Source organism: Grammomys surdaster, unplaced genomic scaffold (assembly GCF_004785775.1).
Source record: "Grammomys surdaster isolate TR1022 unplaced genomic scaffold, NIH_TR_1.0 149, whole genome shotgun sequence".
Taxonomy (NCBI): Eukaryota; Metazoa; Chordata; class Mammalia; order Rodentia; family Muridae; genus Grammomys; species Grammomys surdaster.
This window is the reverse complement of record NW_021604607.1, coordinates 13,891,418-13,953,935: the sequence shown is the minus strand read 5'-3', so window position 1 is coordinate 13,953,935 and position 62,518 is coordinate 13,891,418. Positions and strand designations below refer to the sequence as shown.

General features: G+C 39.3%; 1 protein-coding gene across 4 annotated transcripts; it reads right to left on the bottom strand.

The window, feature by feature from the left end:
- Nucleotides 1-2,046: 2,046 nt before the first annotated feature.
- On the bottom strand, nt 2,047-44,555 carry Atl2 (atlastin GTPase 2). 4 transcript variants are annotated; one of them, XM_028765090.1, is made up of 14 exons: nt 44,316-44,549; nt 27,383-27,627; nt 19,299-19,433; nt 18,942-19,046; nt 15,599-15,649; nt 15,286-15,342; nt 13,875-13,967; nt 11,211-11,349; nt 10,195-10,322; nt 8,385-8,441; nt 7,598-7,669; nt 6,231-6,662; nt 5,246-5,293; nt 3,816-3,927 (listed from the first exon to the last, which is right to left on the bottom strand). In XM_028765090.1, the coding sequence occupies exons 1-13, from the start codon at nt 44,428-44,430 to the stop codon at nt 5,246-5,248; spliced, it is 1,677 nt and encodes a 558-aa protein (XP_028620923.1). In that variant the 5' UTR covers nt 44,431-44,549; the 3' UTR covers nt 3,816-3,927. The 4 variants fall into 4 exon arrangements, with proteins under 4 accessions (XP_028620922.1, XP_028620924.1, XP_028620923.1 ...); XM_028765092.1 differs by lacking the exons at nt 3,816-3,927; nt 5,246-5,293 and adding exons at nt 4,060-4,436; nt 4,530-4,544; XM_028765089.1 differs by lacking the exon at nt 5,246-5,293 and having other exon boundaries at nt 2,047-3,927.
- Nucleotides 44,556-62,518: the final 17,963 nt, after the last annotated feature.

Below are 62,518 nucleotides of genomic sequence, written 5' to 3'. Positions count from 1 at the left end.
TGTGTGTGTGTGTGTGTGTGTGTGTGTGTGTGTGTGTGTGTGTGTGTCTGTGTGTGTCTGTGTCTGTGTGTGTGTGTATGTGTTGGGGTTCATCTTACGTATATGGGTGCTTTGTTGGCATGTATGTCTGCATCATTTGCTTCACTTGATTTTATTTGACATGAAAATGGGATTAGGCTATATATGATACTCTTCTTTCTCCTTGTCTCTTATGGTTTGTATATGCTTGGCCAGGGGGTGGCACTATTAGAAGTCGTGGCCCTATTGGAGTAGGTGTGTCACCGTGCATTTTCAAGCCAAAGCTTAAGTGTGCAATAGATGCATACCACACTAACCCTAAGCAGCTAATCACAATGCCTTATTATCTACTGGCTAAAACACCAAATTTTGTATCTAAAAGTCCACTTGGGAGAGGGGGAGAAAAATGACAAGTGCAGTGTGTATGTGTGTGTGTGTGTGTGTGTGTGTATACTTCCATGTGTGAATGCTGGCATGCAGGCCCTGGTATGTTTAGCAGTCAAGATGGCAACTTCAGGTATGGGTTCTTGCCTTCTACCTTGAGGCAGTCTGTTATATACTATTACATATGCCAGGCTATCTGGCCTTGACTTCCAGGCATTCACCTGCCTCTGCCCCCCCCCCCACACACACACACCTTGTCATAGGAGCCCTGGGATTCCAGCTTTTGGTAGGTTCTGAGGATTCAATCTCTACTCCTCAAGCTTATACAGCAAGCACTAAGCCATCTCCCTGCCCCATGATAGGTATTTGTACAGGAACCAAGATCAAATACCCTACACACTCTAAGGTGTGTCTTGAAAGGTCCTTAACTAAGCCAAAACTAAACTTTTTTTTTTTTTTTTTTTGGTTTTTTGAGACAGGGTTTCTCTGTATAGCCCTGGCTGTCCTGGAACTCACTCTGTAGACCAGGCTGGCCTCGAACTCAGAAATCCGCCTGCTTCAGCCTCCTAAGTGCTGGGATTAAAGGCGTGCGCCACCACTGCAGGCAAAACTAAATTTCTAAAAGCCCATAATGAAGAATGTAACTAAAACAAGCACTCATGCCAGAAGGGAAGTCTCTAGCCTGCTTGGTTTGATTCCACAAGCAAAATAAAGGCCAGCACAGTGCTTAAAAATAGAAGCTGTGGTTAAGAACACTTGCTGCTCTCCCAATGGATCCAAGTTCTGTTCCCAGCACCCACACTGGGCAACTCATAAGCATTCCAGTTCAAAGGTATCAGATGTCCTCTTCTGGCCTCCGTACACACCTGCAGTCAGGTGCACACACACATACACATACACAAATACATAATTAATACATAATTAAAAAGCTTTTCTTTAAAAAAAAAAAAAAAAAAAAGGCTGGGGCAGTGGTGGTTGCACACCTTTAATCCCAGCACTTAGGAGTCAGAGGCAGGTGGATTTCTGAGTTCGAGGCCAGCCTGGTCTACAGAGTGAGTTCCAGGACAGCCAGGGCTACACAGAGAAACTCTGTCTCAAAAAAAAAAAAAAAAAAGGAAAGAAAAAGAGAAAAAAAGAAAAAAAAGCCTCAAAGTAAAACAGCACTATTTAATTTTATAAATGTTTTATAGAAGCAAAGATGACTAGCAATATATATTCATAAAAAAAAAAGAGAGACTCATCAGCAGAGCCCCAAAATGGTTGTTCCTTTCGCAAAAGATGCATCTTAAAAAGATAAATTCTGTCACTGAGAAAAACCTTCATTTTTTAAAAAAAGAAAAACATATTTTGTACTACTACCTAAAACTGTAGCACAGAGAACGCACCCATACCAAAGTGTTATTTCAGTGTTTGTCCTTGACCCATTCTGGTGTTTTGTTTGCACTGCCTCTAGCTTAACAATGGCCAGGGCCTTCCAGATGAAATTAAAGTGCTTAGAGTCCTGAAGAGAATTCTAGCAGAAAAACACCATTTTTAGCAAGAAATATGATAGTGTCAATCAAATGGTCTAGACTTTATTTAAAAAAAGAAAAAGAAAAGGAGGGGTGTTAAACTGTGTTAAGTTTTTAATTTCAGAACAATTGCTAGTATACAACAAACTTTTTATTTTTCATTCATAAAAACAATTTACAGCATTCATAAAACAAAGTGGTCAGAGAAATAAAACTTTTGGATGGATTCTTTCTGTACAGGAACAGATGAGAAGGCAGCTGTTTACTACAGATGAAAACAAATGCAATCCATATAAAGCAGGACTGGGTTGGAGTGGAAGGAAAGCTACACCAACCAACCAAACTCAGCTCTTTCATGCACGTGACTTGACATCTGCGTTCTCTTAAACACCACACAGGAGTGACGTAACACATCTCTGTAAAGGAGGTCATAAGTACTGAAAAAGGGGTAGGGGCAGCTTTACATATAACACACACACACACATTCTCTCCCTCTCTCTCTCTCTCTCTCACACACACACACACACACATTCACACACGAGGGTCGGATAGAGATGGAGAGAAGATTAAAATTAATAAATCCCCAGATAGGCTATCACAAAAAATATCCCTTACATATACAGACACAGAAGAACAACTGCTTACACACTCAGCTTTAAAGTACAATACCTTGAGCTCTAACTCGGTGCACCCTAACCCACTCTGTTCAGCATGAACCAACATGAGTTATATGGTGAGATACACACTTGAAGGAATTCCTTAAAAAAGAATCACAACTTTCATTTTATATATACAACAAATTTTTAATTATGTACTGAAAATAAATTACAGGAAATAACTTTAAAATGCAACAGAGGACAAGTCACAATAAAACATTCCCATTGAATTCTCTTGGGGGTGAGATTGCAGTGCTCGAGGAAGATAAATATCACAAATATATCAAAACTTCAAATTGTCTATGCATTCACACACTGACATGAGCCACAAACATTCCTTTCACAGGACTGTACTTTTTAGCCTACCACAGAACCAGATTTTGCCATAAACTACAAAACTTTTAATACAAAATTGTATTTATATATTTATAATTCATATACATGCCCTACCTGTAATTTTTAGAAAATAAAAGCTACACACTGTACAGACACTCTTAACTCATAGCTGTAGGCAACATTTTTGGATGGAATTTCTCCCCCAATAAAATTAATGGCATATTTTATGTACATGAAGGCTAAACTGCAAAAAGATAGTTCAGCTTCCCAGACAATGCATCTCCTTTCAGGGCAGGTTTACAAATGTAAAAAGGCAAGACAGATGTACACCTCAGACAAACGTACACCTCAGAGTTACCTTCCCAGCTACAAGAGTTGTCATGTGATTTCTGTGAAGTTTCTGATACATGCATTTATGTAATACTGGCATTGAAGGCAGTAAAGCAATATACACTTTTAATGTAGTGGCTCAATAAAGGCTTCATTGTCATTCTGATCTGATTCTTGATACAGTGATTCATAAATTCTCTAAAAATTAAAATTTCAATGGGACGCTATATTAAAGAGACTCTAAATAGATTTCTTAAAATATTTCCCTGAAATATCCTTTTACATAAGACAAATTTCACTAACATTAAATTCGGTAAAAAGAAAGAAAAGAATTAAACCTGGCCCAGTGTGCATGATGAGCCAGTGCTCCTCAGCCGATCGCCCGTCTAAGGAGACATGGAGAGAAGGCCGAAACCAACACACAATGCTCACACTCTGTGGCAGCCATCTGTGAAGCCAGTTACACTAAACTACTTCTACAGTTGATTGTAAACTTTGGTTTATTTTATCTGAGTTCTCATTGTACAGCAAGCATGAACAAGGGAGAGTGGAGTCCATGAGGAGATGAACTGTCAGTCTGTCTTTAATCGGGCATGATGAGACACCTGGTCAGTCAGGCCTGCTTTGATAGAGTTTGTTACAGACTGCCTTATGTTTTCCTCCATCAAATTATCACCCAGGGGCTTCAATACCTGTGGTATGAGAAATGTGCAAAACAAACAAAAACATGAGGTAAAAAAAGAGTACATATAAAAACAGATATAAAAAATTCAATTTAAATCAATGACAAAAATAATCAGGAATGTGAGAAATAAAAAGATGCTTCTCCCAAAAAAGAAAAAGAAAAAGAAAGAAAAAGTTATGATGCAACAAACAACGCAGTTAAGACATTTTATAATGCAACAAAAATTACTTTCCTCTCATTCAAACCCTTTACAAATCCTACGAGACGGATGTGCGGTCCATACCCTATGTGCAGCATCAAATCTGGTATGTATACAGCATTATGCAGACCGGCCCAGACGGTCCTGCTTATTGTCCTACATGTATAAGTGTGAACACTTCAGATAGAGAAAAAAGTTAAAAATACTGTCTAATTTCTCTTCTTGTTATTGTTGGATGACAGTCTCTGTCGCTGTGCTGACGAGAGAGCACGGTGGACCATTCGACGTCTAGTGACTTCAAACAGTTTGGAAAACACCTAAAACACGGAGTGATGTGTTAGGACAGGGACTCAGATGCCTTGGAGCTAGAGTTAAAGACTAGAAGAATTTCAGACTTTGTAGTTTCTCACCTTCCTGGGACTCCTCTGAAGCAAAGGAAAAGAGAAATGCAAAGAAATTTTAGACCAGACTAGCTGAACACAGCACAAGTCTCCTCTGACAAGGGGTTGTGACTTGTGGTTCTTACCTCTCTATACTCCACTGAAAATAACTTTACACAGCTGAGACTCTCCTGTGAAACTCTTCTATAATAATGGCACCTCTAAACTCTTAGAATCAATACTAACAGAAATCATTTTGAAAGACACTGTATAATTATTAAAATCAAGGTGGGAGAATAATATTGATTCAAAAATTTAAAGTAGATCATTTTAAAGCAGTGATGTGGTAATCTATTTTTCTATTAAAAATTATCCAAAGACAGCAAAGCAGTAAGAATGATTTTAAGAGACAAAAATTTGACCTTGACAAAATGTCCAAACACAAACTCCAAAGGAGATCTTAAACACAAGAGTACTTGAAAAAGAGAGAGTCCAAGTTAATACAGTAGCTTGGTTTGTACCAGTGGTTCTCCACCTGTGACTCAACTCCTTTGGCAACCCTCTACCCATCCCAAATATTTACATTACGATTCATAACAGTAGCAAAATTACAGTTATGAAGGAGCAACAAAAATAATTTTATGGTTGGAGGGTCACCACAACATGAGGAATTGTATTAAAGGGCCAAAGTATTAGAAGGTTGAGAACCACTGGTTTATACAGTCATAATGATGTTGTTATAATACCTAATCAATTTTCTTCAGAGAAAATCGTTGACTCCTTCGGTCTTTGAACTGAAAACCAAAACAAACATATACCTGCGTATCTGAATCTCTAATAAGGCCTCACCCCGCTGACCTAGAAGTGACATGGGCAGGCCTCTGCCACTGCCCATCTGTCATAATTACAGCTTTCATTCTGTTCCTGCGTGTGAGACGGTGTCTGGACACTTAATGAGGATCATTTTAACAACAACCACAAGAGAAATGTCTACAGTCAAACAACCCGGGTTGGAACTGTAAGAATCAGCTTTCTGTAACAGATAACAAACAGCTGATCCAGAGGTCTCTGCCTGGCCTAGGACTCTGGCTTGACATGAGATTACAGCTGACGCTCCTTCTGTCTGTGCTGCACTGCTCTGCTCTGTTTCCATGGGACAGCTGTTAAACTTTCTTTGGAAAGAAATCTCTGTGGGATTATTCCTTAGAGTACTGTAATAAACTGCCACCCTCCTCACAGAAGACATGAAGACCTAATATATTTCCCCTTCCTTGTTTTTTGTTAATATTGGTTAGAAAAAAAAAAATCCCATTTTCCTCCCCAAAGCACTGACTGTACTTGAAAACTTCTTTTTTTCTTACCTTTAAAACTTGCTCATTCACAGTATTTTCTTTGCTCAAAGAAAAATATTAGTAGTAAATCTAGTCCTACTCACTGTTTGGCATTATCATCAGGCTTTTAAGTAAGGATCAACCAAAGATATTACAGATTAACGCTAATCAAAGTCAAGTATGATTATGAACAAAGGGAAACAAACCTTTAACTAAATTAGATTCTACATAAAAAAAAAAATAATCAAAATACCACCACCACCACAAAAACAAAACAAGAAACACCAACCCCTCACCATCCTCATATAAAAAGGGAAAAGTAGGTGTACAAAGAAAGTGGAAACTGGCAATCATACAGAAGTCAGATTAGTCACTGCAAAATTAAAAAATAGATACCAACCTGTTCCCATAGTGTTTCAGCAATCTGATCAATCATTGTTCCAATTTCTCTGAACTCCCCAGAGTACTTAACATATGCCCACGTACAGAGGGACGTCAGTGCTAGCCCCATGACAAGGTTGCATAAGACAGCTATAGAGTTTAGGCCGATGAAGCCCGTCAGTCCTGAGACGATGTACATAGCAAACATGACTGCAAACAGTGTGGCCGGGGTACGAGCAGCATAGAAGATATTTTTGCCATCGTTGTGCTTTATAAAATTTGCATAGGTTTCTTCAATTTCAGCTTCAAGCTGGTCCTGATAACGGCGGCAGAATTCATCTCCACCCATTTTTTTCACAGAACGAAACTGTTTGAGCGCCACTTCCTTGAGATCCAAGTGTTTTCGTTCCAAATCTGAAGGTGCAATGTACGGCTTATCACCACCGCATACCTGAAGAAGCCAAATTACAAGGAGAGATTACATGCTAAAAGTAATACTTGAAAAGTGTTCCCTGCTCAAAGATTTTAGTCTCATAAATTAAACTACTTAGCATGGCTACTTTAAACTTGAGCATAACTCATAAGTAATTACATTAACTACTCTGCTGGCTGGTCTTATGTCAACTTGAGATAACATCAGGCTATAAGGCATTTTCTTAGTGATTGATGAGGAAAGTCCAGCCCATTGTGGGTGGAGCCATCCCTGGGCTGGTGGTCCTGGGTTCTATAAGAAAGTAGGCTGAGTAAATCAGGGGAAAGCAGGTCAGGAAGCAGCACTCTTCCACAGCCTCTGCATCAGCTCCTGTCACCTGGTTCCTGCCCTGTATAAGTTCCTGTCCTGACTTCCTTCAGTGATGAACTGTGATGTGAAGTATAAGCCAAATAAACCCTTTCCTCCCCAACTTGCTTTTGCCCATGGTGTTTCATTGCCTCAACTGAAACCCTAAGACACTGTCAATCAAGTGATCTTCCAAATGTGCCTAACCCACCAAAACTGAAAATGCAGTATTTACACTGCCCTCTCTGACTTTTCTTTACCCACTAGTAAACAAAAGCATCACAAAAGATTACTAGCAAAAGAACAGACTAAAGAACTAGTAACAGTACTTCAAGGATGAGCACATTAGCACAGAAATTGCTATTGGTCTCAAGCTACTACTACTTCCATCCCAGGCTGAAAATTCTGAATTAAAAGTCAGAAAATATACCCTGATGCTAGCCATGTAACTTATTTGCTAACAATTTATTCTAGCAGAGACCATAAAAAGACAATTACAGAATAATGTAGCATGACAATAGGTAAGGAGTGCAAATTAGTTCAATAGCTTTAAATATTATACAGCTTCTACTCTGACGTAGCATAGAGCTTCAACATTAGCTACAGACCTGCTCCATACTTTTACAATAGACATCTCTTGCTCCTGCTACTGCTGCAAGGTTATTAGCCTCAGCTGTTGCCTAAAAGAAAAGAAAATATAAAATTACTATTTTAAAAAAATGCCCTATGACTACAAATTCCTACTAACATAATAAACTATATACAACAAGCAATTACGGAAATGAACAGAAAAAAAATATCACTCTCTAGTTTTCCTTTCCTTTGGAAGGGTGTATCAGTATTAAGGGTATGATGCAGGCTTAATAGGACTCCCTGTCTAATTGGGATTTGTGCTAAAACAGATTTGCAGACAATATATCACTATGTGTTCAGGAAATGGACAGAGATAAACACATGTAATCCCAAAATGTGCTGAGTCCTAGGAATTAAGAATTCTTTGCATGAACAACCAGATTCACACAAGTGATTTATTTTCAAACACACAAAACTGTCTTTTGTTGCAAAGCTTTAATATAATTACTATTAATCAACTATAAAACTGAAGAAATGCTCCAAGTGGTAAATTTTAGAACACAGGAAATGTATAAAAATAACAATGCCCCCAAAAGAAAACATACACACAAAGTCTAACTGCACTAGAGGCAGCACATTTCTAGCAAATGAAACTAATCCTTATTTCATGCAGTAGCCCTTCATCAAAGACTCAACACTAAAGCATTTAGTTCAGAGGTGCCTATACTGAGCCATCTTATACAAAAAGCGTTTGTGTTATACCGTATCCCTCTAAAGCCATGGTTTTAATTCTCCACCCCCAACACACTGTCTGACTCTTACCTGAAGCATAGACTTTGGATGTGGTAGTTCCTCTCCTTGATATATTTTAATGTATGCCTAAAAAGACAGACGATTCACTGTATTGGTGTTCAATACAATTTGATACAATGTCCCTCAAAGAAATATCATTAAACATAATAGTTCACAGCATGAAAATGAAGTTCTAGGCCTTAAAACTCATACATTCTAAGTAAAACAAAGTCAATCCTGTCCTGAATATTAACACATAGGTATGTAACCAAATAAAATCCTCTACAGAAACTATTTTTTTATATAATTTATTTTTTCTCAAATTGTAATTCATTCACACGAGGTTATAAACACAGAAAGGCAGGATGTGGGGAAGGGAATGACACTGGAGTGTGGGTGTTCAGGGGGAATACAGATATCTTTCAGACTGGGTATTGGTTGGGTGAAGGTTCAGGGGACAGGTCACTATGACTCTGCCTATGACTCGCTTGACCTTATCTAGGTTGGTATTGTCTGCCAAGGCCAGAAACTTTTTAAATACAATTCCAACTTATCTAAAATTTTACTTCACATTTAAAAGTTTTATATATAAAATATCATCTATTTTATAAAAAGAAATGTTTAATTCTCTCCTGCTTTCAATGTTTCAAATGGACATGTTAGAAAACATGCTAAAACCATCATTTTACTTTAAATATTTTAACTCAAAGGAAATTCTAATTTGTAGTCAAAGCATAAGACTAGGTTTTAAAAACGAACATGAAGTTTCAAGGAACAAGTGGCGAGGGGATGAGGTGCAGCGTGGAAACAGTGTGGATTGAATCCGCACAGTTACACACAAAAATGAGATCCTCAAACAATAAAGGAGGGAGAAGAGGACAAGTTCATGGCATTCAAACAGGAGGTTTGCTTTCAACTTTCTACAGACTCCAACTTAGCTCATAATTAAACAGCAACTGCATCACAGTGCTGAGCACCCAACAGGGAAGCAGAGCCCATTAGCTTCTCAGTTATCCTCTCCCACCCACCTATCTCTAACACTTAACACAACTCTGTGTCTTCAACTTGTTCCAACAGGAAAAGCTAAAAAAAAAAAAAAGAGCAGAAAAAAAAAAAAAAGCTCCACAAGTACCTTACCTAGACTCAAAAAACAGGTACTTCTAGCTACTCTTTTTAGTCCTCAGACCTCTACAGGAAGACTCTGGGAGAACCAGGACTATAGCATTAGTCCAGGCATCACTCACAATGACAGAGCTGTGCTACAATGTGATGAATGGCTCTTCTCTCCACAACAGAGATGCAGAAAAGGAAGGATATTCTGAGAACAAATAGTGTCACTGAATAAAAGACACCATGTCTTTTTAAAAAGATTTATCTGTTTCTTTATGTGTATGTACGTCCCATGTGCAGGCACGGCCATCTTTGAGTGTTTATGTGCAGGAAAGTCTGGGTGCACCCTACGCTACCATGCAGAGACCAGGAGTCACGTGTTCTCCTCTCAGGCTCCCACATTCCTTTTATTCATGGTCTTTCTCTAAACTTGGTGAGCTGGGAAGCAACAAGCCCTATGCACCCCTACTGTCTCCTTCCTCTCAAATCGAGTCCTAACCATGTGAGACACCGCTTGCTATGAGGTATCTAGGAAGCAAACCTGGCTCCTCATGACTGTGCAAGTACTTGTAACAACTGGCCCTTCTGTAGCCTTAATGTTGATATAATGAATTCAGGGCAGAAAAATATACAATTTTTTTCCAAAAAGAAAATTTCTTGTCCGTAAAGATGTGTTAAAAGTTAACTACATTTCTTTTTGAGACAACCATTTAGCTTGGAGTTCACCTACCTTAAAATACTCTACAAGGTCTCTACAAGTGACTTTAGATCCACTTATCTCTTTCTCAACAAGATTTTCAGGAGCAAGCAGCAATGGAACCAGATTCCGAAGCTCTCGTTTAAAATCCTCATCGATATCTGACGGACATGAAGTTAGCCACCATATTAGTCCAGAAATACAAACAAGTTCCAATGACATGAACTCATGAGATTTTGTTTACAAAGAACACACAGTGAAGTGGATTCTATTAGTGAAGATTTTTTTTTCTAAAAAGTGTATCTAAATATGCCACGTCACCTACAGGAAAGAAAACCCCTATTACTCTTCCATCCCACTTCTCCCATTCCCCCACCAGTCTTTCAGCTCAAATGATGAACTTTCTAAACAAATTCTAGACTGACTAAAACACCTTTGTTTAAAAAGCCAAACATACAGGGCACTATATTAAATTCTGGTGTTAGGCTGTTTTTTCTAGTTGTACATGCAGATAGAGCACTTATATACATAAAACAAATCTTTTAAAAAATTTTTAAATAAAATAAATGGTTAATCAGTATGCTATGGTCAATCAGTATGCTAAAGAGCGGCAATCAAAGGCAAGCTAAAATCAACACAGGAGAACATCGCAACTATCACACAGTTGTCACTAAAATGAAAAAGTTAAAGAAATATTTACAGGCAACTAAGGAATCCTGAGAGTGGAAAAAATAGTCTTCCTCAAGGAGGACCAAACTAAGGAGTTGTTGGTCAGCCCTGAAACATATACTGAGTAACATTATACAAACTGAGCAGTTATATTTAGAAACAGATAAGTATATGCACATACATATATGCATGTCAGAACAATTAATGAAAAAAGAGACCATGAATTTGAAAGAGCAAGGAGTGGTATATGGGAGGACTTGGAGAGAGGAAAGGGAGAGAGAAAATGTTATAACTATATTTATAATATCAAAAATAAAAACAAGATACAAAACAAACTTTCCACCGCTACCTAGTAGTCTCAGCAAGCATGGAATACTCACCTTTCAGTCGTCCATCAAAACTAGGGTTTGTGGCAACTTTAAGTCCAGGATGTGGTAAAAGGAAGCAACCGAGATTTGAGAAACAATTATGAATGTGCTTCCTGACATTCTGTAGCTCTTCATGCTGGTTCTGTTTTACCTAAAAGAAGAAAATAGAGTGAAGCTGTAAACAGATTTTTTTTTTAATTTTAAAAAGGACACATACATACTCATACACATGCACACTAAACTCAGACTTCTCTAGAGGGCAGCTTTATTTACTACTACTAAAAAGTTTATTTCTGGTCACTTTTGTCGACTTGAAAGGCATATCTTTTCCTTAGAGAAAGCTGTCTGAAATTCCAAAACAAACAACTAATTATAATACCTGACACCTGAATAAAAGTTGAAATTATGACTTAGAAACTAATAAATAAAGCATTTGTCTTTACAGCATTTATGTCAAAATCATACTAAACAAACAGAAGCCAAAAAAAAAAAAAAAAACAGACCGTTAATTTTCCTAAGATTAAGACAGCCTCCAAGCAAACTATAAAATCCAGTAAAAAGTCCTGGTGTAGGGGCTGGTGGGACAGTGGTTATGAGCATAAACTACTCTTGCAGAGAACCCAAGAGACTGCCTGTAACTCCAACTCCAGGCCAGCCACACTCTGGCCTCCACACACACAGCACTCACTCACAGGCCCGCGTCAGCAGACACACATACATAATGTTCAAAGAACTCAGTGCAGTCCAGACACACAGAAGAACTTCAGTGCCCTCAATTATCTATGATTTATGCTGATCACTGATCTTTGAGAAAGAAGAGACTGCTATGTATTTTTTTTAAGAACAGTCTTTAAAGACGCTTTTATTACATTTTCTTTCTTTCTTTTTTGTATGTGCACATGTGCAGTAAGTGTGAGAAGGGCATACAGGTGTGCTATGTATGGCACACATGCAGAGATCAACCTTCAACAACTATCCTCTCCTTCCAGCATATGGGTCCTGGGAGACGGAACTATGGTCATTGGGCTTAGAAGCAAGTGTCTACCTGCTAATCAATCTCATCAGCCAATGAAAGAAACTCTTAAAGAAAAAAAAATTAAATAATTACTAGCATGTCAACATTTAAAAAACATTTTTTTTAAAAATAATTACTAGCATGTCTACATTAGGAGGTTTTTGTTTTTGTTTGTTTGTTTGTTTGTTTGTTTGTTTTCAGACAGGGTCTCACTATGTAGCCGTGGCTAACCTGAATGGAACCTTCTATGTAGGCCAGGAAGGCTTCCAACTCACGAGTGAGCCACCTGCCTGTGCCTCCTGGTAATAGGATTAAAGGTGTGTCAGTGCACTGTTCCACGCCTGCGCCCAGGCACTAACGCGTGCATTCTTCCAAGTGTTCTTCCAAAGGCCATTCTAACAAAACATGTACTGTTCATAACCAAGACCTGTAAACTACTACCTCCATCTCCGCCTACACAAGGAAAGGCAGTTATCAGTACAATACTGTACATCGTGAGAATAAACTAGTAAACTATATGCAACAATAGAGGCTAATCCCAAGAACAAAACACTGAACAAATAAGACACAAAAGAATATATTCTGTGTCAAGCATGGTGATGCAAGCCTCTAATCCCAGCATTAGGAAGGCAGAGGCAGGTGGATCTCTGTGATCCTTTTTGTACTTTGTATAAAATACAAAAACAAAATCTGTTAAAAATGATAGAGGGTACAAGTTATACATTTATGATCGTTTTACAAACACATTAGACTACACACTTAAAATACATGACTGGATGCATCGCTGTAATAACTCTGAGATCTTGTCTTTGAAGTACATAACTCAGAGTTCAGCTATATGACTAATATGTTATGTTGATTTCTTCTAAATAACCAGAAAAAAAAAAGTAAACCTGAAAATACCTGTCTCAAAATGTCTTCCAAATAATCTAGGAATTAATCTCATTTTAAGAATAAGAAAGTCATACTATGTATGCCCCAAGTATTTGAATGTGGTTGAGAAATGAAATGTACCATACCAAAAAAGACAAAAATCTCCTGTGCTCAACACATAACAAAAGGATCTCTCTCCATAGCCTTCTGGATGTGGAGATGTAATCTGGAAATACCTGACTGTTCCCTACCTCAGGAAAGTGCCTTTAAGGATAAAGACTCACAACCTTGTTCATGGGGTCATTTTCCAGGAATGCTTTGTGAAGCACAATGCATAGGAATGAGTGTCTGGTTCTTTTTAAAAGGTCTAGAGGGCTCAGCACATAAACTGGCTGTCAAGCAAGTCTGGTGACCTCAGCTCATTATCCAGGATTCATGTAAAGTTAGGAGGAAGGAATCAACTACACAAAGCTGTCTTCTGACCTACACACACATGCTGTGACATGCACACACCCAAACACGGTAATAGTAACAATAATAATAACAACAACAGCAACAGTTACTTTCAAAAACATCAGTCTTTGAATATTTACTGGTGGGTAGTTCCCCCAGTAAATATGGAGAATAACAATTGTTCCTTTATGTTTATTTAAGACTATCTTCTTTAGCCAGAGTCCATCACTTACACAGCATCCTTGACAGTGAACCGGTAATGTCAGGGTAGTCAGGAAGCCCACCCTTTGCCCAACCTGAGGCATATGCTTTCCTCTCCAGGAAAGGAGACTTACCTGCAGTCTCTTTTCAAGGAACTGCTTCCCACCTTCCAAGCCATATGAATGTTCATAAGGATAACTCCAATCTCGAATCAAAAACATTAGCGTCTACATACAGAAAAAAAAAAAATACAAATCACTTGTTACAAAATCCTAAGATTACTGAGAACTTCCTCCTATAAACAATGTTAATCAAGACTATAATGAGTAGCTCAGTGGGTAGAACATATGAGACTATCATTCTTGGGGTCCTGAGTTCAATTCCCAGCATCAGAAATTTAAAAATAAAAATGATTCCAGTAACCAAATGGTGAGTACACTGTCCATGGTTACAGTCAATGCCACGTAAGCAACTGCCCAGACCTGGCACCAAATGCTCAGCTCCGCTTCAAAACATCATTACACAGAAGGAGTTATCGGAGTAATAATAACACCCAAAGCCAAACGTGAACAAAAGGTATATGGAGGATCATCATTTTAAACCAACCTAGAGAACTAGAACAACTACACTTTCAGATGGCTAAGTCAACACTGGTTACAGCTTTGATATTAAAGAGACCGTTCTTACAAATGTCTTATCCATACAGTATTTGATTTCTCAGCACTACTGACATTTTGAACCAGGTAACTACTTGTCCATGGCTGCCCTTTGCATTAATTATAGAAGTATTTCTGGCCTGTACATTTCATGCCAATAGCATTAACCACCCCACAAAACTGTGACAATCAAAAATACCAGACATTGGCAAATGTCTCCTAAATGGATAAATAATTCTAGATTATGAAAACTGATATAAACCAAATATAGTATATTTTACCCATATACAAAAGGAAGCCATGATCTGCCCAATTGTTTCATAAAAGTGATTGCCTAAAACAGGTGTGTCAGATAAAAATGAGGCAAAATTAATGCAAGCCCACTAATATTGTAATCACTAGGAAGCCAACACACAGGAAGCACTCCTCGCAGCCACAGGCAAGCGCAGTGATTGTTCCCTCCCACTCACTGCAACTGAGAACAGCATGAGCAACAGCTTGAAACCTGAACCTGTCTATACGAAATGACGAGTAGCAGGGGGACTGACTTCAACTTGTAATCCGTCACAAAAAAGGAGGCCTATATGACATTTTATAACTTTATCACATCTAAGATAAATTTGACATACTGTCTTCAATTCGCTACTGTCTTAAGTTCTAGAATTAAATAACATCCAATTAAGTGAAGTGCCCTCCACCAAGTCAAAGTATTACAAACAAACTTAGAGTCCTGTCTTTGTCTCCTAGACTGTTGGGCTTCAACTAGTAGTAAGCTGATGCCGATACACCAATAGTTGGTTTTGATTCTGGTGCCACATGAGTTTATAATGTCCTTGTGGCTCGAAGCTTCTCACAGGTACATTTTTAAAGTACTAAAACACTTACTTACCTGAAATGGCTTCTGGTAGATCTCTTCCATTGCAAGTCTTCCATACTCTGTAAATAACTATAAATCAAGTCAGTTAAGATAATGCCACCAAAGAGACTGAAAGGAGCCATTTATAGAACTGTCTATATCACAGTAGATGTCAGTCATTTCACTGGCTAATATACTAGGTATATGAGAAATGTCCTCTAGTTAACCAATCAGCCATTTCTTTAAAGCCATACAAAATTCAAATATATTACAGGCTTCTAATCATGAATTTACAATAAAAAAGAATTAAGTTTTAATACTTTGGCATATATTCTCTAAGACATACTTGTAGGTGTTGAAGATCATCTTCTTGAATATTCTGAGACAAATTATATACCTGTTAAAACAAAATTCATTTTGTTTTTATTAGTGTTTTAATGAGTATAAATTCCCTTTTAGTAAGGAAGGTTATTTTAGACCTTATCATAAAGTAATCACTTAGTCACTATATTAACCAGTAGTATATGGAATGCATTTTTTTATTAAAAGAAAAGCAGTAAAATCCAAGAATGCATACATACTCATGGCCCAAGTGCATTATAGACTGTCTTTTCCTATTTCTCAGTCTCTTTCATATTACGTCATATCATTTTTAAAAGACCAGAAAAGACAAACTGAAGTCAGTTGTGATGATGCACTCCTGAGATTCCAACACTTAGGAGGTAGGGGCAGAAGAGTCGGATGGAGTCAAAGGGCCACCCTGGACTACACAGTGAGCTCTAGGCCAGGAAAAAGCAAAGGTTGATTCACTCCTTGAGTAAGCTGAAGAGTGTGAGAAGCAATGTTTAGAAAATGTTTCTTCTTGGTACAGGATATATGTTCATTCAGTAGGTTCTGGGCTTTTTGCTTGTTTAGTTTTGTTCTGGATTCTTAAAAAGGATTTCCTTACTTAGTCCAGACTGGTCTCAAACTTCAACAATTCTCCTGCCTCTGCCTCCTTCCCATGTGCTAAGATTTCAGAGCCCTGCAATGACTGGCACGCATCGTCACGCATGCCATGGTGTCTTTTTCCCTGAGTTGGTGAACATAAGCAACATGAAATGTTTACCAGGCCACAGAAACTAGTAACCCAGCAGCAGGTGGCACTATTGCCCTTTTAAGAATGTCCTGGAGGCTTTCCAAAACAGCAGAACTGATAATGGTTGTCCTCTGATCTTTGGAGAAGTTTGTCAGGTCTAGTCCTTTCATGACAGAGCATTACAAAAGAAAGTACTACAGTGACACCTAAGACACAACCTCTATGACAGAATCAGTAAATGCAGCTGCTCCAAAGACAGAACAAACAGGTGATAATCAAGTAAACTTGAGAAGTCAAGAGCATAAACACCAAAAGTGATGCTTAGTCACTGATTAATCCCAAACAGGGTATCTAAAATATAAAAAGCCCACAGCATAATCAATTTATTCTTATCTGTGTGGGCCTAAACTTTTAGAACACAGGTAAAGAGAGATGGGCCTCTGTTATCTTAAACCACTGGGTCTCAGCATACTGCCTTGGACTCAGTACGTCCTAAGAGTCTGTTGAATGTAATCAAGATCAATGTGTCATCTGTCTACCAGCCCAAAAGAAAAACTGTTTCAGACAGCCTTGTACGGCCTCCAACTAGCTCTCGTTAGGGAGCTCAGCAGCCTAACTCAGTTCCCTAAGTGCTGAGGCTACAGAAGTGCACTACTGCCTGGAAATCACAACTTACTTAAGGAAGAAATGCCCTTCCAAGGTCTGTAGAAAGTCGTTCTGAGGCTAGGACTATAGCTCAGTGGCACATTGTCTGCTGGCACCCATGACACCACATATCAATCCCCACTACCACCCCTCACAAAACAAGTCTATAGAAACTATTATAGACTATTACTATTATAGGCACTACCTCATTTAGATTTCATCGTTTACAACACACAACTACTATATTTGACATAGGCAGAGTGAGTAAAATCCTCAGCTTATAGATAAGAAAGTGTCTGAGTGGTATAAGCTGTTCAAAACCAAATCCCCTACCATCAAAAAGTTATATAAACAAAAGAATAGCAACGAAGTTTAGGGTAGAGCTTCTCCACTGTAATTTAAGAGAGGCAAGCCTCAAACTGTAACATCAGCTAAGCAGAAGCGCTAAACTGTGAAAAACAGAAAAGGATGGCCTCTGCTGCCTCTCAGGATCTATAGTCACGCTACTTTGTACAGAAAACACAACAAAAATAAAGACTTCTGAGGGTCCTCAAGAGCTTCTCTTAGTGAGCAGTGACAGGTATCCTTGGCCTGGAACAGGTAGGCTGAAGAACTCCTCTTTGCACACAGTAATATCCAGGCTTCTCCCAGTCAGGTTATGGAAGGAGGAAGAAAGGGAACTAACTGAGACTGCTGATGTTTCTGACATTATTACAGATCATCACAAAGTCACAAGACATTCTGAAGAACTGCTTATGAACTATACTGATATGGACAGTTTCTATTGTATGAGAATTTTCAAATATCCTTCCTATGCACTATCACCAGCAGATCTAGGAGACCATCCTCCCAGCATTAATTTTTGAGCCCGAGAGATATCCATACAAATGATCCCAAAAAAGGAAAGGAATACAAAACCATGTATGTTGGCTGACCTCGCTCACCTAGATTACACAGAGATAATCTATCTGAAGCAAGGAGAACTTGGTAGGAAAAGCACAATCAGAGTACACTGTGAGTAACATAGGAGGACAATACCCTTTTCTAAGCAAAAACCAGTGCTAAAATTCTCTATCACTTGGGTTTTCTAAATTAAATATTAATTGTTGCTGGGTAGTGGCAGCACACACCTTTAATCCCAGCACTCAGGAGGCAGAGGCAGACAGATCTCTAAGCTTGAGGCCAGCCTGGTCTACAGTTTGAGTTCCAGGACAGGCACGGCCACACAGGGAAACCCTGTCTCAATAACACATACATACATACATACATACATACATACATACATACATACATACATACAAACAATCTGGGGTTTTTTTTAAAGTTCAAATAATCAAGAACTGTGAAAGAAACCAAACAGAAAACTAGGCTGCTATTTAATTATTTGGTGTTTTTGTTTTGTTTTTGGTTAAGCAGTCATATGATTGATTTTAATTATAGACAATATTCAATAACTTTCCCCCTAAAGATTTCTTAATTTTAATTTTATGTGTATGAATGTTTGCCTGAATGAGTATACCATATGCACACCAGCAGCATAAACTGGACTTAATAGTTTGTTGGTATTTTTAAAATAAAGACACAGTGGGTAGGGAGGTAGGGAGGATCTAGAAAACATGATTAAAATATATTGTATAAAAAATTATCAAAAAAAAGACAAAGTGAGAATACAAAGTTGGGTGGATAGGAGAGGGGTGGATCTGGGAAGAGTTGGGGGAAGGGAGTGAATATGATCAAAACACACTGAATACAATTCTCATCACTAATGAAAATTCTGTTGTCATTAAAGCAAAGGTGGCTTTGGCGTAACTTCATCCTTTATATCTAATTCAAAGTATATAAGTTTATAGCTTATTACATAAATAATAAGAAATACAACTAGCCCTCTCTTTTCTTCAATCAAAAGCGTTTTATGGAGGTTGCACAAAGGTAGGATTTTATGAGCTGACAGAACACGCATGCTCACCTGGACAGAGCTCGTCATAGTGCTCAGAGCAAACACTGTTGCACAGTCTTTAATGGTTGACTGGCTATCAAAGGCACCCTGGGTATCCATTAGCAGCACAGCCACCTAGGAATTTGAAAGTTTAAAATACTTAGTAAAAGAATCACCAAAAATACCTACAAAAATCATACATTAAATAATAAAGTTCAAAGCAGTAATTAAATCAAGGAAAGTATTTATATACTATTATACATTTTAACATAGTAATCATTAAAGTTACTGACATTAATAGTTTTGTGTTCTTTTAAATTTTAATACCAGAAAATTGCTCAAGAAAAAAATAGAGGGGAAAATAGCCAAGTGTAAGTAGAACTTTACTTTTGTTCCATTAGGTCTGTCAATCACAAACACTTCATTCCAAACTTGTATGCCTGTTGTTTCTCTTTCGCAACCTCCTCGCCACGTAAAGCCAGTCAGTGGTTCATTGTTCCCACCAATCCAGCTCTGAGAGTCCTGTTAAATCAAGAGGTAAAGCACATGCCAAAATTAGGAACTATAAAAAATTTAGCTCACCCATTCCATATCTCATAGAGAAGCCCATGTTCAAAGAGAGAACCCCACAGTCTAGCATCCTGCACACAGTCCTGGGCAGAGTGCTAGGGGAGAAGTCTCCTAAACCAGACTTTGTCACTCCATCCCAGCTTCCACTTACTCTAGGTAAGCAGGATTACGCACGCCCACTCTTCCTAGCAAGCTTTTCTATGTTTAAAGATCATAAAATATGGAAACTAGCTATTTAAATATCTTGTTGTACAGAACAGTAAAGCCAAGTTCCAGACAGCAGGACTGTCAAAACAGTAGCCCTATCCTAGAATGGTATTAAAAAAACATTTCACACCACTGGGACTTGTCTTTTTTAAAAACAACTAGAACTTGTTTGGAACCTGATTCAACCAAACTGGCTTAAGGGTTGGGTGGGGGGTGGCTTTTTATGAAACAAATAGACATATGTACTCAAATTGTACTCCCTATGAGATAAGGTTAAATGGATAGAAACATTTTTCTTTTATTTAAAATATCTTTTTTCATACACTATGTTGTGATCAGGGTTTCTATCTCGGATTTCCTCCCAGAGCCTCTCCACCACCTCACCCATCCCACCCATCCAACTCCACGGCCTGACCCCCCTCCTCTCTCTCTAACAAGCAAATAAAACCAAAGTAAATTTTTAAAAACAAAAGAAAAACAGGAAAAGCACACAAAATGATACTTTTTTATGCACAAAAATTAGAACTGAGTCTTTAGCTACTAGATGTCTAAATGTTTATGATGAAAAAGACATATCTTCCTGGCAAATGCTTTAAAACAGTCCAGGAAACACATACACAAAGAAAAAGATAAAATGAGACCATATGTCTATAGGTACATGGCAATTCATAATACTATTCTCTTTATTTTGAAATGTGTTTGAAAATTTTTTCTGTAATAAAATCTTTGGGGGTTGGAACGCCTTAATGGTAGAACATCTGCCTAACAAGCCCAAGGTCCTGGGTTTGGTCCTCATCACCAAGGGGGGTGGGGGTGGGACTATCTTGTAACTCAAGTCACAGAGCTACAACTACTATAATTATATAGTATGGAGCTGGGGTATAGTCCAATGGGAGAGCACTTGCCTATACACATAAGGCTTACATTCAATGTCCACCACCATAGATAGATATAGTTAATATACCACAATGTAGTTTGTCTAGAATATTAAATATACAATGTCAGTGACTGACATGTCAAGATGCCTACACTTTAAAGTCTGCATACCCTCTATTTAAAACATCTCAAAGGAAAATTCCAACAAGCTACAATGTTGTGCATTACATTCTCCTGCACTCACTGTTCTCCGTTGTCAACACTTTGACCTATTAGGCCTCCCTTTCTGCTGGTTACAGAAACTCACACCATACGACTCCATTCACAGTGTTTTCTGGACTTGTGTTTCATAGTGTTAGAGAATCAGTGATGCCCTAGACAAGAACAAGTGGTCTGGCCCCATTACTTTCCCATTCACCTACTTTTCACAAGAAGCCTCTCTAGCTTCTGAAATGCTACCTATGGCTTCCACCCAACCTGTGAAGCCATCTGGAGACCTGTTGGGCACAACAATACACCTTTCACTTTTCCAATCTCTGTTCCCGATATTCCATAGAGATCCCAACACACTCAAACACACACCTTCCTGCTTCCAACATTCCTAAACAATCAAATCAACCCTACATATACACTGTTTAGCTGATCTATACTTTCTTTTGCCTAGATTCAAAACCTCTGACACTGGAGGGATCAAACAGTACACATAAGAAACTATTATTCATTCCCCTACAATGTCAAAAATCTGCTCCTCCAAAAGTTTTTTTTTTCCAATTTAACCTACACAAGTAAAAGAATCTGTTCTCAGAGATCTGGTTTTACTCAATATATTACCTTGCTCCTATATGAGAATGTAAATTGAAAACTGAAGTTTTACTTCATTCTGCCTAGCTTATAAGGAAGCATTAAATGAATTAGCATTAAATGAATATTAAATGAATAAAAATGATACTTATAAAATTCAATATGCTTTCTTTAGAATATAGGTATCAGGCATAAAAGAAATATGACTGTTCTAGTCCTAGAAATAAGAACAGTAAAAAAAAATTTAAAGCATGACAAAAATCATAGACCTATATAACATGCTTAAAAACCCTCATGTTCAAGGAAACCAAAAAGAATTGATGTCTCACAGGAATGTATCATTATGTATAATCTCTTCTTAGTTCGTTCTATATCTAGTTAAAAAAAAAGTAAATTAAGGATTCTAGATAACCAAATTCTCAAACAAAATAAAACCTATTATTTCTCTAGTGAATGAACAAAGAGGGCTTTAGAAAAAATAATTATTAATTCAGTCAACAAATAATTTACTGACCTTCTACTAAATTCTGAATATTGTTAAAAATCTAGAGTTCTCTAAATGAACAAAAACATTCTTGCCCTCAAAAAGCATTCTAGTGGATTCTGGAAGCTGTCTTGCTTCTAACAGACCCTATTTCCTCCAGGAATTTATTAAAAGCAAACCTAGGAATTCAAAAGCACTAATCTGGTACCATTTGCCGCTGTAGAGACAAAAATGTCTCAAAACCCATATTCCTCATAGTAGAAACTTCATAGTAGAAAACACAGAGCTTTAAAGTGAATCTCAACTGAAAAGGCAATCTACACTTTGTAAATGACGGCAAACAATAAATGCAGCTCTTACCCAAAGACTCACCTACATAATACAATTATCAGCAATAAACTCTACCTCAGGAGCATGAAGCTCATACTTGTAAGAAAAGGAAATGTTCCTCATAACAAACCTTAATGCCAGGTATCCCTCACAGCATCCCAGCTTCCTGTACCAAAAAGCTTACTCCCTTCATAATGGTGAGGCTGGACGAATCTAAAAGCCGTAACTCATCACAGTTAGCAGTAAAAGAGACGAAAGACATGGAATCAAGCCCCCAAATTAAGGAAGGAAATATTCCCTCATTTCAAGGTATTTCTCAGAATAATAATCACAAACAAAAATCTTAATCTATATAAAGCTCAAATTAGCAGATAAAACAAGTAGTGTTTGACACTTTACCAACTGTAGTTTAGGATTATATGAGAGTATGAAGTCACAGAACAAATTATAAACATTCCAAACAGTTAAAACTACTTATTACTCATGCACTCAAACTGTCCCATGTCTAACTCTTCTATTCTGGGGTTGGATAAACAGACATAAACTCAGACCCCAGACAATTCTAACAACTTAATTACATTCTAAAGAGAACTTAAGTCAATCTGTTTTTAAAAGCTCATCTTGAGTAGTATTCTTGACCATGAAGACACTCAGCTAAGACAAATAAACTAGATACAAAAAAAAGATAGAGACTGCACAATTTCTACTCCTAAAACGTGCACAGAGTAGTCAAGAAAAGAAAGACGCATGCTGGCTTCCAGACCTAGAGGGAAATGGGTTAGGATCCTAATGTTTCTAAGCTTCAAACCAAAAAGACAAAAAAAAAAAAAAAATGTGAAAAGATTCGTAACTAGAATCTGCTAGAAACAATGTGATTGAACTTAATACCACTGAACTGTACACCTGAAAATGGTTAATATACTGAATCTTATACTGTGGATATCACTTTAAAAAAACAAAAGTGTCCAAAGGCTGCTGGAAAAGAAAGAGGAGCTAGTCTGGTTACTGAGTGGATGTGTGACCTGGAGCTCTGACTTGCACCTTCCACTGGACCTTCAGTTTCAGCCTCATTTGTAAAAGCTGAAGTCTTTCCAGATTCTAAAAAGGAAAAAGGTTAGCAAACTCAAAATTATGACTTTCCTTTCTTGAACAAAACAAAACAAAACAAAACTGAGTTCTCAAGCAAAATACCACTCCAAAACCTGAAAGCCCAAGAACTGCCACAAACTGAGTTCCCTAGGAGGAGCAGTACTAGTTGGGGAACTGGCAGTAATGCACAAATACAATTTCACACTGCCAGAATGAGGTAAACTAGCCTGAATTAAGACACCTAGAGGAACACCACACTTGTAGGCATTCCTCCCAGAACTCCAAAGTTCTCATGGCACAGCTAGACAAAAACAGCCGCTTTTAAATTCACTAGACAAAAAAAATGATTATTTTCAAGTATATACACCCAGAAGAGTCTTGCAACCGAGGCCTGTCCTGTTGTTCAAACGAACCTGACAGAGATCTATGGAGAGCTGCAAAGGGACACTTAGCCAATTTCAGCCCCTGTATCCTTGTCTAGGCTAAGAAGTGGAGGTGGGGGATAAGAACTGAAAGTTCAGCACTGTAATCTCAGCACTGAGGAGGCTGAGGTGGGAGAAGTCATGCACCTGCAAGACTAAGCTAGGCTATATATACCAAGACCCTATCTAAACCCTTAAAAATAAATAAAAGGAAAAACAATTAGTGAAGGTAAGAGCCAGTTATCATCAGTATCATTTCAAAAGGCACAGAAAAGACTTTTGACAAAACCCTACATTCCCTGATACAAGCCTTAAAGAAGCTAGAAACAGAAAGGAAAAACTCCAGTATAATTATGGCCACATAAACATATAGCCAATATTATACCAAACTGAGAAAAAAATCAAAACATTTCTTCTAAACATCAAAGTTGGACAAGTATGCTTTCTTGCTCTACTCTTACTCACTGTATCCCTTAGCAAGGTAATAAACCAGTAAGGAAAAGGAACGCGTGAAAAAAAGGAAGAGGCAACCACCCTCATCTTGTACATAAGAGTCCGAAGATTCCACTAGGGAAAACTTCAGCAAAGCAGCCCGGCGCAAAGTCAACTTGAAACTCAGCAGCTTTTCCACACAGTGACAAATATGCGGAGAAGAAACCAGGAGGACAATAACTTCAAAAAAATAAAAGACTTAAGAATAAATCTAACCAAAACAGTACAACACTTCTCCAATGGAATTATGCGAAATTAAAAAGCTTCTGTACCTCGAAGAAAACAGTGAAGAGAAGTACTCTACAACAGAAACTGGATCTTTAAGGAAGTTCAGGACAATGGAAGAGAGCAGAGGAAAGCACGCGGCCCCACAACTGAGAGCATTAGACAAAGGCCTCTAGCTAGAGAACAAAAATCTCACATTAAAACCCCAAATCTCTTAAATTCCAATAATCTGATATTTCACACCTGACTTTCAGATATCCAAAACTACAAGAATAACATATCTTTTTAATACTCAAAAACACAGTGCATAGATTCTGAGTCAAAAGCAAGCAGATCTGTGATTGAGCCCAGCCTGGCCTACAAGTAAGTTCCAGGACAGCCAGGGCTCCATGGAAAAACCCTGTCTCAAAAACCAACAACAACAACAAAAACCAAAAAGATAGGATGCATCATCATCTATAAAGTATTCCTGCCAAAAAATAAATAAACAAATGAAGCAAAACCTGAGACTGATCTAGTCTCTAGACTCAATTAACAATTTACAGAAAATTCACAGGACAAAGAAACATCAACTATACCACTGGAGGAAAGCTAGCTCAAGTCCAGAGCAAGAAACTGCAAAACCAACAATCAGTCTTGCCAACAAATGAATTGTCAGAAAACAGAAAGATGGAGGGGTAAGAACACTTTAAACATGGGCTTTCACATGTATACCTCAACTGGAAGAAAACACTTGAAGCAACTGAAAAATGGATCAACTAGAAGATAGTTTAAAACCTCAGAAGGGAACTGCTGGGGAGGGTTGTATATGAACAAGACCCTTAAATATTTACTGATGTAATTTATACATCAGAGTTTACTTCTAAACACCAAGTAAAGTATGGGATAGTCAGATTATAGAGTTCACGACTACAAAAAAAATTAAAACAATGGGCACATATTACTACTTTCATATATGTTTAAATTTTTATCATAAAAAACATTACAAATGAGATAAAGTAGAAGCAACTGTACAGAATTAAGAATTTTCATCTATACTGTCATTACTATCACCTAATGTCAGGATTCTAAGTACTGTGTTAAGTTTCCACATAGTATGTAATTTAATTGTAAATCATTTTTCCCTTTAAAACTGATTCCTAGAACTGAAATTTAATGAGCATTGCTCTAACAATTCCTACCAACTCTAAGATAACCTACTCCATTTTCAAAGAATGTGATTCATACAAAGCAACAGACTAAAAAATTATTAAGGTCGAAGCAAATCAGATATCCATCAACAGATTAATGAGTAAGTAAATGTATTTTAATCATGTAGTAAAACAACAAGAGTGAGTTATGATGTTACTCAGGCCATTCTGTGAGTACAGAACCTCCTATAGCAAAGCAAGAGCTCATTTAGTCCTGTGACTCTTAACACACAGTAAGTGAGGGATTTTTCCCCTCGGGACAGTCACTGACTACCCAAGGAGGTAAAGTGTCACTTAAGGTGAACCTTATCTATTATTCCTAGACAAGTGATCTAAGTTTCCTTCCCCTCCCAACACTCTATCTTTGACCTATTTAGGATCAAAGGTATTTGCAGCTCACAGCTCACAATGGTATACTATTAAAAAGTTAACTTAAGGAATTAGAAAGCCTAAAAATACAGAGGATTTTTATTGCCCTGAAGTGCACACAGATTAAAAAAAAAAAAAAAAAAAACACTAGTAATACAGCACTATTCACATAGTTCAGTATTTCAGAAATAAGTCTTAGTGGAAAACTTCAAAATAACTAGCTTTAATTGGCTAAACACATAAAATATTGTTCACTAATATGAACTACATTCTTGATACTAAGATACATTTAAGAATGCCTGAAGAGATTAATTTACTGCAATGCTTCCCGGAAAAAACCAATGAGAGTGTTTACCTTCTTTCTTATTTTAAGATACATACACTATAAAGGAAAAGTAGTCAGACATACATAATTCAGCTAAATGTTACTTCGGTGTCTTCATGTAGCTTCTGAATGTCAAAGATCCCTGTAACGCAATTCCATCGTAGTATCCCACTTTAAAATTTCCTACTACCTTCTTCTTGCTCCCTGTCAAATTCCTGTTCCCTCTGCTCGACTTTTAACTATTAAAAAGGCACTCTGATTAAAGTGAGTCACTTCCCTCCACTTTTCTGTAGGGAAGAAAAAAATAAAACTCTCAATACCATCTAAGAGTGAGATTATGTAGAGAAAGCAAACTACACCTATCAAAACAGGCAAACGTGCCTAATCAAAACATCTGTGGAAGAAGCTGGAGTTATGTAATCAAGAAAAGGACTTTCCTAAGAGACAGTAAACTAGCTAGAAAAAAAAATAACTAAAAAGCATCATTAATTAATATACCTGAACCATGAAAGTAGAGAAGGGCACACGACAGCCTCATAAGTATAGGAAGGCCTCTTATGAAAAGGTCAGCCACAAATAGGGCAAGATTTAAGAAACAGCATAGCATATTCTTTCAAAGAAAAACAAAGAAACTATAGTACATGTAACTTACAGAAGAGATGAGGCTCACACAACATGGAATTCAGTCTAAAAGAATTGAATTTTAGCAATATAAGTGACCATGTGAGAAATACAGATATACAAGTTCTCTACTTCACTCATTGTACATGGCCTAAATAGGAATAGTATAAAAAAAAACAAAGAGGTGTGTGTGTGTGTGTGTGTGTGTGTGTGTGTGTGTGAAAGAGAGAGAGAGACAGAGAGACAGAGAGAGACAGAGACAGAGAGAGAGAGACAGAGAGAGAGAGAGAGAGAGAGAGAGAGAGAGAGAGAGAGAGAGAGAGATCTTTCTCAGTGATCTTTCAAGGTATAATCAGATATTTGGGACATAGCTAAAAATTAAAAATATAATTGTACCTCTGTCTTTTTTTTTTAAGTTGGTTGCCAATTTTTTGTATTAGTTGGGATCAATTTAAAAAGACACTATTCACCTTGTTATACATATATCTAAGCATGAAGTCCAGGAGAAATGATTTCCCTTTACGAAAAGCTCCTGCCACAGATACCACGACTATGTTAAGATCTCGTATGTGTTCCTGTAGCAATATCTGCTCCAAAGCCTCTTCATCAAGCTCAAAGTTATGGTCATCTTCATGGGCAAGAACAATCTGCACTGGGCATGGTTTCTTCATAACCTCATCTGAGTTTACTAGGTCATCATCTTCATAATCCTCACCTAGAATTTAAAAAAGAAAAAAACAGGTTACTTTAGTCCCTACATTACTAACTTCTCCTTAAAGACCACACCTAAAGCAAAATTTGAAATATTCCCTGTCTATAGAACATTTGAGAATAGTTATAAGAAAGGGATATTCGAGTTCCTTGGATTTCCAATCCTTCTGTAAGAGGACAAACACCATCAGTGAGATTTCCTATTTAATACACACAGAGAGAAACAGCTACTCTAGGTCCTCTATTCAGTCCGGCAAATTGAGCAGCTAACTGCTGAGTCGCATATGTCCTCCAGCTCTCCACACACATCTTTTGATCCTTTAGGAACACTGCAGCTAGGCTAGAGACATAGACAAAATCAACTTCACCAGATACTTTAGAGACCAACTTTCCTTGTATTCATCACCTAGAAAATTATTCCACAGCACAGAGATTAAGTCAGATAGAATGTAATGATTTTCATTCTGGAATTTGAAAAGTAAAATTAGGGTTCTAAGGGTAGCCAAATATAATCCAATAAAGTTAACAAGTCCCAAATTTTTCAAGTAAGACTTACAGCTCCCTAGCCAATGTAAGGGAGACTACAAGGACTGTTGTAGTGGAGAAAAACAGCAGAGATGCCAGGTGCCAGTGTCCACTGGGACTTTTTCTCAAACACCACAGCTACAATTTTAAGAATATATAGCTTCTATAAGCAACCAGATCCCTTCTCTGTTCACCACCACACAGGACAATGAGGTAAATTTGCAGAATGAGCTTTACTGAAAAATAATGGCAAAATAATTACAGAAAATGTAAATGAAACAACTGCCCAAGGTTTAGTTTTCTGTTCTTTAAAAGATCTAAATGTCTAATAACTGTTGATATGTACCTTGTTCAGTTTCTCTACCAACCTCCTGGTCCCATGGAGGAATTAAGTTAACACTAGGATTATCAATGTTTCTCCATCAAAAATTGTAAGCCACACTCCCTTGAGCCTGTCTACTGTCATTTCCATTCCAAGGAGACCTCTGATATCTACTGTGTCCCACACAGGAACTCTCTGTTCTCTCATGAGAAGGGCCAATCTACTTAGTTATGACATTAGTCAGCAATGAAACAACCATTCTCCACATAAACACTATCCACAGAGCAGCACCTCTGCCTATAGTAGTAAGGATTTTAACGGAGGAGAACACCTAGTTTTGCCCTCCTGATCTGCCTCTCCTGCCACACTGGAGGCACCTCTAACACTGCACAGACAAATGAACAACAGTATGTCAAAATGTGCTTTAAGTGATAATAGATCACAAAGAGTAAGCAAGCCTGAAGGGAGGATTTTTGGAAGTAAAAGCAATTACCACTTAGTTAGAGAGGACATTTTCATTTCCTTTTTCAATAACATTTGGCTGTAACCTATTACAATATCTGAATTCAAAAAAGTTGGTTTTGCAGGACAGCTACAGACAGTTAAAAATCCCAAGTTGAGAAATCATTAGGAAAGACCAAACCAGATAAGTGATAAAAGAGTATGCAAATTGAATAACTAAAATTTTCCAAGGTTAATCAGTGGTAAACACCAGAAGAAGATAAAACTCCTAGATCCACTGAGAGCTTCTCTGTGCCTGTTCTCACCCGTAGGTGGCAAGCACATGTCTAGCTAATGGTCACCACCAGTATTAAATGTGTTTAAATAGTGTGGCTCACAGTAAGCACTATAGATGTTTGCTACTAAAGTAAAAATAGTTTAAAATAGTCCAACAGGAACTTTTATACTTTGAAATGCCAAAATTCTATTGTGACTTTCACTCGTGTAACTATAGACTAAGATCACCATCACTCGCTGCTAAGGCACAAACCAGGGCCATCCTTAACATATGTCCCCCTTTCCCTGTCCCTTAACCACACCTACTCCTCTCACTACCTTTTATCTCATAGATCAGATGGTGTTATATATATTGGCCTTCATCAACACACTTGCTCTCCTCCCCAAACCAATCCAACCTCCAAGGGGCAACACACACACACACACACACACACACACACACAGAGAGAGAGAGAGAGAGAGAGAGAGAGAGAGAGAGAGAGAGAGACAGAGACAGAGAGACAGAGACAGAGAGACAGAGAGAGAGAGACAGAGAGAGAGAGACAGAGAGAGAGAAAGTAAGTCTATGGTTGCCAGAGATTCTGATCAAGTAAAGAAAATATGAGAAGAGAAACATTTAGGGGCAGTGAAACTATATAGTTATGAATAATACTAATTACACATTTACAAATCAGTTAACTAAATTTAGAAAAACAAAATATATACAGTTCTAGGAGTGAATTCTACTGTGAAGTATCCATTTTGGATAATACATCAAAGGCTAACGTTATAAATGAACTGCTCTAATACAGGACACTGGTAATGAGGAGGGACTTTCTGCTTCTTTTTTGCTTGAACTGAAAGTTGCTCTAAGAAATAAAATTTACTTTTAAAGGCTATCTTTTTTTCTATTTAATCATACTTTATCATAAATGCATATATTCATGTGGACTCCAATAGCAAAATTTAATCAGTTCAGAGATGATCCAGATCTATCATCTAACTACAAACTTAATTATAAGACAATAAAGATGCTTCCAATCTGCATTACACTGCTAATGCTCAATATATTATAGCAACCCAAACCTAAATTTACAGAGAGAGAACAAAAGAATAATTGCCTTTCAAAGACAATAAAAGTATCTTTTATAATATTCAAATTTCAAACACAAATTTAAAACAACTTTTATAAATGAGAGGTTAAGTCTATTTAGTTCATTTAAAAAAATAGTTATCTGACAAAAGCAAGTACTTTAAAGACTGGCCCTGGGATCTTAACACTTACATTCTAGGCTCAAATAAGGATATCACCTAAGTATTCACAAGCTCATTGCACTGCGTGTTTTTAAAGCCATGAAGCGACTATACCTTGGGACCCCTATTTCTAGGAACCTGTGATAAGGGAATAAACAAAAGTGGTGGCAAATACGTACAAGTTTGTTTCCTACTGTTATTTCTAGTAGTGAAAAATTAAACCTGAGTGTCTCAAAACTGGACAATGAACCAAGTTTTAGCCAAAACTGACAAACTAGACAGCTTAAAATAAATATACACTCTTAAGAATTAAAAATTTGTTTTTAAAGATCTATTGGGGTGTGTGTGTGTGTGTGTGTGTATGTGTGTGTGTTTTTCTTCTGTGTGTTAGTATGTGGGTATGTGCATGTAAGTACAAGTGCCTGCAGGTCAGAGACGCTGGGTCCTCCTGAAACTGGGCTTATAAGTGTTTCTGAGACCCACAAAGTAGGTGCTGGGAACTGAACTCAGATCCTATGCAAATAGAGTATGCATTCTTAATTGCTGAACTTCTCCCCAACCCCTAAGAATGACCTGTCAATCAGCATAAAATTAACTGAGGAAAAGGCAGTTAAAGTAGTAGGAACCAACAAATTCTTCTTTTGATTTGTTTTCTTTTGCTTTGCTTTTTAAAAATATAAGTAATCGGGCACATGAGAAATTGGAGACGTGAAATCACGAAGAGGTGTAAGACAGGCACTCTGCTACAAACAAAATATACAAGGCATTTTTTCAAACACTGGCCAGCCGTGTAGCACATAACCATAATCCCTAAAAAGGAAACTCATCAAGTGACCACTATGCTCATTTCCAATCCCTTGGGAGGGAACAATTTCCTAACTACAGTGTGAAGAACTAGGCAACAGGCAACTCTTGAGTTCACAGATACTGACACAGCAGGAACTGTGAGGCCGAAGCAGCCAGCAGCCCTGGGGCAAGGGCAACAAACCTCACAGGTGCAGGGAGCATTTCGCTAGTAAGGCTCACCTGAGGTCTGCTACTCAAGGTTGGAAGGGAAAGCAACACCACAGAGCAGGCCCTTTAGAGTGGCTGTGACAGACCGGGAAGATCTGACACACCAAACCTCATGCTAAAACACTAGAAAAGCCCCATTCAGAATTAAGGATCTTGTTCTCAAATCTAGATCCTATCTAAGATGTCCAAACAAAACCTAAAACTAGGACTTTAAAAGATCTGTAGGATGTAGTTTTAAAACATAGTACAGGGGCTAGGGAATCAGCTCAGTCAGCTAAAGTTTGTTTTGTTTTGTTTTGTTTTTTCATAAAAGAATAGGACCAGATTTCAAATCCATTGCATCAATGTAAAAAGCCCAGAACACAATCCTAACCAAAGGAGTGGGAACCAGAAGGCTTCCTAAGGCTTGCTGCCCAGTGCGATTAGTCAAATAAGTGAGTTCCAGGTTCACACATATATGCTCACACATAATACACACAGAGGAAATTTAGTACAAAACAATGAGAAATTCCTTCTCAGCTTTCTGAATATATACCCCAAGGGTGAACCCTAATTTGTCAATTCTGAATGATCATCAAGTATCAGAGAGGCTAATTTTATCACAACAAAAACTGGGTAAAAATGCTGACTCTAGAATGAATGACAATATCATCAAGGAGGAATCCAGTCTCAAAAATTAAGGAAAACACCCAACATCAACCACTGGCCTCTAAGTATATATGTAAACACATACACAGCTACACCACATACACTCAACATACAAAAAAGAAATTTAGTATAAACACAAATTGCTTGCTACCCAAGCATCAGAAAGTGAGTCTGGATCTCTGGCACCCACAAAAAACACCAGGCACACATCTGCAAAGCCAGCACTAAGGAAGCAATAGCAAGATCTCAGTCAGCCTACATGAACTAATGAGCTCAGGGGCCAGTAAGAGACCCTATCTCAAAAAATGAGGTAAATAGCAACTAAAAAACTTGTCAACCACTGGTCTTTGTATATGTGAGCACACACACATACACACACGGGGGGGGGGGGGGGGAAAGAAGGGGGAGGGAGGGAGAGAACGCACACCAACAGAAATAAAATGAAAATTTAGAATTAAAAAATAAATAAAATATTCACTGAATAGACAGACATAAAAGGAGATGGGAACCCACAGACGAGTTGATGACTTTGAAAACAATCAAGGAAATTCTCCAAGTAGAAGAGTAAAAAGAATGAAGAAAAAAATTAAGTCTCAAGAGATGTGTGGCACAACATGCAATATGTAGCTAAGAGTTCCAAAAAGAAGAACAGAACTACGAATAAGTTTAAAAAGAACAGTGAAAGTGAAAATGTTACCATATTTGTTTTTAGAGGCTTACAAACTCAGTATTCAGCATAAACATTCTAACACCAAATTAAAAATCACTAACTTTTAAAATCCTGAACCTGTGCTTAGCCCACATATATACTTCTGCTTTCTTTGTACAAATTTTCTTTAAACTTTATTTTTTTTTACTTTGTCATCTCAATTTAAAAAAAAAAAGGTAAATGTCAAATATCAAATTGTTTAAAAGTAACCCAATTGTTACTCTGGAAATGTACAGTGCTATTTTAAACTTTGAAAAACAAGAAATGAAAGAGCATAAGTTATCTTCCAGCCTTAGCCAATAATATCAGCACAGCATAGCTGTGAAGAACAAGGCGACCTAGCTGAAGGAGTGCATCTCCAGGTCAGTGCAATCACAAATGTTTCTGTTAAAGCTGACGGGTTGACTAATGATGTGGGAAATATGAGAGCATGCCTGTCAGCAAATACAAAACAAAAACAAAAACATAGAACCAAGGCAATAATGTTTTCAGACATACTTTAGTCTGCAATCTATAAAATGCTTGAACACTAGAAAGCAAGATCTCAAAGAAGTAAGTTTTAGTGCCAACTATGAGAAACTGGGAGAGACAAACGACTAACAAGTGCCATTAAAGCTATAGAGGAACATCCCAGTGATCTTACTGAACATTAAAAGAGAATTACTATTTGATAATATCAACAAAATAAGAATTCCTCAGCAAGTGAATGCATTATGCTAAGCTACAATGTCAAGAAAAACAAGCAACAAATGGTTTCAAAGAATAGTTAGCTGAATTACTAGACTCCCAATAAAAGAAATTCATCAATAAAGCACTTTCAAAGTGGGGGAGAAAGGGGGAATCATTAATAATACTTGTTCTCTGGTATCTACTACATTTTAGAATATTAATAAAAAAATAATAACCAATTAATAATAACTAAGAGATATTCCTAAATTGTTTGGAATAATGTAGTCCTCCTAGGTAGCTAAAATCTACCAAGGAAGGGTATCCTAGGCTTATTTTACTCTATTCTTAGAATAGCTTTAAAAGAGGATTTATGACACCTCCACCAATTTAGCCAATCTCACTGAGAAAGTTCCTTTAAGAAGCTGCATTCAGTAAGCTTTATTTGTTCTTAATAAAGGCCTGCCAAATAGTTTTCCAATCATTTATTTTCAGACTAAATGATATATAACACAAAACAAAATAGATTTCCTAAAAGAATCCTAACTAAAAACAATACATTTACAGGAACTAATAACCTAACTTAAGCCTGTTAACTAAAAGTGTTAGTTCACACGGGTAGAGAGATGGCTTTGCAGGTCTGAGCACTGGCTCCTCTTCCAGGACCCACAAGGTGGCTCACAACCCTCTGTAACTCTAGTTCCAGGTGATTCAACGTCCTCTCCTGGCTTCCACACACGTCAGGCACGGACATACAGTCAAACAAAACAGTCATACACATAAAAGATTTTTTTAAGAAAAATTAAATGCACTAACAGTTGGTGGACTAAGAAAGGTGCTTACTAGTATGAAAGACTGAGAAGAACCAGCTTTACAATCAATCCACCGAATGACTTCAAAGGGAAAAAACAGGTACAACAGATGGCGTCACTAGTTAATTATACCAAACATTTAAGGAAAATGATAGACATTGATAGAACATGAAACTATAAATTAGTATCTCTCATAAAACTATAAATCAGACAAGAGAATCTAATACTCAGAATAAACAGGAACCCTTACTTAAATAAAAACTACTTTTAAATAGACATTTCTATCACAAAATTCAAAGAAGATAAATAATAAACTGACACAGAAAGAAATACACAATGCTATTGGATATTAAGAGAAATATAAATTAACACCACACCGACAGCAATACCTTAAATACAGCTAAATACTTGTCACCAATCACACTCCTAGGCAGCTAGACAAGTGAGAACATACGACAATAAAAGACTTCAACACAAATGTGCACAGCAGATTTATTCCCAATATCCAAAACCTGAAAATAACCCAAATGTTTGTTCATTTACTAGAAAGTAAATAAATTCTGTTAAATCTAGAAAACAAACTGTTACTTGGCAATGCAAGAAATGAGGTGGTTATATACTTACATTCAAATATGTATATGTGTATAAATTTATATATAAACACAGGTAATCCTAAACAGTCACTCTGTATGCTAAGTGAAAGATGTCACACATACATTACTGTACTATGATTTCATTTTATAAAATTCTTGAATTAAGCCAAACTACAATCAGAGAAAGATTAGTAGTTATCAGGAGCTGAGAACAAACATACTGACTATATAATAATAATATGACTTATATATAACATATAATAATTATGTAAGAATAAGAATAAATGTGTTGAATACAAAAGGACTTTAAAAAGAACTTTTTGAGGTATTCTATATCATAATTTCAGGTTATAAACTATACACGTCAAAACTTATCAAATATACTATCAAATCAGTGGATTTTATGTAAATTATCTTAGCAAAGCATTTTTAATCAGATGTGCCTAATTCCTCATTTTCATTTCTTAATAAAATCAATACTTTTATTTAAAACTTATATTTTAAAATTTAAATTAAATAAAAAACAATTTAAAAATCATTTTGCAGAACAAAAACATTCTAATCAGCATTTTCCACTTCTATGACAATGTTCAGAAAAATTAGATCAGTGCGATTAAAACCTGGAGCTGGAGAAATGGCTCAAAGGTTAAAAGCATAAACTGCTCTCGGAAAAGACCTGAGCTGATCTGGCACCAGCGGCAGGCAGCTCACAACTCCACCTGTAGCTCCACCAGTAGCAAGGAGTCTGGCCTCCACAGGCCCTGCACTCACCTGAACATACCACACAGACAGACACACACACACACACACACACACACACACACAAAAGGTAAATATATTTAAAAACTGGAGCCGTCCAACAATTCTAAAACTCTTCAATTTGAAACATTTCCTCATGAACTAATTATAGGATCTTAAAAACATAAATGTGAAGTTTCTGATGGTGACAAATCTCTTGCCCACTTTAAAAAAATAACTCCTATTTAATTCTTAGCTACTCATACTAACTTGTTTGTTTGTTGTTTGTTTTGTTTTTCAAAACAGGGTTTCTCTGTATATGTAACAGCCACGGCACAGCTGGAACTTGCTCTGTAGAGCAGGCCGGCCTCAAACACAGAGATCAGCCTGCCTCCCAGTGCTTGGATTAAGTGCATGTGCTACCACTGCCTGACATCACACTTAATTTCTTAAAGAACTCTTTTAGTTTAGTTTTTTTTTGGGGGGGGGGGTTGGAAATAAGGGCATTTTTCTAGACCTAGGAGTGTTTTAGGGATCAATAAACTACACATACTCCCTAGAAGGTATCTCATACATACATTGAAATACTAATACATGTGCTTAAAACTAGCTTCCACATTTAAAATTCAATGCCAAGGGCTTTCTTTATAGGTTATGTAATCTAATTCACTTATTCTAAATCTATACGAGCAGGCTAGTGTAAGCAGAAGGAGACTAGATCATGACATGTCTTCTACAGCAGTCTCAAACTTTTACTACAAATCTACGGATCTTGTCAAAATACATATTCTGACTCCTTATATATCTACCGGGCAGGGGGTTGAAAACTGAGTTTGTAATTAGCTTCAAGATGATGCCAAAAATCGTAGTCCTAAAAACATATGGAATAATAAAGATCACAATATTTTACTGAAGTTTAGTATATAAATGTCATCCATTTAATCTTATTTCAGTTAGTCTCTAATAATGGTCAAACAAAGCCAAAAAAGGGAGAAGTTTTCAGGCTGTGCTATAATATTCTATTCTTCCAGGAAACTGCTGATATTCTTGGATAACCAAAGTCAGTTTAAGTATTAAGTCTATAGGAAGCACGAGAGACAAAGAACTTAAACAAATTCTACTTATAAAGAAAAGATGAAAGAGTGCTTTAAAACAGTAACATGTTCTATAGCAGGACTGAAAACAACTGTTCCAGAGTGATCAGCAGTCACTTAGGTGAGCGGTCACAGTAGTAGTGGAACTTGCCTCCCAGACCAATACAGTCTAAGATAGAAACACCAACAAAGACAGAGACCTGAACTTCAATTAAATGTTTTATTGAAAGAGAAAAGCAGTATTAGCCAATCAGACATTAGAAAACAGTTTAATTCATAATTTGCTCCTAAAATACCAGAAGAAATTTATAAAGTTAAATTTTTCTTTACAAAACTAAAGTATAATCTAAATGGGGGTAGAGGGAGGATTCAGACTCCAGAAAAGGATTTATTAACAGTGTCAATTACCATATATTTTTCCCCATTAGTCCTGCCCCCTAGTCAGGAATATGCTACCCTAAGAACCTTAAAAATGCTTTGGAGAGATATAATAGTTTATCTCCTCTTCATTATACTCAAACCAGAAAACAAAGAATTGTTTTGTAAGATTCACATATTATCTTCCATTTGAAATCTATCCTGTTTCCATAGCAACCAGCACTGATGCCATACCATTTTTGCTGTTCCCACTTAAAGAACACTACGGCATAAAATCCTTTTATGCATTTTACGGAACTAGATGAGAGAAAATGTAAAATATATGATGTGTGGATGCAAATAATCTTTTCAAATACTGCCATGAAGTACTGACCAGTTCTTTAAACAATATACTTGAGCATCAGATGCATTTTAGGATTTTTTTTTTAGAAAAACACTTAAATTAAGCTTCTGGACCTGGTGGTAGCACTATTTCGTACTTAAAATCAGGTTGTCAATGAAGACATCCTAGAGATAAGAACATCTCTCTGTCCCCAGAGAGGTCAGGTGAAGGCTAACTTTAAAACTGTAGGCTAAGAATACAGGGTGTTATCCCTAAGGACAGCCACAAAAAATTCTGGAGCAGAGGACTGACAAGATCAACGCTCTGCTGAGGTAAACTGAAGGTGATGAGTAAGAACTGTAGAAGGTCTAAAGAACAGGAGATGAGATAGAAGGCATCAGAAGAGTTCGACATAGGGCCAGAGTCCAACACCACGGCGACAGTGAAAAACGGCAAAGACATGCAAGAGCTCGCTCGCAAAGGCTCTTCTTTGGCCTAGACAATGGGCTAACATTAAAATTATTCCATATTTTTATAAGGAGTATTATGTTTTCTTAAAAGTGCTTACTAAGTGGCAATATATCCATTTCCACTTCCAAAATTAATGCTGGCACAATGACAACAAAGTTTTATAACACAATCAGGAGGAATAAATCAAAAACCAAAAAAGGGTTCCTTGTCTTGGACAAATAACAGTTCCCTTCTTGGCCCAAAAAGTAACTTTGTGGACGTTAAAGGGTGACAAATCTGTGATAAACATCTAGGAAGGGAATCACACATGCATACATGGGCTTAAATTCAGAACAGAGTTAACAAGACAAATCTCAGGACTTAAGGAAATTTAAGACACAAAATTCCATTTTGACCTCAGACAACTATTACGGCAGCAATTCAGAAATAGAACGTATTCAAAACTCAGATTTGTCTCAAAACAGGCAAAATGTCTGGTATGAAATTGGCTATAAAGAGAATGGTCCCCCCAAAAAATAACTATCCATCAAACTAGATAAAATGTAATTAATCTGAAAAAACAAAGGATTTCAAAAGACAGTTTTGCCTTACCTGGTAGGGTGACACACCTTAATTTCAGCACTCAGGAGGCAGAGGCCAAGAGGATATCTGTGAGTTCGAAGCTAGCCTAGCCTACAGAGTGAGTTCCAGGACAGTCAGGGATGCACAGAGAGACCCTGTCTCAAAAACACAAAAAATGAAAACTATATTTCCTTCTCTACTCTCTCCTCTTGTTCCTTCTAAGACAACGGTAGGATCCATGTCAGGATTCTCTGTGCTAAATAAATACACCTGCTCAGAAACAAGGGGAAGAACAACTCCAGGGTTTTGAGCCACATTTTTGGGCAACCAAAGTTTCTCTAAAAATTATTCAGTCATTTAAGGCCAATCTGGAGGCATGGGGGAGTCCAAGACAGGGTTTCTCTGTGTAGCCCTGGCTGTCCTGGAACTTGATTTGTAGACCAGGCTGTCCTTAAACTCAAACTAAGATCCACCTGCCTCTGCCTCCCGAGCGCTGAGATTATAGGTGTGTGCCACCTCCTCCTCCACCACCACCCCAGCATTAAGATCAAATCTTTGTTCCTCTTAACTACAGAAAAATAGCCCATATTCCTTTGTTATAAAACATCCGTAACACCACTGGATTTTTCCAGTAGATTCCAGTTGCTTTTAAATACTTTTACACCTCTTTAGATTGAAAATTCTTAAAAGTTCGAATTTCAAGAATGCTGTAAATTTCTAGAATGCTTAAATTGTTTTGTAAAAGAAACAACAAACTGCCTATTAAGGTATATGTCTTATATTTCATTAAGACCCACACAATCTTCAAAGCCTAATAAAACCCACATTAAAACTGGGAGATACCCGAGTAAGAGTGCTTACCACCAAGCCTGAAGACTTGAGTTTGATCCTGAGACCCCACACTAGGAGAGAAGCACTGCATGTGGTGCTCTAGCTGGTAGGCACACTTACTACTACATACTTTGGCACCTGACACAAGCTACAAAAAAAACATGTTTCCACCATATAGCCTGTAGGCATACCTGTGGGAATTTTCTTGATTAGTAATTGATGTGAGAGGGCCCAGCCCACTAGAGGTGGTGCCATCCCTGGACAGTGGTCCTGGGTGGTATGAAAAAAACATGGCTTGCCATGGAGAACAAGGCAGTAGGCTGTAGGCAGTCTTCCTCCATGGTCCTTGCTGGAGTTCCTGCCTTGACTTCCCTCAGTGATGGACTGTGAACAGGACATGTAAGCCAGACAAGTCTTTCCTTCCCTAATTGCTTTTGATCTGTGTATTAATACAACAATAAAGAGACGCACAAACAAGTTTTAGGAAGTAACAAACATAAACTCTATCATCTCCTCCCCACAAAGGCCTTATCAGTAGCTTATGAATACTACAGATCAGAGTTTCAGTCACAGTTTATAGTAACTCCTCCCCCTACATTACTATCCCTCTCTAGAATTAAAGACCATGGTCCCAATTGGAAATTTTGCCCCAAAAAAAAAAAAAAAAAAAAAAAAAAAAAAAAACAAAAAAAAGGTACTAGAGATCCTAGATGACCACCTTTCATCAGGGGCATCTGTGTTTGCACCTAGAGTTCTGACAGTAAGCTATCTGGGCAGCCTGATTACACTAGTTTCAGTCACAGAGATGCAGTTCTATGAAATAATCTCCATTAAACTAAAGTTTGAAAGTTAATCCCCTTTACTCTACTTGTACTGGCCAGAAAACCATGTACTAGTTCGTTAAAAGTGCATATTATCTCGTTGGGAAAATGCAGATTATTAATTAGTCTTTCATGACTTAAATGTCATACGCCCATAAAATCAACTACTATATACCTCAGGGTGGTGAAAATCAGTAATTGACCAGAAAATCCTAGCTGATGTGTGTACACACAAACACAGACATAGACAATGTAGCCACTGCGTGAAAACTGCTAAACAGCTATTTTGAGTTTGCACTTCAGGACCCTAGGACCCTCACAGCCCCTAACAGGCAGGGCTGCCTACTTCACTGCCTTCTCTTTCAACAGGCTCCACCTTTGCCTGCCTACTCTTCATCTCAAGGATAGTATCACAATGACAGCTCTGTGACAAATCACTTGCTCTGCCTGCAAGGGCCTGGGTCAATCTTAAGCACCACACGGAAAGCAAACAAGAAAGCCAGCCCACTCACTTCACTCAAACAGCAGAGCCTAGTCAGTCATCTCTAGTCATGTGTGCAATCCACTGAAGGCCTCACCTCCTCTAAAGCTGCTGAGAAATGCATCAAGTACCTGAGAAGTTCATGTGCTGGAGAAACAGCACACACCCCCTTCAGTGGGAATAGTGACTGAACTTCCTCCCCACAACAGAGGCTTTAAGAAATAAAATGCAGAGGTTTGAAAGTACTTTGTTAAGCACCAAATAGTACCTGTCATCCGATGTTCAGGTTCCATATCTTGGTGGCAAAAGAGAATAGGAGATGAAACAAAACTTCAGAAATAAATTCATTGTAAGATCATGTTCAGTTACTCTGTGGTGACATCTATCTTCCTTAAGGTTTAAAAAAAAAAAAGCCTGATTTCTCTGAAGTAACATACCTGGGATCTAAAAACATCAAATGGCTACAAAATCAAAATACCACTGCATTTAATGAGGAGGAAAAGAAATAAAAATTGTTTCTCTGTACTTTCCCCAAAGAAAACCCTCCTTATAAAGTCATTAAATCAACATTTTAAAAAGTTATTCCTATTTCTATACCTAACATTTCTGGCTTTTGAAAGCTTACCTGAAAAAGCTTTGCTCCCATTTGTACGTCAAACCTATGTTCCAACTGAACATAAACAAGAATTGTTAGTGTGTCTCACAGAATGTCTTCAACTCCAGCAGCATCCCCCGGCTGGCTTTAGTCACCCTAAGGAGCTGCCTAGTCCCAGCTATGGAAAGGTGTGATCTAGGAAAAGGTCTGACAATTTTAGTTTGGGGAATAATTAAATTTTACCACAAAGTTAAAAGCCACACTAAAAAAGAAAGGCTGTAGAGACGGTTCAGTGAAGACAACATATTGCTCTTTCAGAGAACCCATGCTCAGTTCCCAAAACCCACATAAAATGCCTCATAATAACCCATTACTCCATCTCCAGGAGATCTGACATCTCTGGCCTCTGTGGGCACCTGTAGCAAAGCACACACACTCACACACGTGCACGCGTGTGTGCACACACACACATTTTAAAAAAATAAATATTTAAAAAGAAACAAAGAAATCAAACCCCTGAAAACCTGTACACCTATGTGGACTTCACCTACAGCTACAGTCTCATTTTCTCTCCTGACTTCTTTCCTATAATAATTCCTTTACTGTAAAGTAGCTTCTTCTCCTCCTCCCCATAAAAAGAATCACACAGAATTTCAAAGCACTTTACCAAACAGACTGAGCTTACAGAAAGAATCCTAGAATCCTATCAATTTAGGTCAACCATACTCTTCCATTGAGTGTTGGATCCTAAATCCATTCTGGAGGTGGGTTCTAACATATAGCACTTACCCTCGGTTTGATCTTCAACACATGGAGGGAAAAGACTTGGGGTTGTTTTTTTTAACCTGAGTTCACACAAGCACACAATTTAGTCTGTAATGCAGGTGACTCAGAAGCAAACTGGCAGGTGTAGGGCCTGCCTTAGAAGTCATTTGACAGGAATGGCTATTAAGTGAAAGTCTTCCACACATGACCACCAAACGAAAGGCCGATGTCTATGAGCAGCAGCAGAACAGTTAATAAATGTTAGGCAAGCACTACTTGTCAATAGTTTGTAGTGACAATTTTGGAGTTTTGGTTTCTGAAAGAAACACAAAAATATTGCAAGAGTCCGTTTTCATTTTAATTCCAGGTGTGGAATATGGGGCTGTTTCAGATTGTCCACAGCAGCAGACTAGGATTTCCCAGTTGCAGATAGCTTCTGTGATTGTGTGACAGTTGGAATTCTGGGGAGTTTCAGACTGTATATAAATGCTAGGGCCCCACAAGGCAGTGTGAGTTATTGGTTGTTTGTTGTTGGTGGAGGTTTGTTAAATAGTCGGATACAAAGAAGAAACAAGAAGAAAATATTAGTTATCCTGGCGGCTAAGATCAAACTTGCCCCCAAGGACGTCAGGTCAGCAGGAAGGAGTCTAACAATAATATCCCCCTTTCCCACCCCTGACTTTATTCAGGAATCTCTTTCCTCTCTATCTTTTGTAGGGGGTTGAAAGTGTGGAAGAAACCCACAAAGTAGCCAAAGGCAGCAGCAACAGTCCCAAGTCTCTCATCTCCTCTCAGCGTCCAATAGCATAAATGCATGCTCTGAACCATGACTGAATCGAATGTATGCTTTTCCTATTGCATACATAAAGTATGTTGATACTACATCTCAAACTGTTCACATACACACACACACACACACACACACACACACAGAGAGAGAGAGAGAGAGAGAGAGAGAGAGAGAGAGAGAGAGAGAGAGAGAGAGAGAGAGGGGCATTCCAAAGCAAATCAGCCACCTAAAGTTTTAAAAAAGCCTCTCTGGAATTATTTTCAAGGGCAGAGGGCTACCATTGTAAACAGTTCTGACGAGAGTTTGTAGTTGACAGGTACCAGGTACCAAACTTCATTTCCTTTTCTTTTTCTCATAAGAAAATTCTAATTATCCTCACCTCTGACATACATCCAAGAGCCTCCATAAATGATGAAATGTAGTCTAAAGTTTTCTATAAAGTGTCTGTGGTAAATATTTAATCAGAATGTTTTAAATTTCATCCAGTAAAACTTTATCAGATTGTGAAAAAGGAAATACAAAAGCAATCTCACACTAAGTGTGTTTACTCTACGCTTATCTTGACCTCACTATCTAACTAACCATAGGCTCTTACTATTTCTAAGCCTTTGAAAAACTTTATGCCTTTAATCATCACAACTCTCAGTAAGGACTTTGCGAGTTCAATTCGCACCACGGTGAAAGATCAAATGCTAAACTCCTAAAAATAGGGGTGCTGTGAGTGAGAGCAACACACAACACCGCGCTGCCAACGCAACTGCGTCTTGGAGGGGACAGGGGCGCCATGTACACATACAGTAAGAGCTCACATTCAGCAAAACCCAGGAACGACGGATCAGGTGACTTCATACCAGACACTTTCAGCCTGAAGCGAATGACTAGCAGCCCCAGGGCTCCTAACCCCAGTTTGACAACCGAAGCCAACACTTGCAACCCTAGCCAATCCATGCACAACTCGTCCGAATGGGTTTGGCGGATCCAAGAGCTGGTGAAGCCGAGCCCGGGCCCCAGCCCTGGCCTGCGGACTGCGGCTCCCATCGGGAAGGGTGTGTGTGTGTGTGTGTGTGTGTGTGGAGAGAGCTCTGCGACCTGGCAGCCAGGTGGCAGCGGTTCCCGCGTCCTCCGCCGCCGCGGGGCCCAGCGCGTCCCGCTCGTCCCTCCCTGCCCGGCCCGCGCTAGGCACTGAGGGCAGAGAGTGCCCGCCGGGTGACCGACCCCGCACCGCCCGCCGACCTCCGCGCGTCCCGGCCCCGCGGCCCCAACTCAAGGCCGCCCCCTTGGGTCGGGGCGGACACCGCGGCAGCCACGCGGCGGCGGCGGCGGCGGGCAGGGGGCCGGGCTGCCCGTTCACCCGCCAGCTGTGAGAGCCGAGGCCCGCGGGCTGCCCTCTCAGGCCGCGCGGCGGAGCGCGGGGCGCGGCTGAGGCTAGGCCCTGCGAGAGAGCGAGGGAGCAGACGCGGCGGCGAGAGCCGAGCCCAGCCAGCCGCGGTCTTCGACCCCACCGGGCGACCGGTCCCCGCCAACCCGAGCGGCCGCGGCCTCCTGGACTCCCGGCCCCCGTGGCCTCGGCCCCGCCGGCCCGTACCTAGGGAGGTCGTGGACGAGACGTGGTTAACCCCGACGCTCGAGTCGCTAGTCTGTCGCCGGTGCCTCAGCCCCTGCTGCGGCTGCCTTCGCGCTGCCTCGTCCCCCTCCGCCATCTTGTACCGATTTAAAATTAACTCCCCACTGACGTCAAACGCCGCCGCCGCTTTATCAACCTCCCGGGAGCCGGCGGGGCGGCCTGCGGGTCCTAGCGCCGCCCTCTGACTGCGCCGCCCTGCGCGGCCCAGCCACGCCCATCCGCGCCCTCGCTCTGCCTCCGCCCCAGCCAGCCTGCCGCGGAGCTCCGCGCCTCTCAAACTTCTAGGAAGACTTGGGGGACCCCATGCGGCTTGCACCATCGCGCCCCCACCTTCCCGCGCTCGGTGCCACACCCCCTTGCCGCAGGGCGGAGAGGGCATCTCCGGAGAACCAAGTCCCTCCTTCCCCAGTTCTCTTCGCATCTCTAATGTGTTGACTCTGCACGTGAGATTACATTCGCTTCCTTTCCCTCCCAGCTTTCTTATCCCCAGCCCTCTCCCCTGCGAAGCTAGTGCCAGGCTTCTCTTGATATTTTCTTTGCCCTACACAGAAAGGATTTCTCTTTCCACCACTATCTTACAATTTTTTGCCATTAGCTCCCCCATCGGCTTCTGAGAGCCTACTTTACTCTCAACTATGCATATCTGGTACCCAAAAAAGCGCTCTGATCAGAGAAGGGATTCTAACACACCCTTTCCTAACTGTGATGACCCTTCTTCTGGGGATCCAGTGACATCATGTAGAAAGTTCCAGAAACTTCATAACAGAAATGTCAACCTGTGGAAGCATCTGTGGAACACAGTTCCTAGTCTCATGAATTTACCACAACCACGGCTGCGTGAGAAATTCCTTTTCTCTGGTGAATGTGGGAGCCCAGGTGTCCAAATGGCTGCCCTTCCCCCATCTCTTAAGCCTAAACTTCGCAACCTTTAATTCCACGGAACCACTAAAAAAAAGTGTTAGAGTCATCAAACCTTGGAGGGCAACATTCCAGAGGGGCTTTTGTTGGACTGTCTGGGGATTATTAAATCACCTGTTCTCTATCTTTGGAAACACAAGTTATGAGCTCTTTCTCCCCTAACTCCCTGTGTGCTGGTGCCATGTTTTCTGAGCAACCTAGTAAGGTGCTTGCTTAATAATAGGTTTGCTTGCTTGCTTGCTTCCTTGCTTTTATTTTATTTTATTTTATTTTATTTTATTTTATTTTATTTTATTTTTGTTTGGTTGTTTGTTGTTGTTGTTGTTTTTCAAGACATGGTTTCTCTGTGTAAGAGCCTTGGCTATCTTGGAACCCACTTCGAATTCACAGAAGTCACCTGCCTCTGCTTCTTGAGTGCTGGGGTTAAGGGCATAGGCCTCCACATCAGACTTTAGATTTTCTTTCATAATTTCCCTATATAATAACTATTGGATATTGTACACTCTGCAGTGTGCAGTACACTCTGCAGTGTGCAGTTACTACCTTGGGCATGAAAGAAGATGCCAAGATGAATATTTTTGCCTTCAAAGCCTAAGCTCCCGTTTATTGTTAGCTGTTATGTGTCACTGGGTATACCCTATCAGATCCTGGGAACGTTAGTCCTTCCCAAAGCTGTGCTGCTGGTCCCTGGTCCTTTGAGGGGGTTCTGCTATCAGACACAGACATCTCATCGGTCAGCTACACTGCCCCAGACAGATCCACACCTCTTGGCTCCAGTGATATAGAGAAAGCTAACTCAGGTGATCACCGAGTGAACACTGACCCATGGTCTCCTCTTTCCACCCAACAAGTCTTATATCATCCTTGCCACTCCTGGATCTCTCCCTAACTCACTTGTTCTCCAGGACACCCTAGCCTGCAACTTCACTCAGCCCCTTATTTACCCCCAGTCCCCTGTAACAAGGCATTTCCCTTCTCCTGTAGATTCTTCACCCAGCTGCAGGTTTGAGATTTCTTCAAACAAATATGATCACGGGGTTGCTCTGCTCAGGGTAAAGTCCAAACTACAGTTGACAAAGCCTTTTTTATGATGTAAACTCTGCCATTTTTCTTTTTGCTTTCTTGCCTCGTTCTCAAGTCAGTCACTCTTTCCTTCATTCTTTGATTCCACACAGTCATCTTGCTCTGGGATACCAAAGACGAAAGTGATGAGACAACAACAAAATGGGGGTTCATTCCTCTTGTGGAGTGTTCAAGGATGGGTAAATTGGTGAATGAATGAATTAAAATTCTGAATCTCCTACTGATTCACCTAATGCTTCTAAACTTCCAGGTTCCACAGTACTAGGCTGAAGCATTTTCATAGGATCAGATCAGCATTCTGAGACAATGGTCTTATATCTATGGAATACTTCCTGTTCTGGGCACTGCTTAAAGTGTTTTATACGTTAAGTTGTTGAATCTGGAAGATAATCTTAAGAGGTTAATGCTGTCACTGCTGTCTGCTTGCTGTGCTGCCAGTGTGACTTGACCAGCCTCAGAAGCAAGTGTCGTTCAGAAGGTGAGCAGAGGACCTCCTAAGATCATCCCCACTGTCCCAGTGCCCTGCTTGCATATCAAGAGTGTCTACAGAGTGCAATTCACGGCTAATCCACAAAACTTCTGTTGTCCTGCCTGCAGTTAGCATGAGTCGTATCAAAAGACACTCTGCCAAATAGGCAACTTGAATTTTGTTTAATTTCAGAAGATAAAAATGGACCAAAGACATCCACAAAGTTACTTAAAATTTCTAAAAAATGACCCTCAAACATATAAAAAAGTTGCCTTTTTATTTATGTGAGAAAGATTAAAATGATAAACAGTAAGTTTTTCACACACAACTTGGCAAAATTCAAACTTTATGATAACACTGTGCTAGCAAAGATGTGCAGAACACTCTTCTCTCGAGTTGCTGACGAGACTGCAGAGCGGTATGACCCTACGCTTTTTGAAACAGCCTCAAAGCCTGTATTGTTTTTCTGTCCATGCATCTGAGCACCAACTATAAGCTCTGACTCCCAACAACACAGCATGTTATGCCCAAGGTTGTCCATTGTCGTAGCTCTTAGATCTGTAGAAGATCGAACACTAGATGTCCAAGCTAGAGAAACTATGATAAAAACACATAACGGATAACTTTGAAGCTCTTATAAGAAAAAAAAAATCTCTGTGAATTAATTTGGAGTGATTTCCAAGAGAAACTATTACAGGAGAAAATAAAAACAAATTACAGAAAAAAGTATGTAGCATGCTCTTACCTTTTGAATGATGGGCGAATAACAGAATACACGTATATTTGCCTATTCAAAAAGACATCTAAGAAGGCTAGATAGGAAGTAATAACATGCACTCCAATGGTAGAAGGGATTACACTTCCCTGTGGCTGGATGGAATGACACTTCTCAGTGTACCTTTTTGTACATGACATTGACTTTTGAAAACACCTATTTTTATCAAAAAAAAAAAGGACTATAAATAGAAGCAAGAATTGCAAATAATCTTAATAGTATTTAAAATTAATGTTAATCATTTTGAAAAGGAGAGTAAAGGAAATTCAAATAATCCTATTTCTTAATCTTATTCAAAGTCAGGAAAGAACACACTAAATAGCTGAACTTTTTTTAAAAAAATAAACCTTTTTATAGAGATACAGACAATGTGGTTGTGCTGGCTAGTTTTTATGTCAACTTGACACACAACTTGACATCTTGGAATAACTTTTAACTGAAAAACTGTCTCCGTAAGTTAAACCTGTAGGCAAGTACCCAGAGCATTCTCCTGATTAATGAGTGAAGGGCCCAGGCCCCTGTGACCATCCCTGGACAGGTAGACCTTGGTGGTATAAGAAAGCCAGCTGAGCAAGCCATAGGGAGCAAGCCAGCAGCTAGCTTCCAGTAACCACACTCTTCCATGGTGCCTGCCTCAGTCCCTGCTTTAAGATCCTGCCCTGACTTCCCTGGATGACAGACATTATGCTGTAAGCTGAAACAAACCCTTTCTTCTTCAAGTTGTTTTTGGTCAGTGTTTTGTCACAGCATTGGAAAGTCTGACTACAACAACAATTAAATCTGAATTTGTTTTAGATTTATTACAGGATAAAGCAAATGAGTTAAAAATGTCTTCACGTGATAATGAGCCATAGTCGTCAATGAGAATGAGAAGTCCTAAAAATAATGGAAGAGGGAAGGCTGAAACGACTCTTATGCAATGGATTTAATTCCAGGTGTTGATGCAGATTCAGGGTTGCTAATATGCACAGAAGTATCTATGTACTCATGCAGAAGCATGGGGACCTGAGTTCACATCCCCAGCACCCACAGAGACAGGTTGTGTGTTATGGTGCACACATGTACATAACCTTGCCAGCTGATCTAGAAAGTTAGCAGGGACAGGCAGATACTGGAACCTTCTGACCAACCAGCCTAGCCAATGAGTGAGCTCCAGGTTCAGTGAGAGAACATCTCAAAAAATAAGATGATGGATCAATTAAGAAAAGCACACAGTATCCCCCACTCTGGCCTCCACACCTGTCCTCATGAGCGAGCACCTCTGAACATAACTGAATATACAACAATTCAAAGTACAAAATGGATATTTATTTTTGCGGAGTAAAATATCTTTCTAATAGATTAGGGATTAATACAAACATACATTCCACATATTACAATGTTATGAAGAATCACTGTCACACAATTTAGCACTAGAGGAAACATAATGTCAGGTTAATCCAAAATAATAAAAGATCCAACCATGTAAAACATGCTTGGGTACAGAAAAACTTGGAAAGAGATGCTAAAGGAAAAAGGAGATGGAGTTACATGGGGATATACTTATGCCCCTGGCACTGTTTGAGGAGTAACTAATGTTCTAATTCTGAAATCTAAACCAGCGACATAATCCAAAGGATAATTAGCATCCGCCCACCCCCTCTATGGCAGGCTCCTCGAGACCGACTTGTAGGGCGCTATCGCTGTCTTTGTGATGTACAGTTTGGAAAGCTCCGTTTATCAAGATGTTATTATCCCCAAGAAAACAATGCTTTTTCAAAGAGATTAGACAAAGGGGGGAGGGAAGCCTTGAAAGGATGACTCCAAAATGGTGTATCTGCTGTCAATTACCCATCAAATGAGAGGCACATAGAATAAAGAAGCCGTTAATTCACAGGATAGTTAAGAATTCAAGCTTTCAGGAACTCATTTCTAATGTCAAAATAAAAGCAACGCTTTTGCAAGATTAAAGTTGATACCATTAACCACACATGGCTACCCGAGAGCATTCTGACCTGTGGTCTCTCCCACGTCAGCTCACCCTCTGCTGTTCAGAGCAATCATTCTGGAATGATACAAGCATCCAATATAACAAGAGCTTGCGTGGCTTCTCTCCCTCACTTTGACTAAGGAATCTGTTAGTCCAGGCTTCTGCAAGCCCTTGTGTTTTTCTTCCCTCCCTCTCTTTCTCTCTTTTCTTCACTTTCTCCTCTTTCACCCCTCCACACCACCTCCTGCATCTCTTTTTTCTTTTTCCTTCCTTATTCTTTTTGTTTAAGAAAACCTCTTTTTGTTATTCCACTTAGCTAGAGCCCCAAACCTACCCCCTTTATATTCTTCAGTCACTATACCTGAATCAAGATAAGTCAAAGTTTTATTTTTTAAAAAAATATTCAATATATAATATTGAATATAATATTAATTTATTATAATTAAATTATAATATATTAAATATCTAAATCAATATTGATGAAATGTAAATTTTATATTAATAAAATAATGTATAATGTGGATGTGGAGAAAGAGAAACACTCCTCCATTGCTGGTGGGATTGCAAGCTGGTACAACCACTCTGGAAATCAGTCTGGTGGTTCCTCAGAAAATTGGACATAGTACTACCTGAGGACCCAGCTATACCACTCCTGGGCATATACCCAGACAATGCTCCAACATGTAATAAAGACACATGCTCCGCTATGTTCATAGCAGCCATGTTTATAATAGCCAAAAGCTAGAAAATGTGTCCAGTTCCATCCATTTGCCTGCGAATTTCATGAATTCATTGTTTTTAATAGCTGAATAATACTCCATTGTGTAAATGTACCACATTTTCTGTATCCGTTCCTCTGGTGAGGGACATCTGGGTTGTTTCCACCCTGGGATCTATTCTTCTTGAGGCCAATCTTTATAGGGCAGAAAGCTGGGCATGCTTTTCTTTACTTTTGAATGTCTACTGTTCATTTACTCTTTTTTAATTTATTTTTATTTTATGTGCATTGGTGTCTTGCCTACACATTTGTCTGTGAGGGCGTTAGACTCCCTGGAACTAGAGCTACAGGTCGTAGTTGTGAGCTGCCGTGTGAGTGGTGGGAATTGAACCCGAGTTCTCTGGAAAAGTACTGCATGCTCTTTAACTGATGAGCCATCTCTTCAGCTCCCAAATAGGAGCATTTTCTACCTGGGCTTGCTTCTAAGATTTAGGAGTCTGGTTTTGTCCAGAACAACGAACTTCTGTCCTTTGTGAATGCAAGAGAAAGCTGAGGATCCCTCCAGCCCATATTCATCTAGAGGTGCAATGTCTTAAACTGGGACACATGTGTTTCACATTAATAAATGTAGGTCTAGCCATTAGACACAGTGAAAAGACTGTCGGCTCCGCCTCTTGGCTTTATGCACCTGAAACGATGATTAAGATTTCTGACCTCAGTTCCTCTGCTGTGAAGGTCCCGGCCCAGCAGTTTTTACTGTGGTCACAGGCAATGTAAACAAAGTATTCAGCCTGCTAGTAATACATGTCAATAAATGAGAGCTATTGTTTTCCTTCAGAATCATCCCATGAGGCAAGAACCACTGACATCAGACTCATCGCCTTTCACAAAAGAAGACGTTGACACTTACAAGGTTACAGAACGTGTTCAAGTTTACATGACCAGTAAGCTGAGAGCTGAGATCCAACCCGTTTCTGTCTTTTTGGGTTACCCATGTTTTTAAACATGTTATCTTCTGAACATTGTCTGAAAATCTATACTCTTTCAGGCCACTAGACATCTGGTTGCATGGGTTCTGGATGTCTACAAGACTATTTCAGCAGGAGCAAATGAAATCCAGACCAAAGGCATCCATGGGAAGCACTCTCCTGGATGAAACAGGGACCATCTCTCCAACAACTGACTGCTACAGAATCCCAGAAGATCTTGTAGTCACTAAAGTATTAACAGTTTAGGACTAGCAGGATAGCTTAAGGGTTAAAGGCCCTTGCCACACAAACCTGAACACTTAAGTTCAACCCCAAAAACCCATGGTAAAAGGAGAGAATGCAATCAACTCTCAAAAGTTGTTGCTGACCTCCACATGTGTGCCATGGGACACACAAACACATAATGTTTTAAATCTTTAAGTATTACAGTTTAGTAGAGAGAACAGCAAAAATCCAAATCCACCAACTAGAACTACTTGAGTATTTTTTGGAAGGGTACATAACAGTAGTTATTGCATCATAATCTTCATACAAAAGGGCTTTCTAAGAACTATATCACACTCTCTAGCACTTTTCTCAAAAATAATGAACGAGTGGAAATAACCATCATGATAGAGAAAATGGTGCTTGTGACATGAAGCAAACATTGCCTTGTGCTTACAAGTCCTCTGAGAATAGGATACTGAATGGTCTCTACTTCAGACAGCCCGTGCTGACAATGCCTACCGTGTTTCCACAGCCTGCCTGTCCACCCTAGGGGATGCTTTTGAAGTTGATGGGAAACTCAGACTTCATAGAGAAGCTGCAGATCATATCTCTTATCGTTAAGACAATGTCTACATTCATATCATTATAATCAACATACTTCATTCACAGCTGCAGGACAGCCAAATCTTCCTGTCTCACACCCAAGCGTAATTAACTCTTAAAAACTTACTGGCTTGCTGGTAGCAGAACCATTCCATCACCACAATGTCCTTAGAATCCATTGCCCTAGCAACCTGTTTGAATCTTGTTTTCACTCCCACTAAAGAAGTTTCATCACTGTGCTTTGGTAGCTAAATCTCACCTAACCCCCATTACTTTGCCCCAGTTTAATGCCCTGTCCCTCCTTGCCAAGCGTCTTTGAAATCTGTCTTCTACTATAGTCAATATATAAATCCCTTCTTTTCATTTCGTGTAACAGTTCTTTGCTTATTCAAAGACAGTGCCATGTGTTGTGGCTGCCTGCTGAGAGGTTCAGCAAATAGTTACCTTTCAGTCTTGTCCTGACCACTGTCTAAGGGGAGATTTAGTCAAATATAACAAAATGCTAGTTGTTTGAAGACGTGAAGTTTTTGGTGTAGTTTCCCATGCAGCAATAGATAACAAACACATAGTTTAATGCCACTCCATAAATAATATGATGTAAACACACAAGCAAGTGCATCATAACAATAAACACTGAGAGAGGTCTCCCCAAGTTTGACAGTATTTCTAAAAATGTTTACCATACAAATAATAATGGTAATGGCAATCACTCTGTTAGTTTCTACTGTCCAAAGCAATGATTCTGCCAGGCATGGTGGTGTACACATTGGTGTACACATGGTGGTGAGTCACAGAACTCAGAAGGCACAGACAGAAGCATGTATGAAGCCAATCTGGGATACAAAGGGAAAACTTGTGTCAAAACACAACACAGCAAAACATTTCTTACTTCTGTTTTGTTTGAAGACAGTAGTAACATGTAGCGTTCACCTGCAGGACACAATCCCACAGGTGTGTCCAAATAGCCATGAGTGACGATTGTCAATGGATCATGTATAGGTCAGGCAGCTCCCAGGAGGAGCAGATTCAGAATTTGTATCTACAGACATGAAGCACTTCTTTAAGTAAGATTATGAAATTTAATGGCCAAGTTTAAAAAAAACTCACCCCACATTTCATACAGCCAACACATACCATAGATATCACAAATATACACACAAAAATAATTTTTCAACTGATTCACTTTTGAAATGTTTTCCTAAACATTTCACTGCTTTCTTAACTGTAGAATCTCCAATCAGCTCTTCATACTGTGTCAATTTGGGGATATCATTTTTCTGAAAAAGAAAGTAGAAAAAATTTATTTTACCCTGAGGCATAATCAGTGAGTTTTCACGTATTGCTTCCTTGGAACCCTAGACTTCATAACGTTTTATTGTTTGTATGGTATAAATTTTTAGAAATACTGTCAAACTTGAGGAGATTTCTCTCAGGGTCTTTCACGTAGAAGCTTCAGACATCTGGACATAACAAATTTCCTTTTAGTGACAAGCTTAAATACATTTGGGGTTGAGATGTATGAGATAGTCATGGTTGTACATACTGTAATTTACAGAATATTACTAAGAAGAGTGAATTTTCATTTTTAATCATTGATGAAGACAAGATTCTTTTTACAGTTTGATTCATGTAGTAATGGAAAGGACTTCTTATGTATTGGTTTTCTGTTCCCCACATGCATAACTCTGTGGCTATATACTGCCGGATACTTTTAACCTCTGACCTGACAGGTGTGCATATCACCTTTGAACCCAAGAAAAAAAGTGGTGAAAGACTTAAATTCTAGAAGGTGTTATTAAATAGACTGGGGAGAAAACAGGAAGTAATGAGGATTTGTGGCCCTTTCTTCTGTGTGGAACTTGAGGATGGAACTTATGTTCCACAAGATATAGTCTTATTCTGTTAAAAGGGGAAAGGCAGCAGGTTAAAAGAGACAGTGAATAGTAGTTAATGAAATGGTTCTCAGTTATCACTCCTGAACGTGCCCTGTGTGGGGTCCAGAGGTCACACATGCTATCAAGGACCAGGAAGGTAGCAGAATTAAGAATCATGGTGCTGATAATAGTGTCTAAGCCAAGCCAGGAACCAGAGGGAGATCCAGCCCTGACCTCCATGAGTGGAGCCAGGAGCCTCTCCGTCCCCTCTGTGATGGAATTCATGTCCCTTTATCTCCCAGCACAGTTGTGTAACACATTCTAACTCATGGAAAGCCGTTAGGAAACTGAAGCAGGGAACCCAGAAGCTAGCAGTGCAAGGCCTCCAGATTCCACTCTCAGGTTTATGATAAGAACTTGTAAAGTTACATTGACCCCCTTCACATCCCTTTCATTTCTGCAGAACTTAAGGAGGTGCAACCATCACACAAAGGCTCATAACGTTATATTGTTATTATATAAAATTTCTCGGTTACTCCTTGTAGAGGAGGAAGCGGAAAGAGTGGGCAAGCCAGAGGGAATGGAGGATGCTAACAAAATAAAGCCCTCTAAATCAACACGATCAGGGATCATGTGAACTCACAGGGACTGAGGCAGCAAGCACCAGGCCTGCACGGGGTCTGTGTCAGGTCCTCGAGGTATCAATGGTTTCCAGTTTCCTGTTTTTATGGGATTTCTAGTTCTCTGACTACTGCACCTTCTCTCAGACTCTTTTTCTCCCATTTGTCTTTTCCAACTTCGATGTGATAGTTTTTTTCATTGTCTTACTATATTTTATTTTGTTATATTTTATTATTATCCCTTAGAAACCTGTTCTTTTCTAATGAGAGACAGGGAGAGAGTAGATTCAGATGGCGGGAGGGGGGGGTGGAGAGGAACTGGGAGGAGTTGAAGGGAACCATAATCAGGATATATTAGATAAATTGTATGAGAAAAGAACGTATTTTAAAAAAAAAAAAATTTCGGAGTTACTGCCAAAGTTGGGAAAACAGCTATCCGCTCTCAGTTGTGTAGACAGTGGGAACCGTGTAGGCAGTTCAAGAATGGTTCTTGCTTGAGAAGGCGTTCGCGTTAAATGCTCTCTGCCTCTTCAGGTCAGCCGCTCCACTACTCTTCTCAGACCTAGTCCTCGGAGACAGAGCCATAATTTAAGTGCCGCTGCTGACCTCATGCTGACGAAGTGAGGTAGTGTGGCTATGCTGAGCAGGCAGGCGCGGATGTCCTTCAAGCCTCTGGACCACGGCGTACCACAGCTGATAAGAGCTATATACAGAGCTACACTTTGTTCCCAAGCAGTTCTGTTTGTGTCTAAGGACTCCCATCCTCATGATTAGATACACAGCTTTTTTATTCACAACTCCTAGCTGGGAGTGCCTCGAAGTCTCAGGAAGCCAATTCTTGTAACTAGAGGACTCTCTCTCCACCCCTCAACTGTCACTCATCCTACCCGTCCTTACCCAAGGGTGTAGCACGTTCAATCAACTTGGCACCAAACTGTGTAGATTAGTGACAACGATGGCTGCAAATGATACCGGGAGAGGCAAGCAAAGCCAAAATGGAATTGAAAGTAAATACTTTCCTCACTAGATATATTTTGGATCTTATCTCACTCATTCAAAATTGTCCCAATCAGATATACATATATACATATATGTACATATACATATACTATACATATACTATACATATACTATACATATACATATATATTTCAATGTGAATAAAATAGTTTCCTCTTATTCCTATTATTCCATAGGAACATATACATATTTGAATCTCAATGTAGATAAAATAATTTCCTCTTATTCTTATGTTACATAGGAACAAAAGTAGTCTTGTCTATATGGGAAAACAGTGTTTTTACTGTCTGTCATGACCATATTTAAATCTGAAGGTCAAGACCAGCGCCCGATATTGGGGCTCTTCCAGCACATTTTTGTTTTCTTTTTAGCCCATTCAGGCCAATGAAGGAAAACATTGGAAGTTCCTCATGATTGTAAATAGGGAACTTGTTCTTTACAGGAAAGGCGGGTCATTTCTTATCACAAAACATGCAGTATCATTTTTAAAATTCTAGATCAGTGGTTCTCAACCTTCCTAATGCTGTAACCCTTTAAAACAGCTCCTCATGTTGTGGTGACCCCCAACCATAAAATTATTTTGTTGCTACCTCATTAACTGTAATCTTGCTACTTTCATGAATCTTAGTGTAAATATCTGATATGCAGGACATCTGATATGCGACCCCCGACCCACAGGTTAAGAACCACTGCTCTGGAGGCTGGAGAGGTGGCTCAGCAGTTGGGAGCACAGCTGCTTGTCCAGAGGACCAGGTTTCGTTCCTGGAACCCAGATGACAGTTTACAATGGTCTATAACTACAGTTTCAGGGGTGCTGATTCCTTCTGATTTCCATGGGCTCCTGCACACAATCGGTGCACACACATACACTCCAGCACAAACACACACACAGAGCTCTCCTCCTCTGCTGGTGAGAGCTCTGTTCACGCTTTCAGGCTTCGAGCAGGTTCCTCCACCGTGCGGTTTGAATATGAAGTGTCCTCCATTGCATGTGTTTTGGGGAACTTGGTCCTCAGCTTGCAAGGCCATGGGAGAGGTTGTGGGAAGAATTGGAAATGGCAGAGGTGGATCTCTGGACAGCAGCCCTTCGAGGCTTACACCCCAGCTTCTCTTCCACCCTAAAGTCTAAAGTCTTGCTGCCTGATCCGCTGCACCAAGAACAAGCCACAATTTCCTACCGCCATGGACTGAGCCACAACACCAGGCCTTTTCCGCCATAATGGGCAACATTAACAGATGCAACATTAACATTCACAGGCACTTCTAAAAATCTTGTGTTGGACATGACCTAATCTTAAGGGATGCCCTAGATTATTCACTATTTAAACTAAAATAATTGAAAATACATGTTTTAATTAGTATTATTTAGGCCAAAAGTAATAGAGATCCAATAAAAAATAAAATGGGATGGGCAAAAAAGGAACCTGTAACGGCTCAAACAGCAAGTTCAAAGTGTGAGTGGTCTCAGGCTGCTAAACAGCTACTCGATCACACGATGAAGGCAGCGGGATCTTCCCATTTTGTGTTTTCCATTCCTCCGTGGGTTGACTTTTGTCTGCATATTTGTCCTCTGTAGGTATAAAGTAGCAGCCCGCGTTTTCAATACCACACACAAAAAATAAAGCTCCCCAAATCTCCTTAAGGCTCCCCACAATCTCACTGCTCAGAGCCATGCCCACGGCTAACCTCGGTGTTGACAAGCAAAATGGCCTCTCTCTGGTTATGCTAAACCTATATGAGAGCAGACCTCCTCAGCCACAGCAGTGGTGAGTTAGCCATCAGTACCAGCCATGTTCTATGCCAAGTTTCCCCTCAAGCTCAATGTTTATAGAGTTCTTGAGTTTCTCCTCAGGCTTATTGCATGGCTGAGAATTCTGTTTATTTCATTGCCACTCAGGTCCTTACTATAGAATCTCCCACATCTGGAAGTGACTTGAATGACCAGTAGGTTTCTTCCTAAGGGAAGAAAATCAGTTTAAGTCAAGAGGCCCAGGGTGGAGATGCTGATTGAGTCATTATTTGATGCTTAAAGAGTTGGTTTGCAAAATGATCTCACTTTTAATTATTTGAAGTAACAGCTAAAAATCAGGAAATTATAGACATTTTAAAAATACAGATATCTATCTATTCTTGAAAATTCAGATAGCACCTACTGGGCCTCTGCACCAACGCAATGATCACTGTCTGCAATAGAGCATCAGGGCCTTCTACAGTCCGCTTGCCACAAACCCCATTGCGAATTCTGCTGCTTGCCTGGGCCATCCCGAAGTTCTTGAGCTCAGTGTTGCTGGCAAATAATCAAAAATACCCACGGGTCTGCTCAGTAGACCTGAATATAATATACTTAAGAGTCCAGGCAGCTCAGTCTGATTTCAAAAAGTCAACATATAGATGAAAGAAAAAAATGGTCAGGAGATCTGAGGCCTAAAAGCCATTCCCAGAGGAAAATAATTCTGAAATTCACACCCTGCTTCATCTCCCCACACATCTTGGGAAGCAAGCCAACCCTGATGGGAGAGAAAGAAACCTCTCCTTGTTTCTTGGTCTAGTCTACAACAATCCCTGTGTCACAAGAGGCCCCAAACACTGGATCTGATTACCTGCTGATCATGCTGTCAGCTTGCAGAACAAGCCAGTTCCCACTAGTGACAGTATACAGTTACTATCTGCTATGCTTGCTGGATCTTACCACAATATTCTTTTCAGGAATTTCTTATGCAGTCCACCAGCCCCTAAACACAGGCACACTTACCCTGTCTTGATAGGTCTGGTGGCAGGTGGCCCAAGAGGCGTCTGAACACTGCCTCAAAGAGATTAGGGTTTTCAATTCTCTACACTTCTCAAAGCCCACTTTTCCTTCCTTTTGTAAATCCCACATTTGTGATTATGCCCATAATAACTCTTCTTTCTTTCTGAATGTTAAAGTTCAAGACAGGGAGCCGGGCGGTGGTGGCGCACGCCTTTAATCCCAGCACTTGGGAGGCAGAGGCAGGAGGATTTCTGAGTTCGAGGCCAGCCTGGTCTACAGAGTGAGTTCCAGGACAGCCAGGACTACACAGAGAAACCCTGTCTTGAAAAAAAACAAAAACAAAAAAACAAAAACAAAACCAAAAAAACAAAACAAAAGCAAGACAGGAAAGGGCAGAAAGGATATTTCAGCAGGTGGCTAATTCCAAGCTAAATTAGAATCAAATGATAATTTCTCAGTATCACAATCCAGAAATAGTTCATATGCAAAATAAATAAGACTCTGCATAGGATCTGGGGAGAAGGCTCATTGGGTAAAGCATTTGTCACGAAAGCCTGGAATTCTCCCATTTAAAAACCAGGCAAGATAGTGGACATCTATAACCCCAGTGTCCTCAAAGGGAGATGGGGTGAGACAGAAAACTCTGGAAGCTTCCACGCCAACCTTCTTGGCATACTCAGTAAAAAACAAGAGAGACCTTGTCTCGAACAAATTAAAAGGTGAAGACTGGCACCTGAGGTTGTCCTATGACAGCCACATGCATTCTCTGCCATGTATGTACCATAGTCACACACACTCACACAGACACACACATGCATGAACACACACACCATATAGTAACACTGGGGAAAATTTTAATGTACATAGCACAGCACAATGTCGCACGTTAGCACAACTGAGAACAGATCTCTTCATTTATAAGATGACAGAAATAGTGTTTTAAAATTAGGACAAAATTTTTTTCCAGATCAGAAAAAATGGGGAATTACGTATCCTAGAAATCATTGTGGCCTTTGGAGACATTGCTATCAAACTGGATTTGGCCATAGGGAAATCAGGTCAGTGTAATGAGATCAGACATTTTGAGTTCAAAGCACCTCTTGAAGCATGCACCTGAACAACACTCCTTCCTACTGCCAGGGTGACAGTCAGTTGTCTATTCTACTTCCTGGTGGTGTGACATCCATACTTCAGGAAAAGCCAGTGGAGTAAAAGAGTTTGTTCTACCCGAGAGCTTCAGCATTTGAAGTAAAGGCTCTGAGGAAACAGAGGAGTTGGGCATTGTCTAGAACACACACACACACATATATATATATATCTTATCCTTACCCTAAGAAGTACCTGAAGTGGGAGTGGCAGGATTGAGAATGGAACTGGGAACATTGAGATATTCCATAGATTGTCATTCCTTTTTCTCCATCATTTAAGTGAGCCCAATTCAATTGGAAGTTGATAAGCAGTTAACACATGCCCAGTACTATGCTAAGGACTGTATGAACTATCAAATATGCCCATGGGAAACTACTTACTTCAAGAAGCTGGCTATCATGTTGGCTGGCTGATGTTATCTGTGTGGAGAAATTAAAGCATAATGCAAGAGTGTACCAAGTACCAAAATTGGTCTTGTATCTGTGATTTCGATTTGCTTATGTACTGTCCCATGCATATATCTGCTAAATTATAACAGATTAAATTAATCATAATTTAAATATTCAAATCTAGCATAGGTTATATTCCACTACAGCTAAAATGAGAGGACAGAGAAAGCCAAGTGTTGACAATGATGTGGAACAACTAGACCTTGCACGTATCGATGACAGAAGGATAAATCAATAACTTGGGGCAGCCAGCAGTATTTATGAATATATGGACAAAGCTCTCTGGATGTGTGTACACCCAGAGATTCCGCCAACCACAGATGGGAGGTATTTTGAACAATTTTTGCATTAGTATAGAACAGTTACTGCACTGATACTGAACATGCTGCTGACCTTCTTTCTTAGCATCATTCCCCGAACAATATAATCTCCCAGTATACAATATTTGCATTGCATTAGGTACTATAAGTATATATAAAGGAAAAGCTGGGTATGGTGACTCATGCCTGCCATACCAGCACTCAGGAGGCTGAGGCAGGAGTATGGCCAGGTGTTTGAGGCCATCCTGGACTATGCTGTGGCTTTAAAGCTACTCAAGTCTATGAAAAGAAACCCTTTCTAAAAAGGAAAATGAAAGAAGGACTAGCAGGAGGAAGAGCAGGAAGGCGGGCAGGAAGAAGGAGGTGAATGATAAGAAGCACTGTATACCATTTTATATAAGGACTTTGAGATTTGGTTTGGGTATCCAGGAACCAGTCTCCTTGGATGCAAACAGATACCTGTATGTTCTGTGATCCAGCAATCCACTCTTCTACCAGAAATCCACATGTTTTCATCAAAATACGCATACAAGGATGGTCATGAAAACACTATTTATAATAAATATCCCCTGACGGGGAAACAACCCAAATGACCACAAATAGTAGATGTAAATAATACACTACACTCAAGCGTTAGTACACTTCAGAGTAGTGACAACGAGCAAACTACAATGATGAGTAACAACAGGAATCAGCATCACCAACACAATGGGAAGAAGCCAGGTGAAAACAAAGGCGGCCATGTTCCGGGTGGTTCTGTGGTTTTGTGGCTTTCTAGCTCCGGGGTAGGTAAAGCTAATCACCCACTGTGCACTGAGTAAATCCAGAATGCTTCCCTTTGTTTGGCAATGCTAGCCATTAGACTGAAGCAGAATAAAAGCTGCAGGGTGCTGTTAGGGAATGAGGCAGGGTAACAAGCCAGGCTGATCAGAGGAGTCAGTTCACATTGTGAAAATAATATTTGCATGCTTTTTTACACTTTATTTATTCGGCGCGCGCACGCACGCGCACAGGTAGAAATCAGAAGACAAATTGCAAGAGACCTGGAAATTCCACTGAGGTCATCAGGCTCTGACAGGTCCCTTAAAATCTGTTGAACCACTTTTCTCCCCCCAACATGGGCTTTTATGTGTGTTATTTGTCAATAAAAAGATCAAAAAGTGTCCTAGCCAGGTATTACAAATGCATCAGCATTCTGTAAGATTTTTATTACCGGAGAGTTGAAGCCCAGAGAAGTTGTAGAAATTGACTCCTGAGGAACTTTGAATAAGACTTCTGAGCTCTGATGTAGTTTTTCTGACACTGATTCTCTGGATAGTTTCATTTTTATTGTAAATTTGATTAGATTTATTCATTTTATTTAATGTGTGAGGGTTTTGCCTACATAGATGTGGAACATAGCCAAGCTTGGTGCCCACAGAGGTAAGGAGAGAAAGTCAGACCCCCTGAGACTAGAGTTACGGGCAGTTATGAACTGACTACCTTGTGGATGCCAGAATCGAACCCAGATCCTCTGCAAGGACAACAAGTGCTCCTAACCACTGAACCATCTCTCCAGACCCTCTAGGTCAGTGGTTCTGTGGGTCACAACCCCTTTGGGGATCAGATGACCCTTTCACAGGGGTCACCTAAGACCATTGGAAAACACAGATGTCTACATTACAATTCATAACTAACAAAATTACAGTTATGAGGCAGCAACAAAAATAATTTCATGGTTGTAGGGGTTCAAAAGGTTCTGGAATTAGGAAGTTTGAGAACCACTGCTCTAGGTAAGTTTGGAAAAGCATTACTTGTGGACCTGGGAGATGCCCAGGAAATAAAGTGCTTGCAAGGGACCTCTGGATCTTGCTAGCCAGACAGTATAGACAAAGTGGAGTAGCTAAGGCATTTGACATTAACACCGGAAGTCGGAGACTTCACCATGTCCATGTGAAAGCAGCACAGTCTGTCTGCAGTGAGGCAATTGTCGTCATCCACAACCTAACAGTCTCCACCAGATCAACTGCTCCGATGCTCTGCAGGACCCAAGAGTGAAATGTGTGCTATTTGTCATAAACATTCTTGAGGAAGTCAGACATACTTTAATTTCCCTGTTAGGGGCTTCCTCGTTTCTCACAAGGATGGATTCCTCAGTTCTGGGAAGTTTTGGGAGGTCACAAGACTTTGGGAATAGGAGATGGAACGTGAAAAGAATTGATCTTGATGGGGAAACACCATTGACACTTCCAAGCTGAAGACGTATGGGCAAA

What these genes read in the sequence shown, in the direction of transcription:
- Atl2 (XM_028765092.1), bottom strand. Translation starts at nt 44,430, where the DNA reads ATGGCGGAGGGGGACGAGGCAGCGCGAAGGCAGCCGCAGCAGGGGCTG. An exon ending in CTATGACGAGCTCTGTCCAG is followed by an intron (nt 15,650 to 18,941) that starts GTGAGCATGCGT and finishes TTGTTTTAACAG; the next exon opens with GTATATAATTTGTCTCAGAA. An exon ending in TCTACCAGAAGCCATTTCAG is followed by an intron (nt 13,968 to 15,285) that starts GTAAGTAAGTGT and finishes TTCTGTATGTAG; the next exon opens with ACGCTAATGTTTTTGATTCG.